The sequence below is a fragment of the Mus musculus genome, chromosome 14, assembly GCF_000001635.26.
Source record: "Mus musculus strain C57BL/6J chromosome 14, GRCm38.p6 C57BL/6J".
Lineage (NCBI taxonomy): Eukaryota > Metazoa > Chordata > Mammalia > Rodentia > Muridae > Mus > Mus musculus.
In genome coordinates, this window is record NC_000080.6 from 25,973,489 (window position 1) to 26,043,226 (window position 69,738).

The 69,738-nt window shown below is 46.5% G+C and overlaps 2 protein-coding genes and 1 pseudogene across 15 annotated transcripts; 2 read left to right on the forward strand and 1 right to left on the reverse strand.

Annotated features, from left to right (window-relative positions):
* Window positions 1–5,071: 5,071 nt before the first annotated feature.
* Window positions 5,072–16,678, forward strand: Duxbl1 (double homeobox B-like 1). 13 transcript variants are annotated; one of them, XM_017316042.2, is made up of 7 exons: window positions 5,072–5,423; window positions 6,775–7,033; window positions 9,715–10,057; window positions 10,658–10,812; window positions 13,277–13,370; window positions 13,980–14,125; window positions 15,271–16,657. In XM_017316042.2, the coding sequence occupies exons 3-7, from the start codon at window positions 10,036–10,038 to the stop codon at window positions 15,904–15,906; spliced, it is 1,053 nt and encodes a 350-aa protein (XP_017171531.1). In that variant the 5' UTR covers window positions 5,072–5,423; window positions 6,775–7,033; window positions 9,715–10,035; the 3' UTR covers window positions 15,907–16,657. The 13 variants fall into 13 exon arrangements, 12 of the variants coding, with proteins under 12 accessions (XP_017171531.1, XP_017171530.1, XP_030103703.1 ...); XM_017316041.1 differs by lacking the exon at window positions 5,072–5,423 and adding an exon at window positions 5,430–6,186; XM_030247843.1 differs by lacking the exon at window positions 5,072–5,423 and adding an exon at window positions 5,430–6,186 and having other exon boundaries at window positions 10,000–10,057.
* Window positions 16,679–42,942: 26,264 nt separating this feature from the next.
* Window positions 42,943–53,071, forward strand: Gm2260 (predicted gene 2260; annotated as a pseudogene). The gene is made up of 8 exons (NR_164330.1): window positions 42,943–43,033; window positions 43,391–43,470; window positions 43,633–43,689; window positions 45,366–45,459; window positions 49,198–49,293; window positions 50,209–50,267; window positions 50,424–50,546; window positions 52,293–53,071. The product of NR_164330.1 is annotated as a predicted gene 2260 (transcript).
* A 1,142-nt stretch (window positions 53,072–54,213) lies between these two features.
* Window positions 54,214–69,249, reverse strand: Gm9780 (predicted gene 9780). The gene is made up of 4 exons (NM_001374766.1): window positions 69,064–69,249; window positions 57,041–57,135; window positions 55,178–55,301; window positions 54,214–54,808 (listed from the first exon to the last, which is right to left on the reverse strand). Exons 1-4 carry the CDS (start codon window positions 69,158–69,160, stop codon window positions 54,798–54,800), a joined length of 327 nt encoding a protein of 108 aa, NP_001361695.1. The 5' UTR covers window positions 69,161–69,249; the 3' UTR covers window positions 54,214–54,797.
* Between the last annotated feature and the right edge of the window lie 489 nt (window positions 69,250–69,738).

Below are 69,738 nucleotides of genomic sequence, written 5' to 3' on the forward strand. Positions count from 1 at the left end.
TTAGTTGAACAAAGTTGCTTCCATCCCGAGGGGCCAGGAATTGAAAAGAGAGAGGAAAGGGCTAGGTACTAACAGCTCTTTCAAAGCATACCGGAGGTAGCCTTCCCCCAACTAGACCCTGTCTCATAAAGGCTCCTCTATTTCTCAGAAGCAACATGGGAGAGCTCTGCTTGCTGCCTGCAGCTTATTCTGTAGGTAATCTGTATTAGTCAGGGTTTTCTTGAGTCACAGAACTTATGGGTAGTCTCTATGTAGTCAGGGAATCTGTTGATGATAGTCTGTAGTCCAACTCCCCAACAATGGTCAGCAGCAGCTTGAATGGAAATCCAAGGATCTAGCAGTTGCTTAGTCCCACAAGGCAAGCAGGTGAAGAAGAGAGAATGTTCCCTCTTCCAATGTACTTATGTAGGTCTCCAGCAGAAGGTGTGAGCTAGATTAAAGGAATGTACTGCCATGCCTGGATCTGGGACGTGCTTTGTCCCAGGCTGACCTTGAACTCAGAGGTCTCCTTGCCTCAGTCTCCTGGGATTAAAGGAGTGTACTACCTTGACTAGGTCTAAACTTTTCATGGCCACTATGCCTCAAGATCTCCATGTAAAAGATCCATGTCACAAACTTGTGTCTTGCAGCCTAGGCCTAGATTATCAGACTGAAATCTCTTATCAAATATCTCCTTGAAGGTTCTATAAAGTAAAAACAAGCTGCATACTGTTTACTTCCAACACACAGTGGCACAAAATAAACATTTTCATCCAAAGAGGAAGATGGGGGCGCAATAAAGAATGACTGAATCAAAGCTTGACCAAAACCCAGCAGGGAAAATATAAAATTCTATAGCTCCATGTGTGACCCCTGGGCCATGATGGAATGTTCTGAGCTTGAAAGGGCTTGGACAGAGCCAATGCTCCCCCTTCAGCACAGATAACCAGTCCCTTGGGCTAGCTCTACTCCACTCCTGCAGGTTTCTTGGCTGACACTGGATTGTCCTGGCATCTCCACCACACAAGGGATCCATTTTCACAGCTTCATGTAGTGAGCTCTCAGGATCTCCTTGGCTAGACTCCAAACCCTGCCATGCACTCAACCTCCTGGAACCTTGGCATTCTCATAACCGTATACTCATACCCTATCCCTACGTTAGTCTAGTGTATGGATCCACGTGCTCTCTTTCAGTATTGTTTTATTATAAGTGCCTCTAAAGATTGAATTCTGACATAGGTAAGCCTCCATCAGTGTTCCAATGTCCTAGAAAATCCTTGAAGCCTACAGCTTGGAATTCGGTAGGAATTGTCTGAATTGTAAGAATGTTCCCTATTCAGTAACATTTAAATTTACTTCTAGCAGAAAAGGTGAAACTAATTAGGCATTACAAAGAACTGAGCTAGAATAGCTCAGGGCTAGTCTGCAGAGTGATTACTTAGGACAGTAGCCAGTCTCACCCAAACAAGGGAATACACAATGGCCTAGTGAATAGGTGGGTTTCCCATGAAAGAGTTAGGGAATCCCCCTGAGACAGGTTTCTTCACTAGAACCCCTGGTGGTGGGCTTAACAATAGACTAGCTGTACACCTGCCTCCCTTCTTAGTGGTAAACAGCAGCAGCCTGGTCCCCGCCATCTTTTGATGTATACATTCCTTATGTTTTGTGTCACTGTAACTCGGTGGACTTATCTCACCTGGTTTCTTGTTATTCTATATAAAAAGTTTGATGCTCGTCTTGACAAATTACACTCAGATTCTACACACTCTCTCCTGCCACATTAACAAGCTGCCAGGTTTTTTGTTGTCAGCTTCTTTGACCCACAGTTGCATTGGGATTTGCATGAAGAATCTAGGATTGTACTTTTTTTGGTAAATGGGACCTTTTTAATATCACATTAGGTGCTATCTATACAGGTTAATTTTGCATTTTTGTGAGATGGAGCCTTCCATTTGTGGGGTCTTACCCTCAGAGTACTTTTTCTATTGTTCCAGTACAGAGCACCAGATCTCTCTCCTCCTTTAGTGTATGTGCGTGTGTGTGTGTGTGTGTGTGTGTGTGTGTGTGTGTGTGTGTGGTATGCATGTATGTATGTATGTTCATGTGGGCAAACATATGTGAGTGCGTACACGTGCATTTGTGTCTTCATACATTTGGGAGTCCAAGGTTGATGTTGGGCATTTTTCTCAATTGATCGCTCTGCACAGTATACATTAAGGAGGGCTATATTTAAAAAATAGTGTATATGTATGATTGCTGTACCTGTATGAATGTCTGTGCACCCTGTGAATGCCTGTTGCCCTTGGAGGTCAGAAGAGGACACTGGATCTCCTGGAACTGCAGTTACTGGTAGTTGTGAGCCACTGGGTAGGTGCTGAGAACCAAACCTGGATCCTCTGTAGAACAGCCAGCTCCTTGAACCCCTGAGACATCTCTCCAGTCCTGAGGAAGAGTGTTTCAATGAATCAGAAGTGGAATATTTCAGGCAAATTAGTCAGATGGCCAACTCCTGGGATCCTGGCTCTCTCTGCCTTTTGTACTCTGGGAGTATAGCTGAGCCACCCTGTTTACCCAGCTTTTACATGGTTTCTGGGGATTCCAACTTCAGTCTTCAGTGTCTTCAGTGCCTGGCAAGTGCTTTACCTCCTGACCCATCTTCCCAGCCTCAAGGCCCTTTCATAGTGCCAATCTGCTAACCTCCCCAACACTTACAGATGTTTTGTGGGCTGCATGCCTCGTGACTGAAACTGTAACTCACTCACATCCCTTCCCTTGGTGAACTGAACATCTTTCTTCTCTTTCTGGTGCACGTCCTGCTCTCTCTTGCTGTAAACCTGGATGAGAGCGGAGAGCAGCAACCACAACACACACTGAGAGTTATTCCATCCCAAAATTCCTCTGCAGAGCAAACTCTCCATCATTTTTAAATCCAGCCACACTGTGCTCTCAAGAAATGGCCAGGCTGTACTGCTGCTCATTTCCCAAGATCCCATGAATTAGAGTTCTAGGCAGTTGTGAGCTGACCAATGTGAGAGCCAGAAACCAAAGCCTGGTCCTCAGCAAGAGCAGTTAGTCAGCATTCCTTTAACCTCTCAGCCATCTCTCCAGTTCCTGGTGGACTTCTTATTGAGCAGACTTCTCTTGAGGCCTTAGTGTCTGCACCAACCCAGAACTGAGAAAGCAAAACACCAGCACGGCGATAAAGTCCAAACAAATCAGTTACAGAAATACAATGACAATCGAATAAATCTAACTAGTCCACCTCAAGTAATCTTGGAAAAGCTATCAAAATAGCAGGGAATAAACTATAGTTAAAAATTAATAGGGTGGGTTGGAGAGATGACTCTGGTTAGAAGCACTGTCCCTTCTTCCAGAGTTCATGAATTCAATCTAATGCCCTCTTCTGGCCTACAGTAGAGCACTCATACATTAAATAAATAATTTTTTTTTAAAGTGATAGGGCTAGAGAGAGGGCTAAGTGGATAAGATTATCTTCTGGATGATCACAAGGCCCTGAGCTCAGATCCTAGCTTCTGTGTATCAAGCTGGGTATCCAGTATATGCCAGTAACCCCAACTCCAAGGAGTACAGAGACAGGAGGATTGCTGGGACTTGCTGGACCTTAGTATAGCTGAGAACATGATCCCCAAGTTGGGAAGAGACCCTGCCTCAAAGGAATAGTTAGAGAGGAAGAGAGGAAGACACCCAGTGCCTTCTTCTGGCCTCCACGTATACACAGAGGTTCCTGAATTCATACACGTAGGCACATACACACAAATGTATGTGTATACAAGCATTGTAGGCACACACACACAAATGTATGTGTATACAAGCATTGTAGGCACACACACACAAAGACATCATCTAGACCAGATTGGCTATTGCATCCTTGAACACTCAGTAGCTGTGACCTGTATTAGACTGAGCTGGTTCACATTCTACCATGAGGGGAAAGGGTCTTCAGGGGCCTTGCTGCTTCTTGAGGATGTAGACAGTCAGTGCCTGCTTGCAGAGGGAGAGATGCTTTCCACAACGGCATAGTCACTGGTAAGTTGAAAAAACAGGCCAAGCTCAGCATCCGTTCTCTGTTTCCTGAGTGTGGACACAGTATGGCCAGCTACATGCAGCTTGTCCCACCGCCCCTTTCCTGCCATGATGGTCTGCACTTCCTGGGACTGGAAGGCAAAGTTACCCTGTCCTTAAATTGCTCTTGTCAGATATTCTGTCTCAGCAGCAAGACAAGCAACTGGGGTGAATAGCATCACACTATATACATGCATGGAAAAGACACAGGGAAACCCATCGTTTATGTATAATTAATACGTACCAATAAAAAGTTTTACATTGCCGGGCGTGGTGGCGCACGCCTTTAATCCCAGCACTCGGGAGGCAGAGGCAGGCGGATTTCTGAGTTCGAGGCCGGCCTGGTCTACAGAGTGAGTTCCAGGACAGCCAGAGCTATACAGAGAAACCCTGTCTCAAACAAACAAACAAAAAAGTTTTACATTCATAAAGTTAATAATAAAAGAATGAAATTGGGCAGTGGTGGCACACACCTTTAATCCCAGAACTTGGGAGGCAGAGGCAGGCAGATTTCTGAGTTCGAGGTGAGCCTGATCTACAGAGTGAGTTCCAGGACAGCCAAGACTACAACCCTGTCTCGAAAAAAGGATGATATTAAGGAAGGGGCGAAGAAATGGGGAAGATGAAATAAGGTTAAGCAAAGGTATGAGAAAGGCTATAGATATGAAGTAAAATTTTAAAGTCTGTAAGTAAAGGCATGTAAGTAAAAGGAACAATAAGGGAAATATCAATAAAATAAAGCAGAAATATAATATAGTAAAAAGGAAAAAAAGTGTGTGGGGGGATCAAGAGACTTTCTTAAGGGTTCTTAGTACTGGAATCTGCCAGGTGGAGGGAGGGTTGTGACTCAGTGCAGGCACCTGTTGAAAGCCTGTGGTTTGTTTATGCAGGGGGTTTTGCCTCAGTCAAGGGTGGGCTGTGAGCCATTAGCTTCCCCTCTTTGTGTCTTGACAGCTGCTGCTGGCCACAGTATGCTTTGTGGCCTGTGGACAGTGCAGCCTCCCAACCCACAGACGCTCACCCCTTAAATTTGTACAGCCAGAAATGACAGGGATGTCCTCGGAGTGCTTGATTTCTGCACTGGGTGGGGATGGCAAACTGTCTGCCTGGTTCGGGGCATGCAGCCCCAGCCCAGCAGCAAACATCCCTCTTGGAAGTGTCTGCCAGCTCTAGGATCACCGCGCTTTGTTTCATTACGAGCAAACCAGAGGCAACTCCAGAGGCCGAGGAATCCGCCAGCCAGGACTTGGATCTCTCTGTGTCTTTGCAGGGATCCGCTGTCTGTGGGGCCCTGCTCTCAGCACTCAGGGAGGGGGCGCCCCCGCTGAGCTCCCGCCGCTAAAACTTCCCAGCCGGCCCAGGTCCGACCCTCCCCCTTTGCATCTGCGTCTGGTAGCGGTCTGCCACTCTGGGTCTCTGGCAGAGTGGCCCCATGCTCTCTGACTTGCGACTGACTGTTCCTTGTTTTCAGAATCCCAGAGTAGCCAGTTCTTAAACAATAGGTCCTTTCACGGCTAGGCATCTGGTATAGCACTCCTGAAGTACCGGGTTGGGTAGGGGTTTGGATGCCGGGATTGGATGCAAGATTTCTTTTCCGCTGCTAACGGGCCCCACCGGAGGAGGCATTATCTCCCCTCCCCCCCACTGGATTAAGGCTTGCGAGTACTGTGGGTTTATCCTGCAGCTGGGGCTGCCAGTCTTTTGTCACCAAGGCTGACAGGCTTACGAGTGTTTGGGGCTCCAGCTCTTCTTTCCCCCTGCGAGGATTGGGACCGCAGATTGCTTCCTCCTGCCCTTGCCTTAGCCTTTCTATTTTCTCATCCTTTTTCATCTGTCCTGTCACCTCTTTCTGATGCTCTTTCTTCTTTTCTGTCCCGGGGATATGGTCTTTTCTTTGTTACCCTGACTCTTCTATCTCGGAGTTGAATGGAGGAAGCGTCCAATCCGCCATCTTACTCCAGAAAGCAAATATTTTCTCTTCTGATCCAGTGGGGAAGTGGGTATGTGGAGTGGGGAGAGGAGGAGATTTAGGAAGAGGATGAGGTAGTATCAGCGGGACACCAACTTGCTGCTGGAGAGATGTTTTCCACATCCTTCAGTTTCAGATGCGATTGCCCTAATTAGGTAATTTCTGCTGCCTGACTGAAACACCCAGGCTAGATCCCTGATTCCTGTAATTTACAAATACTTAGGGGGGGACGAGGGGCTGCTGGGTCCTTCCTTGCTTTACCGGCTGGGTAGGATCCTGTGGGTCTAGATAGCATTTTTCCACGCACATATTTTTTCATTAGTTTAGTCACGTGGCTTTTTAAAAAAAGCTAACACTTATACACAGATATCTGTAACACATTTCATAAAGGTTAATTAATGCAATTGTTTGTACCTAGCTACAGTCTTTTTTGGTTTTGCTTTTGTTTTCTTAAATATTTTTTAAGTAGAAACAACAATGTATTTTATCATCCCAAGCCACAAGAATATATTTGTCGACCAAAAAAATATTTTTGACATACATGCATATGAAATGTGAGTTTTGGTTACAACCAATAGAAAATTGGCAATATTAAGTGGTCAGCAAGCAATTTTTAAAACATTAATGTCTGACTATAATGTAAAATATACTAGAAAACTCAGTGGTGGAATGGACCCCCTGTGGTGAATCCTTTGCTTTCCTAGGATTGGTGGAGATGTGTGATTGAATCATCACGTTTACAGGTTTTTACTCATCTAGGAGGCAAGCCTGGCACACCTGTGAGCAATTCTCTTGATTAGGTTAATAAGGTGAGAAGGCCCATTTTCAAAACTGGCTACTCCTTCCCCGGGACATGGTGCTCGGGGTCTGGACAGAACGGAGAACGGCTCTGAGCAGTGGCACCCTTGGCTGTCTTCCTCCTGACTTCGGAAACAATATGACCAGCTGCTTCAGGCTCCTGCTGCCTTGACATCCCTGCATGGTGGACTGTACCCTGAAACTGTGAGCCAAAATGAACTCTTCCTTTCTTAAATTGCTTGCGGCAGGGTAGTTTATCACAGCCAGAAACATAACTTTGTTTCTCAAATATCCTGAGCCTATTAGCCTTACTGAAGCACCAACTGTCTTTTTCTTCTTTAGCAGCAGAGACACCTGAAATTGCTTCTCACTAACAGTTTTACTCCAACTGCTGCTTTCAACAGAGGCACAATAGCCATGCAAACTTGGCATGTCTGTGTCTCTTCTTCTTCTTCTTCTTCTTCTTCTTCTTCTTCTTCTTCTTCTTCTTCTTCTTCTTCTTCTTCTTCTTCTTCTTCTTCTTCTTCGTCTTCTTCGTCTTCTTCGTCTTCTTCTTCTTCTGATGTTTGTATTTATTTTATGTATGTGAATACTCTGTCACTCTCTTCAGACACACCAGAAGAGGCCATCAGATCCCATTACAGATGGTTGAGAGTCACCACGTGGTTGCTGGGAATTGAACTCAGGACCTCTGGAAAAAGTTAGTGCTCTTAACCACTGAGTCATCTCTTCAGTCTGCCTATGTCTCTTCTAAACTAGTCATAGGTATATATAAAAACAACAGCAAGATCATACATCTATCTTTCTTTTTCTTCTCTCTCTCTTTTTTTTTTTGTTTTTGTTTTTGTTTTTTGTTTTTTGTTTTTTTTTCAAGACAGGGTTTCTCGGGCTGGAGAGATGGCTCAGCGGGTAAGAGCACTGACTGCTCTTCCAAAGGTCATGAGTTCAAATCCCAGCAACCACATGGTGGCTCACAACCATCCTTAATAAGATCTGATGCCCTCTTCTGGTGTGTCTGAAGACAGCTACAGTGTACTTAGATATAATAATAAATAAATCTTAAAAAAAAAAAAAAGACAGGGTTTCTCTGTACAATAGCCCTGGAACTCACTCTGTAGACCAGGCTGGCCTTGAACTCAGAAATCCACCTGCCTTTGCCTCCCAAGTGCTAGGATTAAAGGTGTGCACCACCACTGCCCGGCCTATCTAACTTTCTATAAATCTCCCCTGAACACATTTACTCAGAAGGACAAGGCTCTTGGGTGAGGTTCATTCTTTTCTTACCATCTGTTGAATGTGATTATGTGAAGTTGTTTTTTATTCTTTCACTCATTCATGTATTCAAGTGTGTATGGGAGTGGGGCACATTCCTGCCTTGGCATATGTAGATGTCAGAGGATCTTGTGGGAGTTGCCTCTCTCCTTCTATAGGGTGTTCAGGAATTGAACTCAGATTGTCAGAACTTGGCAACAAGCACCTTTCCCTGCTCAGCCATCTCACTGGCCTGTGAGTTAATTGTTATTAATATACCTTGTACTAGATGAGAGTTAGATAGACAAGGTAATGGAAGAGTTTTTCAAGTCTGCATATAAGCATGCTCATAAAGCGCATGCATAGAATGTATACACACACACACACACACACACACACACACACACACACACACACACACACGTACATGTGTAGCAGCAGGACTGACTAGGAAAGGAGAGGGAAGCAGGCTGGATCTCGGCCAGAGCCGCCGTGCTGCTAGCTCCATTGTTGACCTTCTCCAGGTGACCTTCTTCAGCGTTACAATTTTCCCTTCCTACTTACTAGGTCAGTCCCACCCATACTGGACAGTCTGCTTTACTTAAAGTCACCTAGTTTTCCTCTTTAATCACGTCTGCCAAGTCCATTCGAGTGAGGCACACCTACACGGAGGGCAAGGGCAGAACAAAGACAGAAATGTGTTCTTGTAGAAGGTGGGAGAAAGTTGGAAACTAGGAAACATAGTGAGACACCTAATACATTACAGAATATGGCCAAGTTAGGGTAATTAGGAAAGAAAACAACCTGAAAGGAACAGGAGGTACCAGGACTGCAGCTCAGTGATAGAACACTTCCTTACCCAGCCTGTCTGAGTCTGGGTTCCAACCCAAGCACAGCAAACAATGAAGAGGAGGAGGAGGAGGAGGAGGAGCAGGAGCAGGAGCAGGAGGAGCAGGAGCAGGAGCAGGAGGAGGAGGAGGAGCAGGAAGAGGAGGAGGAGGAGCAGGAGGAGGAGGAGCAGGAGCAGGAGGAGGAGGAGGAGCAGGAGGAGGAGGAGCAGGAGGAGGAGGAGGAGCAGGAGCAGGAGGAGGAGCAGGAGCAGGAGGAGTAGGAGGAGGAGGAGGAGGAGGAGGAGGAGGGGAGAGGATGGCGATGATGATTATAAAAATAAAATACAGGTACACTCTAGAGAGCTCAGAAGTAAAACCATATACAGAGAGGTGTTAGGGTAGATGCAAAATTACCCAGAAGAATCTGCACTCTTCCAACTTCAACTTCTCCTCTGTGGTAATTTCTTCAAATTCCTCCTAGGTGGCTGTGTTAGTCAAATTTTACATTGCTCTAACAAGTTCCCCAGAGAGACAGCTTAACGGAAGGGAGAAAGAATTCATTTCTTGTTCACTAGTTCAGAACTCTACCCATGATCACCAGGGTCCATTGCTGTGCGCCCCAGGTCAGGCAGAATATCATGGTAGTGAGTCTGAGCCTCAGAGAGCAAGACAGAGACAGGGAGAGAGAGACAGAAAGGGAGAGAGAGAGAGACAGAGAGACAGAGAGAGAGAGAGAGAGCAGAGAGCACTGTCCTTTAAAGCCACATAGCCAACAACTCATCTGCTCCATCTGACTCCCCACAGTCACAGTCCATCATCTGTCAAGAGTCTTTTAAAACTTCAGTCCATCAAGGAGTTAAACCAGTGATTAGCTCAACTCTCTCATGATATAATCTTCTCTGGAAACCACCCCAGACACACCCAGAGGCGGGTTTCACTAATCTCCCAGGAACCTCTTAATCCAATCAAGTTGACTATCAAGATTTGCCACAGTGCTGCATATTTAATGAAAGGATTAAACAACCAACAGGTATTTAAGAAATGGGTGGGCCACTCTGGGCTCTACTACATCCTGTGTCTCTGTGACAGCTCTCTTGGGCCTCTTGGGATCCAGATGGCTGCAGCATGGAGCTGAGCTGCAGTACTGGTAAGTCTCCCTCCCTGCTGGTGCTTGTGGCTATGCCAAGGGCCTCCCTCCTTTGTTTCCTCAAACCTCAGGACTTTTACGTCACATATGATTACTATATTGTCTGAGAGCTGGTTTTTAGTGACAGTTTGGGTGGGTAAATGGACAAGTATTTTGAATTCTTGTAACTTACAGTTTACAATGACAGCTAGGGCTCTTACAAAGGAGACTTCCACTTAGAGTATTAAAAGTGGACACTGGATGAAGAGAATGAAACAACTAATGTTTAATTTTATGAAAATGTTTCATTCCAACATTCAACTTTTATATAAAATATGTACTTGTTTCATTAATTTGCATGTTTCTAGTTTCCATTACTCTCTGTATGTACTCTTGTGGATGTTCTGACATTTCCTGTGTTTAGTCTTATGTGATTATCATCCTCTCTGTAATGCATGTTTATGCTTGTGCATGTCCTTATTGTCATGACTTAAGACTATCCCTAAAGTCAAAATACATAGTCATCATTGACTGTCTGGGCTTTCTGCATGGAGCAGACAAAGCAGGCGTTCACGCCAGGAGACAGATCCTTCACACTTCCGTCTGCCTTCTCTTTGCTAGGCCTACTGGAAAAAGAAGCCCGGAGAAGGAGAATCATTCTAACCCAGAGTCAAAAGGACACTCTTCGTGTGTGGTTTGAAAAGAATCCCAATCCTGATCTAGCTACCAGAGGACATCTGGCTAAGGAACTCGGCATCTCTGAGTCTCAAATTATGGTAGGCATTAGGCCTCTTTCTCTCTCTGAGTCAGGTTAAAGAGCAAAGCTAGGCTAAGTTCTTCTGGGCAGTTCTCGTAAGAATGCTATATATTTTGCTAAGTTTATTCCATGTGCAATGGAAAGATAAAACAGAAGCTGTGCTTATGTCTTATGGAAGGAAATATGAGTGGTGAGCCTGTACAGAGGCAAAGGGATAGCCAGCTCATGGTTTCCCCATAGGAGATAATAAAGTCATTATCTTGAGAATTACAGAACTTAAGAAATTATGTCATCAGCAGAGTAATGCAGAGTCTTTCCTTGTTAGCGCCCAAGGAATAAAGTTGTCATACACCTGTGAGAAAACAGGGAACTCAAGATCTTATGAAAACTGCTGGTTTGTAGGCTAGTCCTTTTTTTCTCCTTTAATCTTTTCTCCTTTATTTATTAATACTTTTTAACTTATTCTGTGACAATGTCATAATCCTCTCTGAATCCTTTTTCTTATTTTTCTCCCAGTCCCTCATTTTTTTTCATTTTTCCTTCTTACTTTCATCTTTTCTTTTTTTCTCTGTATAGCCCTGGCTATCCTGGAACTCTCTGTGTAGAGCAGGCTGGCCTCTTACTCAGAGATCCTCCTGCCTCTGCCTCCTGAGTGTCAGGATTAAAGGTGTGTACCGTAGCTCTCTCTTCCTCTTTTCCTAAACCCTCTTCTCTTCCCCTCCCCGTCTTTGTCCTTCTGTGTAACCTGACAAGTTTGATTAGCGTTGTTTGCCTGTGTACAGGTATGGGGTTACTTACTGATTGGTCTTTAGACTGTCCTGGTATTTACATGATCAAGATCGCAGATTTGATAATCAAAGACGACCTAGAGGAGTGGAATGTACAGTTATATCACAAGGAGTGGCATTCAAACCAATGAGATAAACCTTTAATCCTTCAGAGGTGAGAAAAATGAAGTCCAGTTTTTAAATTTGGTGCACAGTGATTTGACATAATGACTTTAGTCTTCTGAAATCCTGCAGAGAAGACAATTTTCTTATGTCTTGATAAGCTGTCCAGGTATGGGAGACAGTAGACACAAATAATGCTAATGAAATTGTTCTGTGTGGGCACACCTGGTGACTGGATGCCCAAGAGACTTAAACTAATGAAATTGTTCCATGTAGGCACACCTGGTGACTGGGTACCCGAGGGGCTTGAACTGATGGAAAAGTTCAGAATCATGGAGGATGTTGGTGGCTTCTGAGGACCTTTCTATCCACTCATTAGTTGGAAGCTTCCAGCTATTCATAAGGCTGTAATTTGAAAACTTACTTTGAATATCAAATCTGGAAAACATGAAGAGCTTTTGAGAACAAAGCTGGGACTTAGTAATTTAAGATTGCAAGGTCTATGGCTAACAACTCGGATGATAATGATTGTCTAAGGTTGTGAATGCTACAATGAATTATCAGGTTGTCCAAAGACTCAGACAACCAAATATTCAGAAATAACTAAAAGCAAAAACAAACAAAAACTACACATAGAAAATAATTTTAATTATAGTAATGAATATAGTTTTTAAAATGTATCTTTATTATTTTTAAGTGTGTGTGTGTGTTTTCATGTGTTCATGTGAGTACAAGTGTGGAAATAGACCAGAGGTGTCAGATGCCCTGGAGCTCAAGTTACGAGGAGTTGTTAGCTACCTGATATGGGTGCTGGGAATTGAACTCACATCCTCTGGAAGAACATTATGTGCTTGCGTATATTTCTAACTGTTGAGCCATCTATCTAGCCTGTGATAAGTCTTTTTGTTTGTTTGTTTGTTTTTGTTTTGTTTTCAAGACAGGGTTTCTCTGTGTAGCCTTGGCTGTCCTGGAACTCACTCTGTAGACCAGCCTGGCCTTGAACTCAGAAATCCGCCTGCCTCTGCCTCCCGAGTGCTGGGATTAAAGCTGGGGGCCACCACGCCCGGCTTGTGATAAATCTTAAAACTAGATGTTTACATTCGAGGCAGTCTTCTTATATCTGGCTTCCCCTAGAGTGAAATAATATAAGCTATAACCAGAAATTAGTGTTATTTGAACTGTTTTTTCTGTTGTCAATTCTTTCTTCCTATTTAGGAAATAATTTTCAAAGATTAAGTCCATGTGTACTGTATATTGTGAAATGATATTTGCTAGGAAGAGGGGCTTAGAAATGAGCAGTGGATACTTTACCTACTTAAAAAGTGTTTAGAGTGTGTGTGTGTGTGTGTGTGTGTGTGTGTGTGTGTGTGTGTGAGGGGATTGGGGGAGCAAGATGAAGAATGAATGTAGAGATTCTTGTTGATATTTTAGATAAACATAACAATAAAAACATGAGACTGAGTCTTCTTCTTCTGGACATGGTCTTGAGGGCAGATGCCCAATCCGTTTGTTTGGCTGATGTTCGGAGTGATCTACACTGAGCTGCATCCACTTCCTGGGTAACCCCTCTCCTTATTTTCTTTCTCCACATAGACTTGGTTTCAAAAGCATAGAAAAATACGGAAGCAAGCAGAGTTTGCATGCTGTTCTGAAGAAAGCCAAGAGCAGGAGCAGGATAAACCTAGAGGTGAGATCCACGAGTTCAAACCTAACTTTTCCATAGATTTCTTTGGGAGCGTAAGCAACTGCATGTTGTGGAGAGATATTCTGTAGAGGAAGCTCAGACTAGGGACCAAATATAGCATACACTGGGCTTCCCAGGATTAGAGATATAAACATTATCTCACTGGGTGTGGTAGCTATAATCCCTGCTTTGGGATCTGGAAGCTAGACGATCAAGGTTATCTCTGGCAATAGAGAGAGTTTGAGTCTAGTCTAGAGGAATGGTCTCTTAGCAAGAAACGATTCGCTGGGCAGTGGTGGCGCACACCTTTAATCCCAACACTTTCGAGGCAGAGGCAGGCGGATTTCTGAGTTCGAGGCCAGCCTGGTCTACAAAGTGAGTTCCAGGACAGCCAAGGCCATACAGAGAAACCCTGTTTTGACCCCGCCTCCCCAAAGAAACCATTCCCCCCTTTTATTTCCATTGTTGTTTATTAAGGCTGTGTCCTGTCACCTCTGGGGTTTCACGAAGCCATTATTTTTATGAACAATGTTCATTCAAAATGTTTTATTTTTTCAAGTTTGAATGTAAAAACTGATCTGCAAACCCTGTTGTGTGCTTATGTTGAATCAGTTAAAGAAGCTAGAAGGAGCAGAACGCACTTCACAAAGTTCCAGACTGATATTCTAATTGAAGCTTTTGAGAAGAATCGGTTCCCTGGGATTGTTACCAGGGAAAAACTGGCTCAACAAACAGGCATCCCAGAATCCAGGATTCATGTACGTTGTGCATCTCTCTGTCTCTGGCAGCCCACGTGTCCTTACCACAAGCCGCTTTTCTCCCGAGCTGTTGATGGACAAAGCCAGGCTACTCATGGTTGTCCCTGTGCTCTAGACACGGGATGTAAATACTTGGTGTTTCCAGCGACAGTCTGGAGAAACAGTCACATCAGACCTGCAGAATCATAGGAAATAGAGCAGTTAGGTGACAGTGTGTAAAGCCACTCTTGTTTCCAGAACACAGTCCTTGGAACTACTGTAAACTGAGCCCCAGAGGGCGAGGGTGCTACTCTGTGTCTTAGGATGTTAGTTAGCACCCAGACACCTCTAGGCATGGGATGCTACTCTGTGTCTTAGGATGCTACTCTAGGCATGGGATGCTACTCTGTGTCTTAGGATGCTACTTAGGGTGCTACTCTGTGTCTTAGGATGTTAGTTAGCACCCAGACACCTCAGCATCCTCCCAGCATGGGATGTCTGCTTACCTAGCCCTCACCTCACCTCTGACTGTAGTCTAAGAAATCTAGAACACAGCCTGCACTGAGAGTCCCCGTTCTGTGTGTATTATGGAGATGGGTGAACTTCTGAAGCATCCTTAGATAATCCTACCTTTGGATCAGTCATTGTGCTTCCATGCCCTCTGGGAGCTCCACCTTCTTAGGAGCCTCTTGGTAAGCAGAAATTCACCCTGCCTCTGAGAACTTGATTCCTCCATCAGTGCTGGGTATCAGATGGGTGGAGTCTAACTCTTCTACCTTTCCAACCGCAGTATTATTTCACCCATGACCATGTGCCATGGCTTACTTAATCTTGATTGTCAACTTAGTTAGATTGAGAAACACAGATCAGTCAAGCTCATCTCCAGGTGTTTCGGTGAGGTGAGGCAAGGCGAGATGTTCCTAGAGCTCCTTAGATCCCAAGAGCTCTGAGCTAATCACGTCGAGGAATCTGTTCAAAATCCAAATGGGTTATTGGGACGTGATGGAGATGTGGAAGGTAGACTCTACTGGGAGGAAATGAAGTTCCAAGAACCTGCATTGGAAGGGTTAGCCTGTGTCCCCTTATCTTTGCTTCTGTTTAGCAAACATAAGAGACAGGTGGAATCACTTCTGTTGTTCAGGACTCTTTTTGTGTGTGTGTTTTAGATATGGTTTCAGAACCGGAGAGCACGGCACCCAGACCCAGGACAGAACACTCAGAAAACTCCTCATCCACCCCAGAGCAGTCAGGGCCCTACCCAGAAAACTGTGGGTAAACTCGCTCCTTCCAAAACTCTCACCAGCAGCGCTTCAGTTATACTGCCTCTTTCTCCACCCCACACTCCAAATGGGCCTTTGGATCTCTCTAAGGGCCGTCAGAAGCAGTTACCAGGGACCACACTACTTCAGTCCTCCCAGGTTGTACAGCAAAGGAGTGATGATCAAAATCCCAATAAAGGTCACTTATCACCGACAACAACTCCAGGAGAGCAGGGCTTCCATTCTCAGCCTCCTTTACAGCTCCTAACCCAAAACAGAGGGCATAATCCCAGAGAGAGCGGTGGTTTGGCGGTACCGCGCTTAGAAGATTGTACTCAGGTCCCAGCTGTCAATCAACACTTCCGGAAACTAGACCAAAATGATTCCTCCTTTCTCCAACACTGGGACGAGTGGTTCGGATCCATGCTTGCTGAATGGATGCCTGACAAAGAATACTGGTCTGAGAAAGCTGAGCTGCATCCGTGGCAGGTGCAGCTGCGGCAGCTTGCCAGCGTGTCTCCTCAAGCACACCAAACTCCGTAGCAGTAGGTTTAAGCCTCAAGCCTTTTCCGTTCATTCCTCTTGAGCACAGGTTTTTCAGGAAAAGATCTCTTCCTTCGGCACCCAGGTCCCCACGTGGATTCCTGTGCATGGCTTGGAGAGCTTCTCAGGAGAGTGTTGGGTTCTTCACAGGGGAACGAGTACATCAGTGAGGACCTGCCCTCGGGCGTGAAATCAGTGGCTATACTGAAGAGTAGGCATGCAGAATTAGGGAACAAGATCAAGTTAGTATGTGCATAAACCACATGGACACAAAAAGGGGGCAATTATTTTTATTCTTAATTTATTCTTGAGATCTGATCTCACTGTTACTCTGGCTGGTCTTGAACTCCTGTGCTCAAGTCAATTTCCTGCCTCAGCCTCCTAAATAATCGGTGCTACAAATATATCCCTCCGGGTCCGTCTTGGTTTTAATTTTAATTATTTATTTATTTTTAATTCACGGTTTCATCTACCATCTGTTATGTTTCAAAGCTGAAGTGTCTCTCACAAATTCATGTTCTGAAATCTTGCCTCTCAGCCAATGGTGCTGTTTGAAATCTGTAGAGGTTTTAGGTGGGTCCTGACCGGCAGGTGCAGGCCAGGGTGGTACCTTGAAAGTTATACCCACCATGTGAACAGCATGCACCACGCGTTCCCAATGTGTAGACGGACTTATGTCCCCACGCCTCTCTGTGACAATGGGCTAAAACATTCTGACAAGAATCCAAATAAACACTCTCCTGTCACGTTGCTTCTGGTAGTTGTTTGGATCAGAGTGCGTTACCTTTACTGTTACTTACTGGTTACCAGCCTCCCAGTCCCTCAGTGTGCGGTACAGCAGCGGTAACTAGATGCTTACTCCTCACTGGTATCAAACTTCATAGTCACTTGAGTCACTTGAACAACCATAACAATGCCACAGGTGGAATGTCACAACTTGCAGAATATGTGTATTTTCACAGCTATAGAGGTGCCTACAGTTCTTGGGGTTCTTTACTGCTTGGGGATTTCTGAGTTCTTAGTCTCATGTAACTTTTGCTCTGTGCATTTTTAAAAATTATTTATTTATTTATTTTATGTATATGGGTATATTGTCACTGTCTTTGTCTCTTCCCGGCTTTTAAGGGTCCTTCACATCTGAGCTCTCTTGTTTTTTGTTTGTTTTGTTTTGTTTTTTTGAGACAGGGCTTCTCTGTATAGCCCTGGCTGTCCTGGCACTCACTCTGTAGACCAGGCTGGCCTCGAACTCAGAAATCCGCCTGCCTCTGCCTCCCAAGTGCTGGGATTAAAGGCATGCGCCACCACTGCCCGGCACATATGAGCTCTCTTAACACTGATTACATATTTGAAGATCTTATCTGTAGGTACAGTTCCTTTGCTGTTAAGACGTCAGCAAATGCTTGCCCCTTACTAAACACTACTGAACACTGTAACCTCCAGTTTTCTCTTTCCTTACCCTCTGCTAACCACAATTCTATTCTGTGTATATAGTGATGGGGGTGAGGGATAGGGAGTGTGATGGAGGCCAGAGGCCAAAGTCCAGTGCCTTCCTTTACCTCCAAGTAGAGAAATTGTTCTCTATTTTCAAAAGATATTTATTTTGTATGTATGTATGTATGTATGTATGTATGTATGTATGTATGTATGTATGTATATGTGTCTGGGTGGTAGTAGTTATGGTCCCATGAAGGCAGGTGCCTGTGGAGGCCTGAAGTTTTAGATGCTCTGATTCGAGAACTGTGAGCCACTTGACAGGGATGTTGGAACCAAACTCAAGTTCTCTGGAAGAAGAGTATTTGCTTTTAACCACTGAGCCATCTCCCCAGCCAACCCACCTTATTTTGTGAGGCAGGGTCTCTTGCTGGACCTGGAGCTTGCTGGTTGAGAAACTGTTTGGTCAGGTAGCTCCGGGGATCTTCCTGACTCTGGTTTCCAGTGCTCGGGATACAGAGGCTTTGCCACCTGGCTTTTAAACTTAGGTTCTGGAGATCCAAAGTCAGTCCTCATGCTTGCATAGCAAGCACTTTACGGAGGGCACCAACTCCTCAGTCCCATTACTTGCTGCTTCTGTGAGGTACTACTCTAGGAACCCTGGGTAGATGGATTTGTACAATATTTGCTTTGGTAGATGGCTTATTTTTATTGTCATAATATCTTCAGGGTGTCTTATGTTGTGACTTGTGTTAGGATTTTCTTTTTTTTTTTTTGAGGATAAATAATTTACATTATATGTGTATTCCATATTTTGCTTACCACCAATAGACATTGGGGCAGCTCCTACCTTTTAGACAAGGGTGATGATGTTACGGTGAATGACAGCATGCAGATAATAATTGAGATCCAATTCTTTTCATACTGTATAAAGTCCATCCTTCCAAGCGATTCTAGGTTGGGTCATGTTGATGGTCAGTACCAATTTCAGAGCTGGATCCTGATGTCTATTTAAGCTGTTATCCACGGTGACTCTGTTCCTTTCTTCTTCAACAGAGCACAAGGGCCATTTGTTTATATCTTCACTAATGCCTCTTCTTGTTGATTTGGAAGTGGCTGTTCTGAGGGGTGAGTGGTGGCAACTCATCTTCCATTTAACCTGGGGTCCTGTGATGGTGCTGTTAATCTCTCCATGTGGTTATCAGACTTCCTCGATACTTAAGAAAGTATTTGTTGAATTCTAAATACTTTTAAAATATACTATTTTTAATATTTATTTATTTGTTTTATGTATAAGTGGTTTGCCTTCATACATGTGCCTGGTGTCTTCATCAGATTCCCTGAAACTGTAGTTATAGACGGTTGTGAGCCATCATGTAGGTACTGGAACCTGGAAACATTACAGAAACAGTAAGTGCTCTTAATGACGGAGCCATCTCTTCAGTTCCCCTAACATTTTGTTCTTTGCACGATTAGCCTTGTTTAAGATACGATTTGCAAACATTTGCTACCATTCCATAACGTTGCTTTTTCTCTGTGCTGTGTGCTTTGCGGGGCATGAATTTTAGTTATGTGCCTGTGTGTTCATTCTTGCTGGAGATACCAGAGTACATGCTGAGTGTATACCCTATCACTGATACACCCCCTCAGCACAGACTTTTAATATTTGAAGTAGTCCCTCTTATCTGTTTTATTTTTATTGCCTATACTTCAAAACTATGGGCCAAACAGTGTCATGAATCTTCTTTTTCTGGTGCTTTGCGTTGCAAAATTAGATTTTTGACTTGAGTGAGGTCTTTTTTCTTCTCTTTTCTTTTTTCGAGACAGGGTTTCTTTGTGTATCCCTGGCTATCCTGGAGCTCACTCTGTAGACCAGTCTGGCCTTGAACTCAGAAATCCGCCTGCCTCTGCCTCCCAAGTGCCGGGATTAAAGGCATGCGCCACCACGCCCAGCTCTTTTTTTCTTTTTAACGTGTGATTTTTAACAAATATGCACACATGCATATGATAGTGGCACACTTACACAAAAGATGAGTTTGAGGGTGTTTCTATTACATGCTGATCTTTAAAACTGTGCAGTCATGTGCCTGCATGCCTCCGCGCCGTGTGCCTGCATGCCTCCGCGCGGTGTGCCTCCGCGCGGTGTGCCTGTGTGAGGAGCTGGTTCTGTTTCCTACTTTGGGTTATGGGGATTGAACGGTGGTGCTCAGGCTTTGGCTTGGTGAGTCATCTTTCTATATGCTGGCCTTGAGACTTTTAGTCTATTTTTTTTTTTTTTTTTTTTTTTTTTGGTTTTTCCAGACAGGGTTTCTCTGTATAACTCTGGCTGTCCTGGAACTCACTTTGTAGACCAGGCTGGCCTCGAACTCAGAAATCCACCTGCCTATGCCTCCCAAGTGCTGGGATTAAAGGCGTGCGCCACCATGCCCGGCCTATTTCTTTATTTAATGACTATGACTGCTCTATCTGCATGTATGCCTACGTGCTAAAAGAGCATCAGATCCCATTACAGATGGCTGTGAGGCACCGTATGGTTGCTGGAAATTGAACTCAGGACCTGTGGAAGCAGAGCCAGTGTTTTTAACCACTGAGCCATTTGCTCCTCTTTTCTTCCTGACTGTAACTGAGATGAGATGCAGTCTCAGTGCACTTCTGGCTTGTGTTTCTTTAGTGACTTCAACTCTTGCTATTCTGTCCTGTATTTTTAGAGTCGGTTTCAGAAATTCCTTGCTTATATCTTCATAGCTTTACTTGTCTTTTCTCTGCTTGCTTTCTTGCAGTTAATAGCTTCAGTTTTTTTTTTTTTTTAATTAAAAAAATTTTTTGAGACAGGGTTTCTATGTGTAGTCCTGGCTATCCTGGAATTCATTCTGTATACCAGGCTGGCCTTGAACTCAGAGATCTGAGTGGTGGAATTAAAGGTCTAAGCCACCCCTGCCTGGATGAGCAGTCTTAAATTAAGTTTATATTAAAGTATTTGGTCCATTTGGGGTTGATTTTTGTACAGGATAAGATATGGGAATCCAGCCTGGCGTGGTGGCATACACCTTTAATCCCAGCACTAGGGAGGCAGAGACAGGCGAATTTTTGAGTTCGAGGCCAGCCTGGTCTACAAAGTGAGTTCCAGGACAGCCAGGGCTACACAGAGAAACCCTGTCTGGAAAAACCAAAAAAAAAAAAAAAAAAAGATATGGGAATCCAGTTCTAATCTTCTGTATGTGGACATCCCATATCCACTCACTAAGAAAGATTGTCTCTAATCTGTCTTTTTGGTAATGTTGTCAAGAATGTAATGGCTGCTGTTATGTGGGCTCACTTCTGGATCTTACAGTCCATTTGGTTTTGCATCTATTTTAAATTAATTAGAATTATTTATTCTGTACATTATATAATGGGAAATATGATATGCTGCAGATAATGGCTTTTAGGAATTTGTTTTTTCCACTATGTGGGTCTCAGAGATCAAAGGTTTCCAGTTGTGGCAGCAAATATATTCACCTGACAGGCTCCTGGGTCCTCTGTGTATTGTTATGACAGTTCATACTGCCTGTGTTATTCTGGCTCTGTAGTACCCTGAAGGCACGGATTGTAACACTTCCAGGATTGCTTTTTGCCCAAGATTACTTTGGCTGTCCAGGATCTTTTGTATTTCCATGTGAATTTTAGTATTGCTTTTCACTATTTTTGGAAGAAAGTTACTCGAATTTTGATGCAGCTCATCTCTCTCAGTAATACATCCCCTCAAACAATCTAAGTTTGCTGCTCTGTGGTTGAGGCAGGATTTTCCGTCTTCAACTTTTCTTCAACTCTGTTTGTTGGTGCTTTGTAGTTTTCTTTTCTTTTCTTTTCTCTTCTTTTCTTTTCTGCTTTTTTTTTTCTTTTTCCAATTTTTTATTAGGTATTTTCTTTGTTTTTTGTTTTGTTTTTGTTTTGGTTTTTTGGTTTTTTTTTTCGAGACAGGGTTTCTCTGTGTAGCTCTGGCTGTCCTGGAACTCACTCTATAGACCAGGGTGGCCTCGAACTCAGATATCCGCCTGCCTCTGCCTCCCGAGTGCTGGGATTAAAGGCCTGCGCCACCACGCTTGGCAGGTATTTTCTTCATTTATATTTCAAATGCTATCCTGAAAGTCCCCCATACCCTCCCCCAACCCTGCTCCCCTACCCACCCATTCCCACTTTTTGGCCCTGGTGTTCCCCTGTACTAGAGGATATAAAGTTTGCAAGACCAGAGGGCCTCTCTTTCCAATGATGGCTGGCTAGGCCATCTTCTGCTACATATGCGGCTAGAGACATGAGCTCTAGGGGTACTCGTTAGTTCATATTGTTGTTCCACCTATAGGGTTGCAGATCCCTTTAGCTCCTTGGGTACTTTCTCTAGCTCCTCCATTGGGGGCCCTGTGTTCCATCCAATAGCTGACTGTGAGCATCCACTTCTGTGTTTGCCAGGCACTGGCATAGCCTCACAAGAGACAGATATATCAGGGTCCTTTCAGCAAAATCTTTTGTTTTGTTTTTTGGTTTTTCGAGACAGGGTTTCTCTGTGTAGTCCTGGCTGTCCTGGAACTCACTTTATAGACCAGGCTGGCCTTGAACTCAGAAATCCACCTGCCTCTGCCTTCCGAGTGCTGGGATTAAAGGCGTGCGCCACCACGCCTGGCTCAGCAAAATCTTGCTGGTGTGTCTGCATTTGTTGGCTGATTATGGGATGGATCCCTGGGTGCAGCAGTTTCTGGATGGTCCATCCTTTTGTCTCAGCTCCAAACTTTGTAATTCCTTCCATGGGTGTTTTGTTCCCAATTCTAAGAAGGGGTGAAGTGTCCACATTTTGGTCTTCATTCTTCTTGTTTACATGTGTTTTACAAATTGTATCTTGGGTAATTTAAGTTTCTGGGCTAATATCCACTTATCAGTGAATACATATCAAGTGAGTTCTTTTGTGATTGGGTTACCTCATTCAGGATGATATTCATTGTTTTTAATTGCTGAGTAGTACTCCATTGTGTAAATGTACCACATTTTCTGTATCCATTCCTCTGTTGAGGGACATATGAGTTCTTTCCAGGTTCTGGCTATTATAAATAAGGCTGCTATGAACATAGTGGAGCATGTGTCCTTATTACCAGTTGGAACATCTTCTGGATATATGCCCAGGAGACATATTGTGGGATCCTCCGGTAGTACTATGTCCAATTTTCTAAGGAACCGCCAGACTGATTTACAGAGTGGTTGTACAAGCTTGCAATCCCACCAATAATGGAGGAGTGTTCCTCTTTCTCCACATCCTCTCCAGCATCTGCTGTCACTTGAATTTTTTATCTTAGCCTTTCTGACTGGTGTGAGGTAGAATCTCAGGGTTGTTTTGATTTGCATTTCCCTGATGATTAAGGATGTTGAACATTTTTTCAGGTGGTTCTCAACCATTCAGTATTCCTCAGTTGAGAATTCTTTGTTTAGCTCTGTGCTCCATTTTTTTAATGGGGTTATTTGATTTTCTGAAGTCCACCTTCTTAAGTTCTTTTTATATATTAGATATTAGTCCCCTATTAGATTTAGGGTTGGTAAAGATCCTTTCCCAATCTGTTGGTGGCCTTTTTGTCTTATTGACAGTGTCTTTTGCCTTACAGAAGCTTTGCAATTTTATGAGGTCTCATCTGTCAATTCTCAATCTTACAGCACAAGCCATTGCTGTTCTATTCAGGAATTTTCCCCCTGTACCCATATCTTCGAGGCTTTTCTCCTCTATAAGTGTCAGTCTCTGGTTTTATGTGGAGTTCCTTGATCCACTTAGAGTTGACCTTAGTACAAGAAGATAAGAGTGGATCAATTGGCATTCTTCTACATGATAATCACCAGTTGTGCCAGCACCATTTGTTGAAAATGCTGTCTTTTTTTCTACTGGATGGTTTTAGCTCCCTTGTCAAAGATCAAGTGACCACAGGTGTGTGGGTTCATTTCTAGGTCTTTAATTCTATTCTATTGGTCTACCTGTCTGTCTATATACCAGTGCCATGCAGTTTTTAATCACTATTGCTCTGTAGTACAGCTTTAGGTCAGGCATGGTGATTCCACCATAGGTTCATTTATTGTTAAGAATAGTTTTTGCTATCCTAGGTTTTTTGTTATTCCAGATGAATTTGCAAATTGCCCTTTCTAATTCCTTGAAGAATTGAATTGGAATTTTGATGGGGATTGCATTGAATCTGTAGATTGCTTTTGGCAAGATAGCCATTTTTACTATATTGATCCTGCCAATCCATGAGCATGGGAAATCTTTCCATCTTCTGAGATCTTCTTTGATTTCTTTCTTCAGAGACTTGAAGTTCTTTTTTGTTTGTTTTGTTTTGCTTTGTTTTGTCTTTTCAAGTCAGGGCTTCTCTGTATAGCCCTGGCTGCCTGGAACTCACTTTGTAGACCAGGCTGGCCTCTAACTCAAAACCACTTAGAAGGAGACCTTTTGAATAGTGATTATCTGTGGATCCAGAGTATTGTTCTAATACAACCTGCCAATTCTTATCTGCGTGGAACAAATAATCAACCTGCATTTTATATAGTAGCACAATAATTTTTGTAGGCTCTTTGCTGGTAGAGGATAAATTCTATGAACTACTGCTTTAGCAGCAGCATCACTTAATACACTAATAACCCATTCTGCTTCAGGTGTTACATGTCTTATAGAATTCAGCTGAGACTTTCCAGCAACAACTTAAAAGAGCTGAGCCAAATTCTCAGTAGTGATAGGCAGATAAGAGCATACTCAATTGACATGCCCCAAATGTTCACTCTCCTAGCGTATTTACCAGGAAAGTTAAGCATTCATTTAAGTATTAATTACATAACCAGGGGAAGAGGATATCATCCATATACTGGATGACCAATAAATAAATAACTTAACTAGCATTGCCTCACTTTATGCCTGAGTTGTAATTGTTCCTGTACTAGAAGTTTGTCTGTTTCACTTTTCCCCTATGATGGGACCATTGATCAATTTATACTGAGTTATTCCTTCTGTGAGGAAGACCAAACTAAAAAACAAACAAAAACTTGGATCTGGGGCAGGCAAGCCCTAGCCCATGCTGCAGTGGCCACTTGAAGCTCAGCTAAACCCAGGCAGCAGAAGAGCCTTGGGCCAGAGAGCATTGAGCTCTAGTCCTATTGCTTGGGAGAGGGACCCCTGAAAGCAAGTGGCTGGCCTGGAAGCCGAGCAGCCTCAGAATTCGTTCAGCTAACCCTGCCAAGCCCCACCAAGATGTGTCCTGCAGAAAACCTGCCCTCCTCCTCCTCCTCCTCCTCCTCCTCCTCCTCCTCTTCCTCCTCCTCCTCCTCCTCCTCCTCCTCCTCCTCCTCCTCCTCCTCCTCTTCTTCTTCTTCTTCTTCTTCTTCTTCTTCTTCTTCTTCTTCTTCTTCTTCTTCTTCTTTCTTCATGAGAGGGTCCAAGCAATACACAATTTGCAGGGATTTTATAATTCCCTTCTTCATGGGCCCTTTTATATCAGTTCCTATGCATGTAAAACTTCAGAGATGTTGCTCTGAATATTTTGCTGCTTTGGATCTTAACAAATATTTCAATAGTTGTTGTCTTAGTTAGGGTTTTACTGCTGTGAACAGACACCATGATCAAGGCAAGTCTTATAAATGATAACATTTAGTTGGGACTGGCTTACAGGTTCAGAGGTTCAATCCATTGTTATCAAAGTAGAAGCATGGCAGCATCCAGGCAGGTATGGAGCTGAAAGTTCTACATCTTCATCCAAAGGAAGCCAGGAACAGACTGGGAATCCTCAGGCAGCTAGGAGGAAGATCTCCAAGCCTACCCCTACAGTGACACATTTCCTCCAACAAGGCCATACCTTCCAATAGTGCCACTCCCTGGGACGAGAATATGCAAACCATCACAGTTGTATAAACCGCTTTATCTCAGAGAACTGAGAAGAACCCATACTAATTCCATGTACTGGATTACAGTCGGGAATCCTTGAGCAAAAGGACTGAATTCCTGCTCCTTATTTCTATAAAGAAAACTTATCTTCTCCAAGGGTTGAGCCCCTCACATTGAATGCCAGTTGTGGGGGTCTCTGCAAACACCAGGGGAAGCAAGTAAGGACACAAATGATGCAAAAAAGAAAATCTGGCTCAACATGACCTAGCTGGCGTTTGTTCAGCCATTTAGAGCAGTGGCTCTAGACCTTCCTACTGTGCAAGCCTTTAATACAGTTCTTTAAGTGGTGATGACTTCCAACCATGAAATTACTTTTGTTTCAACTTTATAGCTGTAACTTTGCTACTCTTATGAATCCTAACATATATAACTCCCTCAGTTGAGAACAATGGCTCTATAATCTAACAGTATATTTTAGGCATATTTAAGTATAATACAACTTTGGGGAAATGTTTCCTGGTGAAAATTATCACGATAATGTTTAAGGAATGACTATATTGAAACTCTTTTGCAAAGTACATGGGACCTCTTCCATAAGGATGGGTTCTATTGACTGTGGAGAAATGCTCAGCAAAAAGGTCTAGGGAGGAAGAGTTCAGAATAAACATAGTAGTCTGGGGGATTCAGGGAGGCCTGATCCTACAGATAGTACAAATCACCAGGGTGTTAACTACATCATTCCTTGCTTTCTGAGAGGAAGCAGAAAGCTCCCCTTTCATTGAAGAGACAACCCTGAGTGTTTAACATCTATGGCTTTCCTATTGCTTGCTTGTGCACCAGGACCTCATGCCATCTCCATCTAACTCCTGGATAATATTTTGTTTTTGTTTTTTTTCAGGACAGGGTTTCTCTGTAGCCCTGGCTGTCCTGGAACTCACTTTGTAGACCAGGCTGGCCTCAAACTCAGAAATCCGCCTGCCTCTGCCTCCCAAGTGCTGGGACTAAAGGTGTGCACCACCACGCTCTAGATAATTTTAAAAAGTTGTTTATTATTGTATGCTTGTGTATTATGTGTGTAGAAGTGTGTGTGAAAGCACATGTGTGCACATGGAGGGCAGAAGCAGCTTGCTGGAGTCAGTTCTCTCCTTTGGCTGTGGGTTCTGGGGATCGAACACAGGTCAGGCTTGGTAGCAAGCACTTTCACTTACTGAGTCAGCTCATCAGCCCTTTGTGTAACGCTCTTATTTGAAGCTGTCAATCTTCTTTAGCTGCAGTGTGTCTTGTGAAGGTTCTGTATGTGGAAGCCCACACTTGGGCTTTCTCCTCTGTTATCTCACTAAATAAGTGTCCTGTTCTGTTGTTTTTATTCCAGCTCCTTCCTCTGCCCTGAAGAGTTTAAGTTAGATTTTTTTTAATTAATTTATTTTATGTAAATACACTGTAGCTGTCTTCAGACACCCCAGAAGAGGGCATGAGACTTCATTACGGATGGTTGTAAGCCACAATGTGGTTGCTTGGATTTGAACTCAGGACCTCTAGAAGAGCAGTCAGTGCTCTTAACCTCTGAGTCATCTCTCCAGTCCCTAAGTTAGATCTTTTAATTGTGTCCAAGGATTCGTTGATGTGGTCATGATAGCTTGATTTTATTTTTTCTCTTCCCCTATATGGCACCTGAGAATGTAATAATCTTTCAATCTTGTCTTCAGGCCCTGCTATTACTTCATTCCTGTTACAGTTGATTGTGCATATGTGTGTGTGTGTGTGTGTGTGTGTGTGTGTGTGTGTGTGTGTGCAGAGGGTAACCTGTGGGAGTTGCTTCTTTCCTTCTACCATGTGAGCCCTAAGGATCAAACTCAAGGCATCAGGCTCCGAGGTACCTGGTCCCAGAGAGATCTGGCACTAGGCTCACTCAGTAGCTGTGGCTCTTCCCAGCCTTTCTCAACCCACCTTCTACCCTGTACCTCTCCAGTACAGGGGGAGGTTTTGCTTCCCTTTGCTCCTGGTTCCTGTATAACTCAGCCATTTTGGCTACACAAGTCTCTTGGTCCTCTTGTCCCCTGCTCCTCTCCCCTCGCTCTTTTATTTCTCTCTCTCCCTCTCCCTCTTTCTCTCCTCTTAGAGCTCAGTCTATTCCATTGGCCATGCTCAGTCTGGACTCCTCCATGTGCCATGAGGGGCTGTTCTCTCCCTCATATCTACAACAAAACCCTCTCTTCCACTCTACCTCGGAGCAGCCATGCCCTTATTTTCTGTCATCTGGTACCAAAACCTGAGGAATGTCATATGTGAGTTCTTTTCCAAGGGACTCAGCTTTCTATTTATATGAAAATGCTATAGCTGTCTTCAGACACACGAGACGAGAGCATCAGATTCCATTACAGATGGTTGTGAATCACTATGTGGTTGCTGGGAATTGAACTCGGGACCTTTGGAAGGGCAGTTAGTGCTTTTGACCTCTGAGCTATCTCTCCAGCCCAGGACTCAGCTTTCTAAACCAAGCAGCAGATTTTGTTCCTAACATATATATCAATTTGTTTATGCTGGCTTCTCCCACCCTCTTCAGCCACTTCTCTCCACCTACTCCCTCCATCTGAGTCTCTCCTTGCCCACTAAATAAGTGTCCTCTCTCTGGCTCCTGGAGTCTACTATGCCCTTTTGGGCACCATGTGGGCAACTCTCTATTAAGACCTGTCTCTATTGTAGTGGTTTCCAACCTGTGGGGTGGGGCCCCTTTAGGCCTTGAACAGACCTTTCAGAGGGGTCACCTAAACACAGATATTTACATTATGATTCATAACAGTAGCAAAATTATAGTGCATCGAAATGAAGTAGCATTGAAAATGATTTTATGGTTGAAGCTCACCACAACCTGAGGAACTGTCAAAGGGTCACAGCATTAGGGAAGGTTGAGAACCACTGACCTACATTCTGTCTTGCCTACAAAATATTTCGGCCTGATAATTAAGGTCAAAGTCTACCAGTCTCCAGACATCCTTCTGAGCTCAGCACAAAGTGGTGGGTTCCCTTTGTCAATGAGGCTTCCTCTTCTCAGCCTGGGGGATCCCCGACACCACAGCCTATCTATACCTGTCACATACCTTGGTTAGATTAGGCTCAGCTTCCGTTCTCCCAATAAGAACCATCTCAGCAATCACCCGAGAGTCCCTGAGATGTCTCCCATGCTAATGAGGTATCCTGTACCTTAGTCTTCAGCCTGGACCTTTGCCCATCCTGAATCTTCTTAACCTTTTCCCCCAGTACTACACAAACCTTGGTTCACTCTGAGTAGAGTCGACATGTCTCCTGAAGCTGGTCCCAGTGTGTCATTATTATCGTTCAAACTCACAGGCTGTCGGACATCTTGTTCATTGACTCTGGCCTGTGCCCAGTGACCCTAGGGAGAAGGGAGGCCCTCAACAAAGTCCTAATTGGACCCTCTGGGATCCTCCCTTTCCCAAAAGCCTCTCCCAGGCCACTTCTTCAGCTGTTTTCTGCTCTACCTGCTTTAACCTGGTTTCTGCTCCTCTGCTGTGTCACCCTGGAGCTGCCTGTATTGTCTATTATTACAATAAAAGCAACACAGGTGTCCCAGGACATTCTTGTCACTCTCCTGGCTCCTATCATGTGGAAAGAGATGCTTTTTCTCTGTGACTTGGGACGTTGCTCCCTGAGATGTCCTTCGGTCCAGTTGGAGACACCCTGTATTCTTGTTACCATGACCCCTGCACCTTTGTTCTCAGCTCTTTCCTGAAGCTTCCTCGCCCCTCCTAGAAGCTGCAGTCTCACAGTATCTCTATATTGGCATGGTCTTTATGATACTGGAATCCTACCTTGGGCAGAGCTCCTATTTGTCCTCATAGCTACTTTGCCTACATCTTCCTGGACTTGTTTGTTGAGATTCTTGTCCCCCACAGCTTCTTGCTTCCCCTAGGAGCTGTCTGCTGAGTGTTGTAGCTTCTCAGCACCCTTCTGGGCTTCTATAATGTTGGAGTCCTCCCTTGGGCAGAATTCCTATCTGCATCCCCATTGTCTGTCTCAGCTCCATCTGGGAGCTCACAGGAACCCTCCCTCTGGTCCAGTTCATTTTGCTGATTTTTCTCTTTTACACTCAAGCCACAGTGATTTAATTAAGGCTTCGCCATCTTACTGTAAATGCTTGGCCTTGATACAAATCAATGGCCAAACGTTTGCAAACTCGATTTTCAAAGTCTCCCAACTCATAACAACTTCTGCCATTGCACAAATGAATCATCCCCCCGTCTCTTATATCTGAACTTTTATGTACTACACTCCCAACAAATCTCTTATCTCCAAGATTTTTCAACTTTCCACTCTTGAAAATCTCTTACCTTTATAATTTCTCTGTGTTCTGCTCTCAAGATCAAGACTGCTAGCCATGCACGCCTTTAATCCCAGCACTTGGGAGGCAGAGGCAGGTGGATTTCTGAGTTTGAGGCCAGACTGGTCTACAGAGTGAGTTCCATGTAAATGAAGAAAATACCTAATTAAAAAAAAGAATATCTTGGGGCTGGTCAGATGGCTCAGTGGGTAAGAGCACCTGACTGCTCTTCCAAAGGTCCGAAGTTCAAATCCCAGCAACCACATGGTGGCTCACAACCACCTGTAATGTGGTCTGATGCCCTCTTCTGATACGTCTGAGGACAGCCATAGTGTACTTACATATAATAAATAAATAAATCTTTTAAAAAAAAGAAATATCTCACAGTCAGCTATTGGATGGATCACAGGGCCCCCAATGGAGGAGCTAGAGAAAGTACCCAAGGAGCTGGGGGGATCTGCAACCCTATAGGTGGAACAACAATATGAACTAACCAGTACCCCGAGAGCTCGAGTCTCTAGCTGCATATGTAGCAGAAGATGGCCTAGTCGGCCATCAGTGTAAAGAGAGGTCCATTGGTATCCTGTCCCACGGGATTCAGTTATTCATGGGTGTGAGGGGGACCGCAAACCTGGAAGAAAATGAGATTGGAAGGGGAAGAAAAGCCGGAAACCAAGTAGAGTGCACCTATCAAGGTCTCTGTTTATTAGGCTGAGATGCCTGGTTTTAAAGCATACATCGCAGGGAATAGGGAGGGGTCGAGGGGGAATTTAACAAAGAACAAAGAAGTAGGCATCAGGAGACAAGAGGGCAGAAGTCAGGCACCAGGTGGTGGGCACTCTGTGTCTTATCTCCGGAACATAGATCCTCCTTAACAGCCTTGAGGTGTCAGGCCGGGCTCAGGCGTAACTCATGTCCTTGGAAGTCATGGGAGTTCAGGAAGAGATAAGGAAGAGGGAACTATAACTCAGCTTTTACAGCCTCAGGTGCCAGGAAGGGAACAGGGAGGAGGGAGTGCTCCTAGCACGAGGCCATTTGGCTTGTCAGGGTGGGAGATTGTGAAGGGCTCGCTTTCTCACGGTATGGTCTCTGACACATCAGTTGTGCAAACTTTATATTCCTCAGTACAGGGGAATGCCAGGGCCAAGAAGTGGGAGTGGGTGGGTGGGAGAGGGGGTGGGGAGCATGTGAGGGACTTTTGGGATAGCATTGGAAATGTAAATGAAATAAATACCTAATTTAAAAAGAAGAATATCTAAAAAAAAAAAAGAAAGAAAAGAAATAGACTGAAAAAAAAGGTTGAATCTTAATTTGCTATACATAATTCAACTCTTATTTAGAAAAATAGATCTACTTACCGTATATGTGACTTGAATTTAACTCTTGTTTAGGAAAGTAGGTATTTTTAAATAGTAACCATGTGAATTCCCTCCATCTTGGCCAATGACTTCATTAGAATAGAAGCAGCCATATGGCTAGCAGCCATCCTTACCAAGGTTAAAAGGTGCTGTGCCATGTAACTTTAAGATGACCATATGGTTTAAACCAACTGTAATGGTTTGTATATTCTTAGACTATCGAGTGGCACCGTTTGGAGGTGTGGCTTAGTTGGGATAGGTGTGACCTGGTTGGAATAGGTGTGTCTCTGTGGGTGTGAGCCTAATACTCTTACCCTAGGTGCCTAGAAATCAGTCTTCCACTAGTAGCCTTTGGATGAAGACATAGAACTCATGCTTGATGATAATGGGCTGAACCTCTGAACCTGTAAGCCAGCCCCCAATTAAATGTTGTTTTTTATAAGACTTGCCTTGGTCATGGTGTCTGTTCACAGCAGTAAAACCCTAACTAACATACCAACTAACTATAGAGCAACTATAAAACTTTTTGTCCAGGTGAACCCCCTTTTTATCATTATGTCTCCTTTTGGACAAAGAAAGCAATAGCAGGTCTCCAAAATATTTTGAATTAAGTTTCATTTTTATATTATAAATTCTTAAGGTTATAAAGACATACTCAGGTTAACAGAAGCCTTTTAGATATGTATATCTAACTACTTATGTCTTTGATAACTGTGTCTAATACCAGGCTTATGAAAACTTTAAATAAGTAACAACATGTGTCTGGTGACTAGAGGGCTTTTGAAAAATAAGTTTTATAAACTCCTAAGGTTTTAAACATCTACTCAGATGGTCTTTGCTAACTGCTCAACACTAGGCTTCTAGAACATTTAAAATAAGTAACAACTCATGTGTGATGAGTAAGGTATGTGTCTTACTTAGGGTTACTGTGCTGTGATGAAACACTATGACCACAGTAATTTGGAGAGAAGAGGGTTTATTTGGCTTACACTTCCACATCACAGTTTATCATCAAAGGATGTCAGCACAGGAATCAAACAGCAGGAACGTGGAGGCAGGAGCCAAGGCAGAGGCCATGGAGGAGTGCTGCTTTCTGGCTTGCTCCTCATGGGTTTGCTCAACTTACTTTTTTATAGAACCCAGGACCATGACCCCAACCATAGCACCAACCCAATGGGCTGGACCCTCCCCCATCAACCTCTAATTGAAAAAAATGTCCTACAGCCAGATCTTATGGGTTTCCACAAACTGAGGGTCTCTCCTTTCAGATAACTCAGCTGGTGTCAAGTTGACATAAGACTCACCAGCACAGTATGTTTAGTAATTAAGACTTATAAATTCCTAAGGTCTACTCAGGTTAACAGTAACTGCTGCTGCCAGGACCCTGCCCAAACTGTGGACACTATTAGGTTGGCTGCTCTACTCTATCTGGAAAGGTGGATCCATTTTTTTCTAGTTCCTCCTCTATAGGAAGATTTCTGAGACCTTCTAGGTCTGGCAGCCGAAACCTAAGGCTACCCTGTGTGACAACCAAAGACCTATGACCTTTGCCCCCCAGTGAAGCCATTGAGATCATGGGAGCCCAGGGTAACTAACTGTCCAGGCAGCGGTAGGTCTCTGTCACTTTTCCTGATAAGAGGCTATTGGCATGATAGCTTCTGCTATCATTCATCCTCTCGGATCTCTGATGGCCTTGATGGCTTGCTGCAGCTCTGCCAGTTCAGCAGCAGCAGGAACAGGAACCCAGCTCTTTCTCTAAGGATCCTCCTCTCACAGGCAAAACGGACTCCAGATAAGTACTCCAGACAATCAACATTCTGAGTTAGGACGGAACCTCTCTCTCTCCCTTGGTCTTGGGACTTCCCCCTAACTATCAGGACCATAGGCCTGGAAGCCCATGATAAAAAGTTTGCCCTATGTTCCTTAAATTTACCTTCTGTCCCCAGTCTATCTTTGTTTCAACAGATTTCCAATCAATGCAGACTGCAAGCTGCGCCAAAATGTCCTGCCACGTGCTAGCTGCAGGTGTGTAGCCGCAATCTGGGCCACACCACTTTGTGCTCCTGATGGGCTGGCCCTTCCAGCCATCCTCTCAAGAACTCTTTGGATTTGAGAATAAAACATATGCACACACACACACACACACACACACACACACACACACACACACACATCAGCTTATTTTTGGAATGCCTTGGCTAGCTCAAGGTTGGGCAGTTCAAATCCTTCCTTCAGCTATCACAGATTTCCCTCTGGTACTACCGACTCAACACCCTCTAAATCTATGATCTGTCTGCTGCCCTGCTCCTCCTGGGTGGCCCCCTAGTCTTTGCTGCCCAGGGTGCTTCTGGGCAGCCCCTCTGTGGGCCGCATTCCTTCTCACCTACATTTGGGATGATTTTCCTTCTGCAGCTCTAAGTCTGATCCATCTCCCTTCAAAATCTGGCAAGTCTCCCTTCTTCTCTTCCAGTTCCTAGCCCGAATAATCTAACATCATTATAGGACAAACTAGTTTGTTTTGTTTTTTTGGTTTTTTTTTTTTTTTTTTTTTTTGGTTTTTTCAAGACAGGGTTTCTCTGTGTAGCCCTGGCTGTCCTGGCGCTCACTTTGTAGACCAGGCTGGCCTCAAACTTAGAAATCCGCCTGCCTCTGCCTCCCAAGTGCTGGGATTAAAGGCGTGTGCCACCACCACCCGGCTTGTTTTTTAATTAAGAAAAATGAAAGTACTGATTTAGCACTAAAAAAGAAGGAATGAGGAAAAGAAAGCAAGCTAGAAAGGAAGGAAGGGAACGATGGTTCGATGGTGCCAGAAGCAGTAGTGAGAGGAGAGTAAGCGGTGCTGGATAAACAAAAATGGCAGAGAAGGGGAGGGAAGAGACAGGAAGGGAGATGGGGGTGGAGCAGGAGAGAGAGAGGGGAGGTAGAGAGGGAAAGAGAGAAGGAGGGAGGGGAGGGGGAGAGAGGAGAGGGAGAGAGGGGGGAAAGGGAGAGGGAGAAAAGGGAAGAGGGAGAGGAGAAAGGAGGAAAGGGAGAGGGAGAGGGAGAGAGAGAGAGAGAGAGAGAGAGAGAGAGAGAGAAGAGGAGAGGGGAGAGGGAGAGAGAGGGAGCTGGAGGGGGAGTTTCTTAGCAGCAAGGGCACTTTTGTCTTGGGGGTTGTTAACTTGGATGGGATGGGAGAACTGGGAGGTAATAAGTCATTCTCTGAGGTGCAAACAGGTCAGACCAGAAAGTGCTGTTTGCAGGCTGGGTCCTGCCTGACTTCCTCACCCTGGCACACAGGCCTCTACAACTGCTGCAGAGTTGAATTCTTTCCAGGATTCTCTGTGTACGCAGGTTTAGCCATACAGTGAACATAGGAGCCCCTGTCTTTATGTTTCTCCTGCCAACGAAGTCTAGGAACTGCCTGCTTGGCTGTCCCTCCACCCCTGGCACTCTGCCAGTGCATGTGTGGGAAATGCATGGAGCATGTCACTGCATGTCTGCATGCATGGTTCCTGTGTTTCCACCCAGAGCCTCCTAGAAAGCCATTGAACCAGAGTGAAATTTTCAGTCAGGAGGGAAAGGCACTCCCAATACTGGCTTAACTGCACAGGTCCCAGCCTCTATTTAATGCACACACCTCAAGCCTCATTCCATCCTTTTCTCCACAGGTCAGGTTGTAGTTCCCAAATGGAGATGGCCTCTGCTTCCCACAGCAGCCAGCTAACACAAGACCTGTGACCAGGGTCTGTTTGTAAGTTGCAACCAGTTTCTTGGTCTCACACTCATTCCCACAGTGGAAGCTTAGTTAGCCAAGGCAGAGACTTCCGCAGCACCAAAAGGTTCAATGAATGGTAAGACCTCTCTTAAGATGTCCCCACACCATAGCACCGATGCGGAAGCTACAGAGTGCAGGGGCTCTTCTTAGGGCCAGTTTTCTGTTCAGGTCACAGGTCTGCTGACTGCATTTCTGCAGGCTGTTATTTGTGCCTCTGTGGAACTCCTCTGAGGCTCCCCTTAGTTCTTTGGCTCAAAGCTCCAGGGAGGGGAACTCTGCCTTCCCTATCCTGTTGCCTGGACTCTGATACGTTTGGTTTGGATGGTCTCTGATATATTTTGTTATTTGGTGGCATGATGCAGTGGGAGGTGGTCCCTTAGCGGGCCGATACTGAGGCACCCGACCCCAGGTACCACCAAGGCCTAAGGATCTCAGACCCTGGACAGCAAGGACGCAGCCAGCTCTCCTAGGACTTGACCACCATCCCCATCCTAATTTTCTTAGGTTACCATCACCCCAAAGTCAGCAGGAAGTAGGTAAAGATCGCCAAGACCCCTTCCTGCCCCACTGTCACCTCTTTCATTCCTGCCCCACTGTCACCTCTTTCATTCCTGCCCCACTGTTACCTCTTCCTAGTTTCTCATCCCCCCCCCCAAAGATTTATTTATTGTATGTAAACCCACTGTTGCTGTCTTCAGACACCTCAGAAGAGGGCATCAGATCTCATTAAGGATGGCTGTGAGCCACCATGTGGTTGCTGGGATTTGAACTCAGGACCTTCAGAAAAGCAGTCAGTGTTCTTATCTGCTGAGCCATCTCTCCGGCCCACCCTTTTTTTTAATTAAACCAAAATGGAGGAATTTTAGCATTTCTTCTAGGCTCTGCCCAACAGTTACCTAACAACAACCTGGCTTGCTATAAAGTACTATTTGGCCTCTCACCCCTCTATTCTCCCTGTCTTCTCTCTTTCTCAGTCCCCCTCCTCACCCCGTCCGTGTGTTTCTGACCTGTCTCTTCCCTTTCTTTGTTTCTTTCTTTTATTTTTTTATTTATTTAATTTTTTTTTGAGCTTCTTTTTTGTTTTTTTGTTTTTTAATGGTTTTTCGAGACAAGGTTTCTCTATGTAGCCCTGGCTGTCCTGGAACTAACTCTGTAGACCAGGCTGGCCTCAAACTCAGAAATCCACCTGCCTCTGCCTCCCAAGTGCTGGGGTTAAAGGCGTGTGCCACCAACACCCAGCTTGCCTCTCCCCTTTCTTCTCTCTTCTCCCCTCCTGTGCTTCTCTGTCCTCTTTCTTTCTCTACCTGCACACTTCCTGTGCCCCATATAAACCTCATTTTATACTAGACCCATTGTACAGCTGACACCTCGGGGCGGGGGGTGGAGGAAGGGGGTGCCTCAGCCTGGGCCCATGCATCTCCCTTCTGCTGAATCACGCCACCGTACTGCAAAAACATATGGGAACCTCATGTAGCCCAGGGGAGCTCTGAACTTGTTATGTAGCTGAGAATAGCCTTGAACTAGTGATCCTCCTGCTTCTACCTCCCAAGTCCGGGGATTACAGGTGTGTGCTACTGAGCTTTGGTTCTGGTAGTGTTGAGAACCACGGCTTTAGGCAGGGTAGGTAAAGCACCTTCTCAGTGGAGTTGCATGCCCAGCCCTCTGTTAATTCCACTCATTCCCAGCTTTTCTCCTTTGCTTGGTGTCTCTGTTCTCTTTTAGCTCACGGAAATCGTTTGGTGGTCATTTTTGAAATGTTTGTCAGATAACCCGAAGGTCTTTCTAGTCCTCTAAGAGAAGTTCCTAGAAACTTGTTGCACCAAGTGAGCCCTTCCCTGGTGTTCTAATGCCTGATGGTCTTTTGTGGAAATTTGAACACCTAAGAAACTGCAACAGCAACAGTGTAGTAGCTTCTCCCAGTCTCCATGTCATGGCGCTGTTCAGGGAAAGACTGTTATCAGTCAGCCTGGATAGAAACTGTGTGCCCCTCAAACCTGCTCTGGCTTCTGTGTGTAGTTTTCCACTTCAGTTTTGCCTAAGCTCTTCTTTGTGGCCTATAATGTCACCCTCACCAATGGCCTGGTGACTGTTGACTATACAGCCATGCCTTTGGAGCTGGAAGAAAACCTAACCCTACCTTGTGAAGTTTGGTTGGCTCTACAGTGATCATCTACCGAATGCTGTTTGTCTCTCTACCCAGTCCCTTGCATTATTACAGACATAGTCTCCTCCATGGGTACCCATCGTCTCCATCTCTTTCCTCCACAGGGAAGAGCCTGGAGAGCTCAGAGTTTGTTCAGTCAGGATGTTCCCTCCTGATTATAGAGCACGATCCAGCATGGCAGGAGCTTTGGGTGCAGGCTCTGGCATGCTGGGACCCTCTAATCAATTCCTAGAGGTTCCACAAAGACAAGTCTATATTATTATTGAGTTTGTCCCTGTAATAATGAGCAAGAAAGGCCACGGGGCTTCCTGTCCACCATCACACTGATAGAACCACCTCCAAGCCTGAGCTTTGGCTCCTTAACTTGTTTCTGGGTTCACTTCCTTCCTACTGAGTGTGCTGAGGGTCTGCAGTTCCTGTAGTAGAGGCACCACAGGTACCCAGGAGCAGCCATGCTCACTGAATCCATACAGAATCGTGTCTGTGAGAAGCACAAGCTACTCCTGTGCATTGCTCCTTCTTCAGCATCCTGTGCAGGCTGCCCAACAGGACAGAGCCCTCTCAAAGCACAAGAATATGGAATGTAGGGCTGGAGGGATGGCTCAAAGGTTAAGAGCACTGACTACTCTTCTAGAGGTCCTGAGTTCAATTCACAGCAACCACATGGTGACTCACAACCATCTGTAATTGGATATAATGCCCTCTTCTGGTGGGTCTGTAATGGGATCTGATACAATCTTCTGGTGTGTGTCTGAAGACAGCTACAGTGTACTCGTATAAATAATAAATAAATAAATAAAATTTTATAAAAAAGAATATGGAATGTAATTTTCTGGCTGGTAAGATAGAGAAGCAAATCTGAGCTGGGCAGTGGTGACACATGCTTTTAATCCCAGCACTCGGGAGGCAGAGGCAGGTGGATTTCTGAGTTCGAGGCCAGCCTGGTCTACAGAGTGAGTTCCAGGACAGTCAGGGTTGCACAGAGAAACCCTGGCTCGAAAAACCAAAAAAAAAAAAAAAAAAAGAAAGAAAGAAAGGAAGGAAGAAAGAAAGAAAGAAAGAAAGAGGAAAGAAAAGAAAAGAAAAGAAAAGAAAAGAAAAGAAAAGAAAAGAAAGAAAAACTGAATTCAGGATAATGTGCAGGAATTCCTGGGATACCTATGAGAACGAGAAATTGCTTCCCTGTAGCCCTGAGATCTGAATTGGGGGTTAGGACCTACATCATAGTTCTTCTAAAAAAATCATCTAAATTAAGTTTATGTTTCTGACATCCTTGCCTATTAATGTAGCTTCTCCATTTATTAAAAACACAAAGGAAGTTATGCCAGGTGAGGTGATATATGCCTTTAATTCTAACATTTAGGAGGAACAGGCAGGTAGATCTCCATGAGTTTGAAGCCAGCCTAGTCTCTATAGTGAGTTATGGGTTGGCTGGGGCTGCATATCAAGACTCTTGGCTCAAACCAAAACCCAAACCAACCAACCAATAAACACAAAACCCAAAACAGATGGGGCATGGTGGGCTATACTTTTAACTTTAGCACACAGAGAAAGAGACTGACTTCCAGGCAACTAGGGTGAGGGTCTTAAGTCCACACCCACAGAGGCACACCTATTCCAACCAGGTCACACCTATTCCAACAAAGCCAAAACTCCAAATGGAGCCACTCTATAGTCCAAGAATATACAAACCATCACAGGGGGGTACACCTGTGAGAGATTTTTTTGCTTGGTTGGAAGTGGGTGTATCCACTTCTAGTCTGGACTTTTGAGGCATGATAGACACACACCTTTGATCAGGTTTTTGAGGCCAGAAGACACACCTTTAATCTGGGCCATACCTTCTATTGGAAGCCTATATAAGAACATGGAAGAAGGAACATTTTGCTCTCTGCCTGCTTTCTCTTGCCTTTATAAAGGACAATTCCTTCACTGGCATCAGAGCCTACTTCTCTGGTATTCCAGCATCTACCTAAAACAAGCTAAGACATCTAGCCCGTGGTCTGAGCAACTTCTGGATTCTTAGCCTGTCGTTGTTGCAGTTAGACTGTAGTCTTTTTTATTTTAAGATTTATTTATTTCATGTATATATGAGTATACACACACACACACACACACACACACACACACACACACACACACACGTTGTCTTCATGAACACCAGAAGAGGGTATCAGATCCCATCACAGATGGTTGTGAGCCACCATGTGGTTGCTGGGAATTGAACTCAGGACCTCTGGAAGAGCAACCACTGTTCTTAACCTCTGAACCATCTCTCTAGCCCCTGGACTGTTGTCTTTAAGTCATTCTAATAAATATATGTGTGTGTACATTCTATAAGTTCTGCTACTCTAGAGAACTAACCCTAACACACATCTGAAAAGACAGCTCACCTGACAGCTCTCTTCGGTGTAGGGTCCCAGGAAAGTACTTTGGAAGAAAAAGGTTCAGAGATCTGGAGACCATTGGTTCCAGGCTGACCATGGGCTGGTTCCTTTTGACAGGGACTGTCAGGGTAAGTAGAAAGGTGAGGCAGGGCTTTCATAAAGCTCTATGGTGTAAGAATTATAGTCTTTCCTCTTGCCTGCCTCTTCTCTGCCCTTCTTATGTTCTTCTTAAATTTTTTTTTTTTTCAAAACAACTGGCTTGCAGGGTGAGTGCTTACTCTTTTTTTTTTTTTTTTTTTTTAAATATTTATTTATTATATGTAAGTACACTGTAGCTGTCTTCAGACTCTCCAGAAGAGGGAGTCAGATCACGTTACGGATGGTTGTGAGCCACCATGTGGTTGCTGGGATTTGAACTCCGGACCTTCGGAAGAGCAGTCGGGTGCTCTTACCCACTGAGCCATCTCACCAGCCCCCTTTTTTTTTTTTTTTAAAGATTTATTTATTATTACATGTAAGTACACTGAAGCTGTCTTCAGACACAACAGAAGAGGGAGTCAGATCTTATTACAGATGGTTGTGAGCCACCATGTGGTTTCTGGGATTTGAACTCTGGACTTTCAGAAGAGCAGTCGGGTGCTCTTACCCACTGAGCCATCTCACCAGCCCCTCTTATGTTCTTCTAATGGATGTTGTCCCCAAAGCTAGCAGTGCCACCTTTTCAAGAGTATGCAAATTGTCACAGGTGGCTCCAGACCAGGCAATTTGACTTTTGTTTGTTGGTTATATGGTTATGGTTCACCATAGTAATACTCTGCAACATGTTCTTCCTACGACTCTGTGCTTTGTGTGTTTGGATTTTGGTGTGATTTTGTATCTGTCTCTGTCTCTCTGTGTGTGTGTGTGTACCCATGTGTCTTCCTATTCATGACGCTTCTCCATAGCCCAAGCTGACCTCTTACTTGCCACTACTCTGCCCTCAGCCTCCTGATTCCAGGTTTGGTCTATTATATGTTTTCTGGGAATGCTTGCTTTTGATGTTTGATGGCTCAACTGGACTGACCCAGAGTGTGTGTGGTTCCAGCCAGACTGGTGAACAGCTCACTACAACTGCACTAACAGCCTCAGGGTTAGAGTGAGCTCAGCTGGGGTCCTGGGGAAAATATCCATCACTATGTATGTGATTTCTCTTTGTTTTGACTTCCCCAAGCTGTAACCATCCAAGAATTTTTCCCTAGGTGCTTGTTCACTCCAGTGGCTCCTTTCCTCCTCCTCTTCCTCCTGACCTAATTTCTCAGCATCCTTTATTTCTCAGCATATTAAGTATGGATCTCAAGGAGAGAAAGAGCCATTTTGAGCAGTGTGTGAAGCAAGCCTTCAGTTCCCCACAGATGAAAGGTTTCTAATGAGTCAGAGAGCTGTATTTCTGGCTTCGAAGGGAAGGGATGTTGAAGGGATTCCCCTATGACTCAGGAGAGACTCCTAGAATGGACACCTTGGCTTCAAGTCAACTTGGGATGAGGTAGTTAGCAGGGAGGCAAGGGCTGTACCATGTGACACCAGCCATCCCTTTCCTGGCCAGGAAACTGGGAAGTGTTTTCTGAGAGCACAGTGGCTGCGTTCCAGATATAGCCAAAGTTGTACCTTGTGCTCTGGCTGGACTTGGTAACGTGTAAGGGTCACCCAGGTGGTACTGGTTTTGAAGGCATGAAGGAGTTGAGCAGAGCAGCTGAGGCTTGGCACTGTGAGAGGCCATGGAAGGCCATTGGTGAAAGTGCAGCCTCAGTTGCAATTGATGGCCCAGGACTGAAGGGGTCATGCAGTGTTTTGGAGATGCCAGTACCATGAGATGACCACCAAGAGCAGCAGCAGCAGTGGAGTACAGGCATCTGGAACCTAGAGGATGATGCGTGTGCTACAAAGGGCCTGGCTGGAGAAGTGACCCAAGCCCTTGGAGGAGCCCAGAAGATCGTGAGTTGGATCCCAGACATTGGACGGTTGGAGATTGACTTTTGCTTTTGATTGTGACTGTGCCCTGATATTTTCCCTCTTGAAGGAAGAAACTGTTTTAGTGGAGCCCACAGTTGAGAGACTTTTAATTGTAAAAAGACTTTGGATTTTAAAAGAAATGGATATTTTAAAGAGATTGAAATTTTAAGAATATGTAAAGACTGTGGGACTTTTAAAGTTATTTAGAATGGGGATGAATAAGATTGTAAGACAGTGGAAGACAGAGAAGTCCTACCAGTCCCCGAGCTTTCTGAGCACCCACCTGTCTGCCATGTCTGTCCCCACTTCTGTGTACACCCCGACATCCAGCTCTAGATGAACCGAATTCCACACAGGCCCAAATCCCGCATCTTAGCTTGGGCTCGCTCTCTCCCTAGATCTAGTTTGATTTTGACCAGGAAGCAAGTCCTGTCAGGGCTTTACAGCCATCTGGCGGTGTGTGTTCTGTGAGTAGAGGGTCCTTCTCTAGTCAGGCACCATGAAAGAACTACGCACTCAGAGGCACGCTGGGCACGGAGTCTACCTCCACTGGACGATGAGAGTTTTGTGCATGATCTGGAAGGGAAAGGAGACTGGCTGAAGCCCAGCTGCCTGTTAGAGTCTAGAGGGTGGTAAGGGGTGGGGTGTGATGGGGGGCACGTTGGCAATGGCCTGGGCCCAGGAGTGGCTAGTACCCACCTCCAGCACGAGAAGTTGGTGGAATGCTCAAACACAGCAGGCAAGGGGCTAACTGTGCTGGATAGCTGTTGTGTACAGGAATATCCATGATGGAGACAGTGGGTGTTCTTTCAGGACACACAGGTAGTTTCAGGTAAGGGGCTAACATGCACATCCTTTGTAAGTCCCAATAAGCTGCTGGTAGCATTAGGGCAGTACTAAGCATAAAAACACCAGCGTGTCAGCTGTTCGTTCCGCATAGATGAGCCCATTTAGCCCCATTAAGGACTCCTTAGGAGGTAGGTATATATACGGTCCCTTTATAGCCAAGAAATTTGGCACAAGAAGTTAAGCACTTTAGCTGAGGTCACACAGTAAGCTGCAGAGTCAAGATTCAGCCTGATATAAAAGCCAAGCCTCTGCCCCTACTTTCTATCTTCTGCTATCCGGGGCACAGCCATTCCGTTCCTCTCTGCTGCCTTCCTTTCCTTGCTATCTCCAGACAGTTCACTCAGGACTCTAACCTTTTTACATCCATCATGATGGTGCTTTTAGAAACAGAAGATGATCTGCACCTCAGCCTGACCCAGCACGCCGTGTCCATTGCACAGTCACTGTACACACACATACACACACACACACACACACACACCACACACACACACACACACACTTACACACATGCACACGCATACACTCACAACACCACACTCACACACACACACACACACACACACACACACAGAGGCACGCACTCACACACACTCACACACACTCACAACACTCACACACACACACCATTAAGTTTCCTGGCCCATGTGACCCTCATGTGATACCTACTCATTGTCCTTGTCCTCATCTCATTGTCTGGGGCTAGGAGGGGAGCTGGCTTTTGAGACATGAGTTTTGTGTGTGTGTGCGTGTGCGTGTGCGTGTGCGTGTGCGTGTGTGTGTGTGTGTCAGGGCCTCTGTTGCTGAGTGGCACCTGCTGTCCTTCCTGGATGCCAATATGAGCCTGGTCACCAGCATGAGATCTGTTCTTTCTATACTGTCATAGGGGGCTGGTACTGATGAGGCCTGCCTGATTGAGATCTTCGCTTCCAGAAGTAACGAACACATCCGGGAGCTAAGCAGGGCCTACAAAACAGGTCTGAAGCTCCCTGGTCACACCCTCTTGCCTTCGTCCTTCTTGTCCCCCGTTTCCTGTCACACCCAACTCACTGGGCTTTGACCCAAGGCCTAACCCTGCCTGCTGTTTACACACAGGGCAGGTGCTTACGGTTGGAAGGGGCTGAGAAAATCTTAAGTGGATTTGGGCCAGGTCTGAGCACAGGCCAGGTCACCCTGGAGTCACAGCTTGTATGAAGCCTGGAAAGTTACATAGGTCACCTGTCACCTCCAGCCCGAGCCCTCTGGACCCTTGTCATGCCAATGTCCCCTACTAACTATGTATGTCTTTAGAGATAACAGACCTGTAGGATAGACCCTGGTGTCTGTCTTTTCAGAGTTCCAAAAAACTCTGGAGGAGGCCATTCGAAGCGACACATCAGGACACTTCCAGCGGCTCCTCATCTCTCTCTCTCAGGTACCTTCCTCACCACAGGATATTAGAGAGGGAATTGGAAGGGGGATATGGGGGGAGGTTGTGGGTGAGAGGGACTGGGATCAAAACACTGACAAATGAGTTAGGAGGGAGAGGGTATGCTCTTCCAAAGAGTGGCTAGGCCTTATACCCTCTTCCTTTCAGGGAAACCGTGATGAGAGCACAAATGTGGACATGTCCCTTGTCCAGAGAGATGTCCAGGTGAGTCTGGTGGCTGGCGAGGTGCCAGTATGGGCTAGCTGAACCACCACACTGTGTGGGGTCACGCTTCTTGCTTTGTGGCGAGGTACCTGAAAATTGAAAAACCATGGATACTGGTGGGTTCAGGGTGCTGTGGGTTTCTGAGGTGCTTGGGGACTTGACATTGAGCAGGGCTCCCAGTTTTCTGGGTTTCCCACCTGTGAGAGGGACACAGGGTAATAAATGCTGCAGCTGTTAAAGATCACAAGGACATGGGATGTCATGTGTCCTGGCGCTTTCCCACCCCAGTACTGTTAGGTGTGCGAAGGACCTGTCTATCCAGCTGCTGAGTTCCTGGGCCTAGAAATGAGCTGCCCTTAGCCCTGCATCCTTAAATTTCTGCCCTTGTTACCTTATGAATTACAGACAGAGGGAGGAAATTCAGGTGTCTGAATTCCTAGCTTTATAAGTTTGTATTGCATGGTGGCTAGTTGAGACTGTCTTACCTTCTTGGTGAGATGGCCAGACCTCGCCAAGCCTTTCAGGCAAAAGCTGACCTTGGTTCTCTCTTCCTCCCTTCCCAACCTGCTCAGCCTCACCTTGGCCTGAGGAATCTCAATCTGAGAGTGTCCTAGAGTATCAGTGCCCTTCATTTCCATGATTGTCTGAGGCCTCAGAGGCATCTTAGAGGTCTGGGGCAAGGTCACAGGTTGGCAAATATCTGGGGCTCAGACCTTCATAGGTTTTACCAAGCTGTTATGCTGTTCAGCAAGCATAATGATGTACATATGGAGGAAGGACTGATGAGGCCCCACATCTGGGGAGGTTTTTTTTTTTCAAGATTTGTTTGTTTGGAGACAGGGTTTCTCTGTATGGCCCTGGCTGTCCTGGAACTCACTTTGTAGACCAGGCTGGCCTCGAACTCAGAAATCCGCCTGCCTCTGCCTCCTGAGTGCTGGGATTAAAGGCGTGTGCCACCACCGCCCGGCTCAAGATTAATTTTTATTTTATGTGTGTGAGTGTTTTGCCTGCATGCCTGTCTGCATGCCTGTCTGAGAACCGTGTGTGTGTGTGTGTGTGTGTGTGTGTGTGTGTGTGATAGCCATTGTCACACATGCTTCTTATAGAGAGGGAAGCTGCTTTCTGTGATGAGGAAATCTCACATAGAAATCTGGCAGCTGGCTTCAGTCTGGCAGTTGTGATGTGGCTCTATCAGCTGAGGACCTGTGTTCCTCTGTCCCACTGAGAAGTGCTGGCCCTGAAGAGTGGGCCAGGATCTCTCTCAGCTTTCCCTATTCATCCTTTTCTCTAAATTATGTGTCCTTGTGGCTTCAAGGCCATGATATTAAGTAAGACCTAATCCTTATATATTTTTGTATGAGGAGATTGAGGCCCAGGAGCCAGACCCTGCCCAGCATCCCACCGCACGCTGCTTCAGAGCCAGGACCCGAGTCCAGGCTTCTTCTTCCTCCTCTGTGGTGCTGGATGCTGGCTGAATCCTCTGTGCTACGCACGGACAGATGAGGGGATTGCTGGGGTCTGGGTCTGCAGTGAGCAGAGCCAACAGGCTTCAGCAAACTGGTGCCCCCACTGCCAGGGCCCTGCTCCTTCCCTGTGGGCTCAGATGCTGCCTAGGTGCTCTGAGCCTGGGACCTGGAGGATGCTTGCTGGACACATGCATCTTCCTTCTCCTCCAGGAGCTGTATGCAGCTGGGGAGAACCGCCTGGGAACAGACGAGTCCAAGTTCAACGCCATCCTGTGCTCCCGGAGCCGGGCCCACCTGGTGGCAGGTACGACAGTCCTGGGTCAGTTAGATGAAAGCAGGCAGGACATTGTATTGAGAAAAAGCCTACAGGATATTTGCCTGATGTGCTCTGGATGGACCTTCACTTCCTCAAGAGCCCCCTGGTGGTGTCTTAAAGGACAAGGCAAGGAAATGGATTGCCATGCTCTGAAATAAGGGATGTCAGAGTGGTCGGGCAGGCAGAATCACAGCCTCTGATCTCTACATGGCATGTACCCAATAGCAGCAAGTGAAGACGAAAAGAGAAGAGAAAGCATTGCAGCCATGCTGGGAGCATTAGCTTATTTTATTTGAACATTAAAGTGGGTTTCTGTCCATCCGATGGTGATGGTGGAGTGGTGTGGTCTCCGTCATGGGGTTCAGCTTCATGTCAGGAGACAGCTACACAGTACCACCTGGAGCTGGTGGTGAATGTGTGGGATGGGTAGAAGGTGATGGAATGGAGTTGGGGGAGGGGCTGGGGCAGTCGTGTGGTATGAGGCTGTATGATCAAAAGCCCTGAAAGGACAGGCACAAAGGCCCCGCTGGCTATGGCCCAGGCGTAGCCAAGGGGATGCAGGTATCCGGAGCAGATACAGTTGCAACATCAAGACGTGGGGTCAGAGGTGGTGGACAGCTCTGCTGACAGTGTAGGGTTTGGTGTTCATCCTGAGAGGAGTCAGAAGCCACAGGAAGGCCCTCAGAGGCGTGTGTCCTTCCTTCAGCTTGCAGAGCAACGTGCTGCCCAGATTCCCCAGAGGACCTGGGCCTCAGCTGTGGTGCAGGGAGAGTGAAGGATCCACAGTTGAGTTGATGAGGTGGAAAGCCCTGCAGTGACCTGGGGGGAGCTGGTGGAAGCCTGGATGGGGAGTGGAGGAGAAGGGACCAGAATCCAGCCTGCTTGCTGAGAAACTGGGCATGGTGTGTTGAAGCTCAGATGTCAGGAGAGGTTTTGGGCTTGGATGGTTGGGAGCTGTGGGGGGTCAGGCGGCTGAGGCTTTGGGACTGTGAGAGGTCTTCCTGGGAGGGGACCAGAAAGAGAGCAGCAGTTTGAAGGTGGGGCCCTGAACTATTGTAGGAACATACAGAGCAGCCAGTTAGCTGGGAGGGCCTGGAGAAAGGGAAGCCATGGTCACCTGTATCTGAAGGCCCCTGTGGGCAGACAGGTGAGAGATGAGAACAGAGCGGAGTCAGCTTGGAAAGGCTGTGGGCGCTGCAGGGTAGGATCAAGGCAAGGGGGAAGGAACGAGGCAAGGGGGAAGGAGCGAGGGAGGGGGAAGGGCGAGGAGAGGATGGTGGCATTGCTGCTCCTGGCCCAGGACCAGGCAGTATTCCCTCCCTCGGTCTCAGGACTGGCCTGAGGCTGACATGGCTATGGACCTGGCTACTTTGGGCTTGAGCCCTGTCCCCAAGGCATGCTTTTTACCCTCCTGGCTGCGTGACGGAATGCGCATGAACACGTGTTCATTGTCAATTTTCCTGTGTGAGAGGTTCACTTATGCATATAATGTTTTGATCTGGTTGATGCCCCCATACCCTCCCCATACTCTCCATCCCACCCCCACACACACTATGTGTGCTCTTTTTGCTGTTGCTTTGGTTGTTTGCTTTTTGAGACAGGGCCCTACTAGGTAACTTTGGCTGTAACTCGCTGTGTAGAACAGGCTAGCCTCAAACTCAGTGATCTGTCTGCCTCTGCTTCCTGAGGGCTGAGGTTAAAGCATGTGTCTTTAATCTCCCCTTCCCTCTTCCTCTTCTCCTCCTTCTCCCCCTCTCCCTCTCCTATGCCACGGAATCTACCTATTGTTACCATTATATACGCTGCTGTAGTGCCGGCTACTGAAGCGTGGGTAGCTTCTTAGGGACCATGTTCTTAAAGAAAACAGACTCTAGCATCCACCCATCCATCCATCCATCCATCCATCCATCCATCCATCCATCTGTCACTTGCTAATGGCTCCTCCGCTAGGGTTGGGGCTTCCTGAGTCCCTCTCTGTCCTCTCTGTCTGTGCTAAGCTTTTTGACTTGATCTTGGGAAGGTCTTGTGCATCCAGGCACAGCCTCTGTGATTTCATCTGTACAGTGGCCCTGTCATGCCCGGTAAATATTTGCTGCAGCCCTCCACCATGTTGGCTCTTCTGCCTTCTCTCCTGCGGTGACCCCAGAGCCTGGGGAAGAGGGGTATGGAACAGATTTCCCCATGAGGGCTGAGTACTCCAGTCTCATATTCAATGCACGCAGAACACTTGTGATATGGATTTATCTTCATTTGTTTTAATGAGTATAGAACACTTGTGTCACTGTTGAGTTTCAGAGCATTATGACATGGGAGAAAAATGAGGAAATATTCAGGAAAATATCAGATAAGCAGAAACCACAGCTCTGGTACGCAGAGGACACGGATCTGGAACTAGTTGGTTGAAACTTGAGGCAGGGGTAGGAGGAGAAACTGATGCCTGTGTTAGCACTAGACTCGGGCTCCTGGGCTTGCTAGCATGGCTTCTTCCTATAGGAGACAGCAGCTTGTTCTGCGGCCCTCAGCAGCTCCTGGGTTATAATTAAAGGCTTTCAGCACAATGGAACAACGTGGGTTGTGTCTGAATGGGGCAGAGCTCACTTGGGTCATAGTGGGGAAGAGCAAGGTGAGCCTGCTTCGTGAAATCAGAGGGGCCGGGGCTGGGGATGAGGAGATTTGAGGAGGACACTCGAGTGTGGGCTGAGATTGGTCAGCAGACTGACCGCTCTGATAAAGGGATCATCTGACTGCAGGCTGTGCAGCGCAGAGTGGAAAAGAGGCGGGACTCTTCAGGGTGTGTCTCCTCTCATGGCTGGGCTTAAGCTACAGGAATGTGTTTTCTTAAGAGTTTTAGACACTCGTAAGCTTGCCAGGATTAGTTTCTCGTGAGGCCTCTCTTTCTCTCTGAGGTGAGCCTCCCGGTTCTTGTGACCTCATGTGGTCTCTTCCTAGATAGGTGTTCCTCAGTGTTATGATGAGATGCTATCCAACAAACCCATTTGAAGATGTTGTATTGACACAGATCTGTAGTCCTGGACACATGAGAGGCTGAGATTCATGGAAGCAAGAGGGTTATAGGGTATGACTCCATTACATGCAAAGCAACAACAACAACAAAACAAAACAAAATAAAAACAAAAACCCAAAGATGGGGGCTGGTGAGATGGCTCAGTGGGTAAGAGCACCCGACTGCTCTTCCGAAGGTCCAGAGTTCAAATCCCAGCAACCACATGGTGGCTCACAACCACCTGTAATGAGATCTGACGCCCTCTTCTGGAGTGTCTGAAGACAGCTACAGTGTACTTACATATAATAAATAAATAAATCTTTAAAAAAAAAAACCCAAAGATGCATTTATTATGCCTAACATCATGAAAGTATGGTTCAGCCCAGTGTGACTTACAGAGACTCATCATTGATTGACATGCAGTAGAGCCTTGTTGATATAACGTACGGAGTACTTAGTGGGGCTTGGAAAGAGCTGTGCGTCTATGTGAAAAACAAGACAATAGACCCTACAGCAACCCATTGCAGGCCAAGATTTGTCAGTCCGTACCATGTGTCCTGACCTGTTTGTAGATAGCACTGGTTAGCTCGTTGGCTCAGGGCACACCATCATGGCATTGTGTTTACTATATAATCCAGGTTGCTGAGGGTCGGGACTAGCACATGGAAATCTGAGAGAATGTGATTAAGGCTATGGCATGCCCCCTTCTATTTCCTTACTAGTTTTCAACGAGTATCAGAGGATGACGGGCCGAGACATTGAGAAGAGCATCTGCCGGGAGATGTCTGGGGACCTGGAGCAGGGCATGCTGGCTGTGGGTAGGTGTCTGGCTGAGGCTTGCCTCACCTGCCTGCCTACCCACTGGGCAGTGTGGGTTGCAGGCTGGGTGCTCAATGTCCTGGGGTCGAGGGTGTAGTAGTGAGAGAAGCACGGGGTCTGAGCTTGCTAATCTAGACCATGTGGCTGGTGGGTTCCATGGCTCTTGTGTGTCTGCCGTGCAGCTCAGCAGAAAGGAGCTGGGATCTGGGCATTAGTGGGAGCCTGTCCAGCTGCTCTCCTAGAGGAAGGTGACTCACATCCTGCCAAGTTTCCTCTAAAAATACATCCCTGTAGGCAATTGTCAGCTGTCTCTGATGGAAACACATGGAAGGCTTTTTTATTTGCAACAGCAAAACAAGCCCATTCTAGAGAGTGCTTGGCTGAGCTTCCAGCGTGGGGAGCGCCTCTTCCAGCCATGTGCCCTCTACAGCAAGTCTCCGAAGCTCTAGGAAGCTCCTCCTAATATGGAGCTGGGTTCTTGCTCTGCGTCCCTGCCACCTCCCCTTATACTTGCTGAGGGACATTAGTTTGCCCATTTCTTTTAGTTTTGGGGGATTTTCCTGGCTAGAACAGGAAATAAATGGATCCTCATTTCCTGGCATGGCCCGAGAATGACACACATCCCCTTGGCCACCCTCTCTCCATGAGCGCTTTTCTGTTTGACCCCCTCATGCTTAGGGACCCATGAAGTGGGTGCCTCTTCACGCCCCCAGGCTATGCACAACCCCAGTGTCTTTTGCTCAGTGATGGTTGGGCTGGTGGTCCTACTGTGTGTGGAGCTGCGTTCATGGGATCACAGCAGAATAAAAGGAGATGGCTAGTGACAGATTTGATGTCCAGGTTTCCTAGGAGAACACTGAGGTAGTGCGTGCCCTCCTGTGTCCGGCAGGACTTAGGCTGTGTTTCTCTTGCAGTGAAATGCCTCAAGAACACCCCCGCCTTCTTTGCTGAAAGGCTCAACAAGGCTATGAGGGTACGTAGTTCTTGTATGCAGGGTGGGGGTGGGGGTGGATTTAGGACATCTTAAAACCTCCTGAGTCTAAGGGGTCCACTGTGGGCTGAGGGTAGAAGATACAGGAGGGTTGGAGCCGGTGGGAAGCCCCGTGCACATACTCTGGTGACTATTTAGGGAGCAGGAACAAAGGACCGGACCCTGATTCGCATCATGGTGTCTCGCAGCGAGCTTGACCTGCTGGATATCCGAGCAGAGTATAAGCGGATGTACGGCAAGTCACTGTACCACGATATCACGGTAAGGGATGGGGCCAATAAGGCCTTCTCTTCATCTCCACACCTCCAGGCCCTTCCCGTCTCCTTTCCCTCTCTAGAACAGCTTCTTCGTCTAGTCACCTGCAAACTAGTCACAAGATCCTGAGGACAGGACAGGGCATGACCCTGTGACCCCATGTTCCTACCCTCCGGGATACCAGTGCCTAGTAACTCAGCAGGAATGTCTGCTAATGGTATAAAGAAATCTCAGGCCTTCCCCTATCACGTCCCTAACCTTCAGAGACCCCATCAATCTGGAGATATGACCCATCAAGGAGAGCTCATGTCCCCAGGGTCTGTGGAGCTCAGCTCTTCCTTTCTGAGTTCTGGCTTTCTCCACATTCACTTTATGGTGGAGACCACATCGGTAGCTCAGCCAGGGGCTGGTCCTGGTTTTTCTGCTTGGTAACCTCATGACCTCGAGCAGTGTCCGCAAACCTCCCGAGCTCTGGTGCAGCATCTCTGAGGATAACAGTTCTTCACGGGTGTGGTGGCAGTCTACACAGAGCTGGGCTGGCAGAGTTGACACTAAGTCACCAGCAAGCACTGCAGGGCCTGATTTCAGACTTGGGCTCATCTTTGAAGAGATTTCCCATTCCCGTGCTGTGAAAATGAGGCTGTGTGTAGCAGAGACTGTCTTTACTGTCAGAGTTTGGCCTGGGTCGCTAGTGTTCTGTGACAGCTGAAGAAGCCACAGACCTTGTCATCAGAAAGCTTCAAAAAGCTTAGGGTGGCAGAAAATCATCTGAAATTAGCTAAGCCTGAGCAATCATCCCAGAGAGAGCATAGTGGTGTCAAACAGAGATGTGGAGAAGCGGAGGTTGCAGTAGCAATGATGTCCTCCATGCCTGGCCACCAAGATGATGCTTTCAAGGAAGAGCACAGCATTGCTTTACAGTAGAACCCAGACAAAGAGCAGTGATGATCAGCCCTGGGTGGGGTCCTTTTACTGTATGTATGTATGCATGTATGTATGTATGTATATAATGTATGTATGATATATATATATAAATGATGTATGCATAATGTATGCATGATATATTTATGTATGATGTATGTATGATGTATATATAATGTATATATGCATGTATGTATAATGTATGTATGATATATTTATGTATGATGTGTGTATAATGCATGTATAATGTATATATGATGCATGCATATATGATGTATATATGATATATATATGTATGCATGCATGATGTATTTATGTATATATGCATGATATATGTATGTATGCATGTATGATGTGTTGTATATAATGTATGCATGTATGATGTATGTATGTATGATATATATGTGTATGTATAATAATGTATGTATGTGTGTATGATGTATGTGTATATGTATGTATGCATGTATGTATGCCCATATGCACACATATGCCTGTAGAGGCCACTGTCAACACTGAGTATCACTCCTCAGAAGCTATCCATGTTGATTTTTAAAAGCGTTTCTCACTGGGACCTAAGGCTTACTGGTTAGGCTAGATTGGCCTAGCAGCCCCAGGCTTCACCTTCCCAGTGCTGGATTACAGACATGCCATGCTGCCTGGCCTTTGGCTTTCATTTTAAGTAGAATCTGGGGGCTGCTGGGCAGCACGTATACAGGGGAGATCTGCATTGTATGCTCTGAGTGGGAACTCTTGCCTCTAACAGGCCTGCCTCCCCACAAGGTCTCTCGGGGCCGTGCCTCCCTTAACCCTTGCTCTTGTTTCTGCAACCAGGGAGATACTTCTGGAGACTATCGAAAGATTCTACTGAAGATCTGTGGTGGCAACGACTGAGCTGTGGCAGTGGCTCACCTGTGCCCCCTGCTGGCATTGGCCAGGAAACGTCCCAAAGAGCACACTTCGGTTTCCCTATCTAATAACCCCAAATTACCGCCGCCGTCTCCCCCCCCCCCCCCACGCAAGGCCATGGCCTTTCCCTTCTGGTCCCCCCTCATCCACATATTGTGCCGAAAGGGCCCAGGAGGGCTGGGGTTCTCAGGGGGCATCTCCCTGGCCCTCATAGCCTCTTGCTGGCAGATCAGATGTTTATCTCTCCGGTTCCTGCACTCACTCCTTGTTGCTTGTGGCTAAGACTCTTAGCTTCGTGGTAGACATGCGATTTTGTATTTTTATTTGAAAATGTTTTTTAAACCATCGTTGCCAGTCAGATGCATACGAGCGTATTTACTGTATCGTGTTTGTGGGAGGAGTGATGGGTGAGAGGGGCTCCCCATCCTTGCCTAGGACTTTTTAAAAGGGAGGCCTTGTGACGGTACTGTGGTGTCTGGTGAAAATGTGTCATGAGGTTTGTTTTTGCCAAACTCACTCCTTTTTAGAAAAAAGGGCAGAAAATCATTTGTTCCATTTTTCCATGCAAAACCATGCAAGAATTAAAGCCACCCCCCCACCCCCCCCCCGCCAATGACAAGGCTCCTTGTAGTTTGTAATGTGCCTTAAACCTGAATGTCTGTAGCCAAAAGCTGTTTCCAAATAAAAGTCAGCCAGTTCTGGAACATTCTGGAAATGTCTTTCTGGTGCCAGCATGTTTTCTTCCGCTTTATGACTCAGAGATCCCGGCCCTGTTAGCCAGTGGAAAATGGGTATGCTGAACTAGAAACATCGTCACTGCTGTGGGAGTCCCAGGCACAAGCTACCTGGCAGGGATTGTGTTTTGCGGATATACAAAAGATGCTTTCCAGATTCACACAGGGCCCAGGTAGTGCTGAGGCACAAGACCAGAGCCGGGTGCAGGGTTGGCAGAGTTCCTGAGTGAGGTCACCTAGGTCCTGGGAAAGGACAGAGGGGGTGTTCATGTGCTTTCTAGGGTGACCTCTCAGGGAGACTAGTGAGGGGACAGGAACAACACTGCTCCAGCTACCTAGGGGCTTCCCATGAGAAGGGCACTCTTGGCTCTGGCCCTGCAGGCTCCTGGCTCCTTGGTGTCTGGAGAGGGAAACTGGCAGGACAGTTTCTAGGATTCATTGTCACCATGTCCAGGAGCACAGAGCTTGGCTTGCTGGCTGGAAGCCTTCCATCATTTCTCCTGTGTTAGAAAGCTTCGGACAATGACATGCTAGAGAGACAAGGGCCTCTCTAGCCTCCTGAACCCTGTCCAGAACCCCAGAGAGACCTCACCTGAGCTGCAGGGATACCAATCCTCACGTCTCCCCAACAGTGGGAGGACGGATGACACTCGGGAGTAATAAAGCGACTGTGAGCTAAACACTGATGTTATGGTTTGCACCATTATATTACACATTATACAGATGGGCGTGGTCCGCTGATACACTAGAACGTCATTTTGCACATATGAAGGAGTGACTCCCTGCAACATGGATGAGCTCTAAGGACTTGTCTGGCGAAAGCCTGATACAGAAGGATTCGTGGTCCCATTCACAGAAGCTGCCTACCATGGGCAAGTCTAGGAACACACACTGTTGCTAGAGTGTTGGTGTGGGGAGAGGTGGAAGGGAAGTGACTCTTGTATAGGCTCAGATTTCTTTCTGGGGTGTTGAAAACGTCCTGGAATTAATGGTGATGACTCCTCAGGCACGCTGGAAGCCACAGAATTTGTGCAGGTTAAAATGGTAAGTTTCGCTGGGTGTAAACCTTTATCCCAGCTCAGTCTACATGATGTGCCATTCCCCCGAGTGAATTTTATATATTAAGAACTTTGTTTACTGAAATATATACATATGTGTGTGTGTGTGTATTTTTTAAAAAAGAAACTGGAAATGCATCTCTTTGGATTTACAACCAGGGAACAGGATTCTTAATGCACACACAACTCCTTACTGCCAGGAGGGCAGGGCAGGGAATCACATAAAAGCAGAGATTCTGATGGGGTGAGTTGGATCTTGTGTTTTTGACAGTCTCCTTGGTGGCAGTGGCTGCTGTTTTGTGGCCTGGGCAGCAAGGCGGCATAATGGGCCTTCTGTGCTTGGTTACCACTCTAGGCCTCTGGTGTCTCACATCCTGTCAGTCAGTTCCCAGGGTCTGTCTCTGAATTAGAAAGTTGGAAGTGCGGTTGCACAGGTCACCCAGGTCCACGTGCTAGAACAGCAGTGTGGGGTTCAGGGTGCAAGAAGGAGCTGGAGCTGCGGCAACAGAGGTCATGGCTAGCAGATGGGTCCAAATCGGAGCTTTTATTTCACACAAAGGTGGGGCAGGAAGGCAGGAAGACCTGGCTTGGTTCTCTGAGGGATGACTTCAGCTGGCAGGCTCCACCATCCCTGGAAGTCAGAAACCATCTGCAAGGAAAGGGGGTGCCCTAAGAGAGCAGCAGAGGATGCTGAAGGAGTCCCTTGCCCTTGCTGTGCCCAGCGACTGCCTCTTTCCAGCTTTCTGCTCCCTTGGGACAGCAGAGCCCAAACACAGGGCTTAAGGAGCTGGGAGATGAACTCAGCATCTGTTGGGGGTCAGGGCCCAGCTGCCAGGGTGGGGAGAATAGATGGAGAATAAACAGAATAGACAGAGAATAGATGGAGGAGCCCAGAAGCCAGGATACTTGAAAACTGAGTGCTCTGCCCAGGACTGCATAACATACCCTGTGCATTCTGCTGCCAGAGACCCTAGGTGACAGGTCCAGCAGACATCCCTCTGCTATCTGAGCCACTCACCATCTCCAAGCAAGTCAGGTTTGGGGCTGAAGGGCCCTGTGGGAAGGTTTGAAGCCAGTTCCTCCAGCAGGCCCAGCAGACCTGTCACTTCCGCCTCCAGGTGCTCCACTGTCTTCTCCACCGTCTGGAGTGGGAGGGTGAGGCAAAGTCAAGTACAGAAGTTGGGATGGCCAGCTTTAGCTTAGCTTAGTGATGTCCCCAAGTCCCTGTGTTCAGTGGAGAAGGAACTGGGAGCTGTCCAGTCCTGGCTCCCACCCAGTCTCTGCTCCGTTTCCCCAGGTGAGAACATCACAGGCTGCTTGCTCCCTTTGCCCTTTTAAGGATCCCCCTGTCTGGCACTCAAAGGTATCAGGCTTGGCACAGGACTCCTAAGCACCTTTTTGTTTGGGAGTAGGCTGGATTCTTTTGTTGCACTGCCCCCTTGTGGCAACTTTCATAAATGACATATTTGGGATTTTAAAGTTTTTCCTAGGGGAGTTACTTTTAAAAGGCTGCTTGTTGCTACCGATCCTGCTGGCAACCCAATAAAGCCTACCAGCCTCATGTCAGGACTGTGTGTTCATGATTAAAATAGAAAAATAAGGATACCAGCTACACTGTAATAGCATTCAAATATTAAAAAAAATATATATTACTTTAGTGGTTGATGTCGTTAAGGTCAAAATCTTGAGACAGGAGGATGACCACAAATTCTAGACCAGCTTGGGATACAGAGAAAGACTGACTCAAAAATTATTAGTATTGTCTTGGGGGTTGGGGGCAGAAAGGTCAAAAATTAATCAATCTTAGGAGCTGTCCGTGAGTGTGTGTGTGTGTGTGTGCACACGTGTCAGGGGTAGGGGGCACACTCACACCACTGGGAGTGCATGGAGAGGTCAGAGAACAATCTTCAGGAGTCAGTTCTCTCATTTTGAATGTCCTGGGGGCTTGGCAGTGGCGGTGCACACCTTAATCTCAGCACTGGGAGGCGCGCGGGGGGGGGGGGATCTCTGAGTTTGAGGCCAGCCTGGTCTACAGAGCAAGTTTCAGGACAGCTGGGTACACAGAAGAGAAACCCTGTCTAAGGAGAACAAAGAAAGAAAGGCCACCCTGGTCTACAGAGTGAGTTCCAGAGCATCCCTGTCTCAAAAAGCAAAACAAAACAAAATGCTTTCAGCAATGGAGATAAAACTTTGCCCAGAACAAAGTTATGGACCCTAAGTTATGATTCATCACGAACTTTGATGGTTGAATCCCCCCTCTCCCCCCAATGCCTTAGTCAGGGTTTCTATTGCTGCAACAAAACACCACGACCAAAACAAGTAAGTTGGGGGTGGGGGTAGGATTATTCTGTTTACAATTCCACATTGCTGCTCATCACCAAAAGGAAGTCAGGGCAGGAACCTGGAGGCAGGGGATGATACAGAGGCCGTGGAGGAATACTGCTTACTGGCTTGCTCCCCGTGGCTTGCTTAACCTACCTATAGAACCCATGACCACCAGCCCAAGGATGACACTACCCTCAATGGGCTGGGCCTTTCCCCACTGATAACTAATTGAGGGGAAAATGCTTTATAGCTGGGTCTCATGGAGGCATTGTCTCAACTGAGGCTCCTTCCTCTTTGATGACTCCAGCTCATGTCAAGTTGATGCACAAACCAGCCAGTACACACAACTAAGGAAGAGTCTCAGGCTGTGCGCAAAAAGCGTCTCCTGGGAGGTAGGTTGTATAAGATGAACATCCCACTGAGAGCATGGGGTCACTAACCTGGCAGTGGGGGAACAGGACTGGCCTGGGTTTTCTGACATTTGTAATCCACAAAGCTTCCGGCCTGGCAGATGGCCACGAAGCGTCATGATCCCTTCCTCCCACGCCCTCCTTACCTCCTCCATAATGTCTAACCGCCTTTGCACAGCCGCGTGTCTGTCACAGCCTGGGCTCCCAGCTAGATCTCCAGGGGAACTGGGGGACTCGGCAGCTGTAGGGAAAACAAATCTTGTCACTGTGGAGTCGGGGCTTCCCTTGTGGAACTGGAGGGTTCTGCAAAACACCAGGCTTAGGAGACAGGAGATTCTGAAATGAGACACACGGCCACGCAGAGATGAAGACATGAGCCACCACCCTAACCACTCCCGTCACCAGACCTAGGAGGGCTCTCTCCAGGAGGCAGTGTCTAGGCTCTATAGTGTCAAGACAGGGAAGGTTTTGGCTGCTTGCAAAGACATGGAGAGAAGTATATTTTCCTTGAACAAACCATCCAGGGAGTTGGAATGCCTGCAGAGAAATGGGGGGGGGGGGTCAACCAGGAAGGGGTCTCGGGATGAAAGTGCTTGATCGAGCACTTCAATCCAGGGACCTGGAGAATGTGGAGGAATGCGGCTTTGGAGGGAAGCAGTGGCAGCCATGGTAATCTATGCTAGAAATGACAGTAGCAGGCAGAATCCAGGAGGACCCTGAGCAGCCTCATCCCTGGGAACCAACTAGTCTGAGTTGCTGCTTACCAAGTCCAAAGCCACACTGCAGCGAGAGGATCAGAGGTTTAATAATCTACTATGCTGACTGTCCTTGGTGATCCACTTGACTAATTTGGAATTATCTAAAACCCAAGATGCTGGGCACACCTGTGAGGGTTATCTTAATTATTTGGATTGATTAATTATAAATCCAGATTTTAAGGTAGGAAGATCTGTCTTTAATAGGAGCTCTACCTTCTGTTGGCAGACTGTATGAAGGACCTGGAAGGCCAGGCAGTGGTGGCGCATGCCTTTAATCCCAGTGCTTGGCAGGCAGAGGTCTTTAGACTTCTGAGTTTAAGGCCAGCCTGGTCTACAGAGAGAGTTCCAGATCAGCCAGAGCTACACAGAGAAATCCTGTCTCAAAAAAAAAAAAAAAAGACAAAAGAAGGCAGCTTGCTTTCTTTGCTTTCTTGCTCCACTGGCAGATCCATTCCATCACCGGCATTAGATCCAGAATAACTGAAGACCAGCTGAAATATACATCACCAGACTAAACATCTACAGAGTTCTGGACCTTTTGTTGGCAGACATCCATTGTTGGATTAGCTGGACCACAGCCTATAAGCATTCTAATAAATCCACTTTCTATATGTCAATAGGTTAATTCTTAGTCATGTGTCCCCTAGAGGGACAGAACTGGTAACCTGACTAATACACCTTCTCCACTCTTGACTCATGATTCTCCTTATCCACTGAGGTTAACCTGACACCACCAACTCCAACACAGAAGTGTCAGTGTCCTGCTTATGAACTTGGGCTGCAGTGGGTCGATCTGAGGCATTAGATGTGGCTGAGCCCTTAGGAAATGCCTGTCCCTGGGAAGCAGGAGAAAGAAGAGAGGGTTTTTCAGACTGTAGGGAGGGCCACGAGCCTGAAATGGCAGGAAGGGTTAGCACTGTGAAAAAGAGAGCCAGGAGTGTTCCTGCCCAGCACTAGCCGTTCCTGATGATGTACATAGTGTTGCAGCATGACGGGAAGGCGAGGTCAGAAGCTGGAAACTCGGGTCCTGGGAAATTTCTTCAGGGAGCTTGGAAGAGAGGGAGGGAGGGAGGAGGAAAGGAGAGAGGGAGGTTAGGAAGGGAGGGAGGGAGATCAGCTTGCCATGGCCAGAGAATTGTGTACTGTTGTCCTGGGTGTTTTCTTGGGCTTTGGAAAACACAGCCATGCTTATAGGGACAGGAAGGGAGCAGAAGTGAAAGAATGCACTTCCTGCAGGGACAGGAAGCCCTGGAATCCAGGATCAGGGGAATCAGAAGGATACAAGAGAGAGGAGGTGTGGGGACCGAGTCAGAAGCAATGCTCACTGCTACAGTTCAGATCTTCAATGTCCTCTGAAGGCCCATGCTAGAGGCCTGGTTCCTAGAGTAGGGCATTGGGGTGGGGTGGAGGAGGGGATCTGTGTCCATAAGTTGGTGTGGACTGTTGTGAGATAGGGCGTGGAGGAAGGTTGTTAAGTTATTGGGGTATGCCCTCTGAGAGCATTGTAGAACCCCGGTCTCTTGCTCCTTTTCCCGTTTCCTGGCTGATACGGTGAGTGGTTTTACACCTACTGTGATGCATGCACGGCCTCGACAGCAGCAGCCACCCAAAAGCAATGGGGTCAGTTGACCACGGACTGAACCTTTTCATTCAGGAGCCAAAATAAACCTTCTCTCTCTTTTCCATAGGCTGCCTTTGGTATTTTCTTATAGTGATGACGAGCTAACTAAGAGAACCCTCTGTGAAGAGCAACATGATTCCCCTTCACTGGAATTTAGAAACCCTGTCTAAAACACAATAGTGCTGCTACTGATTTGAAGGAGGGAAGAGAATGTTAGAGTGGTGTTGTGATTTAAACATGAAATGTCCCCCAAACGCTTATGAGTTTGAATACTAGCCCGGCTACATTTCCTCTTCTCCCCCCCACCCCCCACTTCTAGACTGCTCATCACGTGCTCTGATGGGCTAGCTCATGCTCCTACCCCATGCTTTCCCCACCACGGCAGGCTGTGAGCCCTAGAATGGTGAGCCAGCATAAACCGTTCTCCCAGAGTCGTTTTGTTGGAGCATTTTTATCATAGCAACAGGAAAGCAACCAGGCTGAGTGGTGTGCTGCCTACATTTGTAGAAATGGGTCTTTGGGAGATCCACATTGGATTTCTCACTGCTGAAATGTTAGTCTTAGATTTCCTTCAAAATCACCCGGGCCTGGTGAAGGGAGAGCAAGAAGCATCGATGGGCAGAGCAAAGATTCCCCCTGGGAGTGCATTCAGCCATCCCCTCTGCTTTTGTGTATATAGTTTGTTTTTGGTTTTTTTTTAATGTGTATTTTTATGTGAGTGTCCCTTCCTGCACGTATGTGCATGCAGTGTCTGAGAAGGTCAGAACAGAGCATCAAATCCTCTGGAACTGGAGTTACAAACAAGATGGTCATGCGCTTCCTTATAGGAACTGGGAATTGAACCTCTTCAAGAGCGACAAGTGCTCTTAACTGCTGAGCCATCTCTCCAACCCAGACAGTCATTTTAAATTATGTGTATGTGTCTGCATGTGTGCATGTGAGTGCAGTGCCTACAGAGGCCAGAAGAGGGCGTCTGATCCTCTGCAGCTGGAGTTACAAGCAGTTGTGAGGCACCCAGTATAGGGGCTAGGAACTGAACTTGGGCTCCTTCGTAAGAGCAGCGACACACTGTTAATTACTACCTGGTGGAACTGTTAGCTAAAAGAGAAGCCGTGATGGGCTGAATAGGATTCAAAATGCTGAGGTCAAGAAAGAGACTTGCTGGAAGGCTGTGCTCCATGATCTGAGAAGGCTGTGAGAGACAGAAGAGATCCAGACCGGCCTCAGTGAGGGGACGCCACATTTGCTTCAGCTTCAGCTGAGCGCTCAGCCAGGAGAGAGGTATAGGAAGCAGGAAGAGCTCTTCTTACTCCAGGGTCGGCTGTCGGGGGACTCTGCAAACACCCTCCCTGTTTGCCCTGCCTGGAGGCCTTCAGCCAGGTTACTGTGGGTTCTTTGGGGTCATATCAGATACCATGGCTACCAGCTATTTACATCAACTTGTTACAGTAGCAAAAGTACAGTTAGGAAGTAGCAGTGGGATCATTTCATGGTTGGGAGTCACCACGACATAAGGAACTGTATTAAAGGAGCACAGCATAGGAAGGTTGAGGAGCACTGGGCTACGAGGATCACCTGCCCTTGCTGGGTCCCCTTACCCAGCAGAAGCTGCCAGCTGTGGGTATCTTGAGCAATGCGCCTCTGCTTCTCTTCCACTGTTCTCCAGAGTCTGTGATGAGGCCTGACTTGGCTCCAGAAGCCCTCCAGGGAAGAGGCTGGGGTGACCTCACTCCCCTCACTCAGCACTAATCCCTCACATCTGGATGGAGCTGTGCTCTGAGCTCATCCAGGCCTCTCTGCTGAGGCCTCATCTGACAGAAAGCTTGGAGCACAACCCTAACAACTGTCCTCCAAGGCCAGCTCCTCCACTGCAGAGAATCCCAGCATTGCTCCGCCTAGAAAACACCCTGAAGACCCTTCTCAGCCTACACCCTCAGCTGTTAGCTTTCTGGCCTCCACAGCTCGTGCTATCAAACTGGGTGGGGCTAGTCTGAGGCTCTGTTTCCCAGATGGATAACATGGAGGAGTACAAATATCTTTCAGAATTGGCTTGAGGCCTCAGAGGACAAAAGCTGGGGTGAACTATGGACAACCAACCCTTGGGTAAATAAAAAACTGAACTATCTCTGTGTCTCTATCTCTCTTTGTCTCTGTTTGTTTCTGTCTCTCTCTTTCTCTGTCTCTCTCTGTCTCTCTGTCTCTTTCTCTCTGTCTCTCTGTCTCTCTGTCTCTCTCTCTCTCTCTCTCTCACACACACACACACACACACACACACACACACACACACTCCCCACTCTCTGGTAGAACATAAGCTCATCAATCAAGTATGGTGGAAAGGCCAAAGGATTGCTGTGTAATCTCACAGGACCTAGGCTGTGGGCACTCCCTCCCTCTTTCTTCTCTGCCAGTTAGAAATGGGTTTCCTAGGGCATGGGGGTTCTGCTGGCCGGACTCCTGCTTGAAAGCCTTGTTTGTACCCTGGATGGTGGCCATGGATGAGGCAGCATCCTGGGATGGGGGTGGCCTAGACACCAGGAGAGGTGCTGGGCTGATTGACTTAACTAAAGAGGTTTGGGCACCGATCTGTCCTCTATATGGCCCGCCAACCTGGTGTACCTGGGACTCATACCGTGAGGAAGTACCCCCAGCAATCATCAAAGCTGCACTCTGTCTTTACCAGCAACCCCAGCCACTTGGGGTTAATGGTATCTGATCACATTCAGTGCAATAGAATAATAAACTTTACCACATCTAGTACTTGTATAAATATTTGTGACGCGGTCAAACCCAGAGAAGCAGAATCCTATTCTAAAGGATTGTATGAGTAGTTGTGCACGGAGCTCTGACCGGCCAAGGGCCCCTGGAGGCCTTTCAGAGAGAGCTACATTCCAAGAAACTTGTGTTTTGTTTGCTTTTGCTGGGAGGGGGCGTGTTCTATCCCTTCTCTTGTTCTGAGTCTCTCTCCAGCAGGGGATTTTTGAGACTCATGGCTGACTGGGGAACGGATCATGGATGCAAGTCAAGCTGCCTTAAGGAAGAGCCCCTGTCAACCACCACACCCTGCCTATTTCCCCCTCATGTGTCCGTTCAAGCTAGACTGGCTGATGGTCAGGCTGGTAGGCAGCTCTGAGGCTAGATGTGACCCCCTGATCCCGTCTTGCTATCTCATATCTCTTTAAACCACTAATTACAATAAACTAATCCTTCCCAAATCCCAGGATGTCGAGGCCTCAAACCCACTGAGGTAAACCTCGCTAGCATACAACTGGAAGTCAGAGGCACAGTCTATGGGAAGCTCTTGCAAGGGCTTCCTCGTGTTGACTGAAAGGTCTGTCTGCCTGCCTTGCCCCATCTCCTGTGCAGGGTTGCCATGATCCTGTACCTGAAGAGGGTGGATGCCACAAAGCAGCTAGGGTGGTTAGTCTGTCAACTTAGTACAAAGTAGAGTCACCTATTGAGAAGGAACTTCTGCAGAGGAACTGAGCCTTTCAGAAAAGCCTGTGGGCAAGGCCGACCGACATTTTTTTTTTTTTTTTTTTTGACTAATGACTCAATATGTGAGGGTTTGGCACTCTATGCCTCCCCCTCCTCGGGCAGGTGGTCCTGAGTTGTGTAAGAAAGCATTCTAGGGGCTGAAGAGATGGCTCAGTGGTTAAAAGCACTGACTTCTGTTCCAAAGGTCCTGAGTTCAATTCCCAGTAATCACATGGTGGCTCACAACCACCTGCAATGGAATCTGATGGCCTCTTCTGGTGTGTCTGAAGACAGCGACAGTGTACTCACATAAAATAAATAAACAAAATCTTAAGAAAATAAGAAGGAAGGAAGGAAGGAAGGAAGGAAGGAAGGAAGGAAGGAAGGAAGGAAGGAAGGAAGGAAGGAAGCATTCTAACTAAGCCACGGAGAACAAGCCAGTGAGCAGCAGTCCTTTACAGCCTCTGCTTCAGTTACTACCCCAGATACCTGCCTTGAATTCCTGTCCTGGCTTCCCTTAATGGACTGTAAGATGAAATAAGCCTTTTTCTCCCAAATTGCATTCGGTTACAGTGTTCATTACAGTAAAGGAACAAACTAGGATGGGGCATTGAGCAGATACAGGCTCAGAATGATGCAGCAGGTGGGTCAGGGAGTCCCTTGCTCTGCCTCTCCCGTGGAGTCTAAGGCTCAATGTAGATTGTTTGGATCAGGTCTCAGGATAGAAGGACATCTCTCTAGGGCCAAATCTATGCAGAAATCAGGAGGTGCCACCCTACAGAGGGTCTTCTTCAGCAAGGATGTAGGGGCAGCCCTGAACTGACTGGATGATCTGCTACAGGCCAGTTCCATTTGTTGGGTCCTGGCTCTTGCTACTTCTGTCTTCTAAGTTCTATTGCTTTGTGGTCCTTTATCATGTTGAGTTTCTTGCTGAACATGTATGTGGCTATGTGTCAGTCATTGAATTCTAGTTCTTTTCCTGTTTTATCTTCTCCCTCTTCCCTCCTTCCACACTTTCTCATAAACTTCTCCTTGATCTCTTTTAAATTCATGGCCTTTTCCCATTAATTTTTACTACATACATACTTGCATATACTTATACATTCCTAAATATAACCTGCTCAATCTGTATAACATATCTTTATGTATGTTGTCAGGTTGACCATTTAAATAAACAAAGTCACTTCTTTTCTTTCTTCCCTTCCTTTTCCTTTCTTTCTCAATCCTGATACCTCAGCCTTCCAAATGGCAGGTTACACACTCCTCTACCTTAGAAAGATTGTTTTTATACTGAATATGGGGTATTCCTGTAATCCCAGCACCAGAGAGGCTGAGGCAGGAGAACTACAAGTGCAAGGCCAGCCTGGGATACACAGCAAGAATTTCTCTCAGCCAGAGATGGTGGCACACACCTTTATTCCCAGCACTCAGGAGGCAGAGGCAGGCAGATCTCTGGGAGTTTGAGACCAGCCTGGTCTACATACTGAGTTCCAGGATAGCCAGGGCTACACAGAGAAACCCTGTGTTGGATGGATAAATAAATAAAAATAATAATTTTTCTCAAAAACAAAACAAAACCCAAAATTATTATTGTTGTTGTTTTACGAAATCAAAAGTTTAAGTTATGTACATAAGATTACACAGCAAGAAGGTGGTGGTGACAGGATTGGAATCAACTGTCTGACACTGTCCCTTTTGGTGGTATGGCTGTGTAAAGTAAACTTGTCTATCTTGGGGGTCTTCACTCTCTCCCTTTGTAAGAAATAAATCATTGTCTCATTTTCAGGGCCTTTAGAATTCAGTGCTGATGGAGTGAGCACACACACACACACACACACACATACACACACACACACACACACTCACTCCTGTCTTCCCTAGCCAGCAGTTGGTGCCTGCTTCCTGAGTGATTTTTAGTTTATTTTAGACTTGAAAAGTTACAGAGAGTAGGCTGTGTGACTGAGCTCCTGCAAAGGAGGGCATCTTGAACTCCAGGTTCATCTTGAACATCAGATAGGGCTTGGTTTGCATTCTGAAAGAATAGGTTGGGGAGTTTGGAGGGGGCAATGCTAGACACCAGGAAGACTGCACATCCCTAAAGAACTTAGCTGATGAGGATTCATGGGGCAGGAAAATATGGTTAGGAATATACAAAAACTGTGCCAAATGTCGTGTCAGCCACTTTTATCGTTTCTGTAGCCTGACACCTGACTTTATAGGGTCAAAAAATAATCTACCTTGATATCGTTTCCTGCATCCCCAGTACTCTTACTTTGAAATGAAGGCCACTTTTTCTTCTACCATCTGTAAAATGGGAGGAAACACAGAGGTGGTATGGGCAACAAAATACCTTTCTTACCTTTCTGTTTTTGTCTCTATCTTCCATGTTGGTTTGGCCTCACTATGTGTGTGTGTGTGTGTGTGTGTGTGTGTGTGTGTGTGTGTGTGTAGTAGAAAATGCTATAATCCAGAGGTGTTGGTGAGGATGATTCTACTTGCTTACAAGAAGAGAGAGAGATAGCTCATGGTTAAGAGCACTGGATCTTCCAGAGGACCTGGGTTCAATACCCAGCACCCTCATGGTGGCTCACAGCCATCTGTGACTCCAATTCTAAGGCATCTTCTCCTGAGCCCCAGGCATGTATATGGTGCACAGACGTACATGCAGGCAAAACACCCATGTAGATCAAACAGAGTTTTAAAATGACAGAGGAGACCCAGGGCTGAAGAGAAGGCTCACCTGTCAGGTTTATTGCTCTTCTGGAGGACTCAGCAATGTATCTCCAGTTCCAGGGGATACTATGCCCTCTGGTCTCTGAGGGCACTTGCCTATGTATGAGACTGCCAAACAATAAGAACTGAAAAAACAGAGTGATGGGGGCTGGAGAGATGGCTCAGCGGTTAAGAGCACCGACTACTCTTCCAGAGGTCCTGAGTTCAATTCCCAGCAACCACATGGTGGCTCACTACCATCTGTAATGGGATCTGATGCCCTCTTCTGGTGTGTCTGAAGATAGCTACAGTGTACTCCTATAAATAAAATAAATAAACAAAACAAAACAAAACAAAAAAACCCCCAGAGTGTTGGAATTTCCTTTAAAATAATCCAGGGATGACAAAAGATGTGAAATTATAAATGAAACAAGACTGCTTATGAATTAATACTTAATTATAGTATAATTACATTAGACTAATCTATTAACAGTGCACATGAATTCACACAGGCATACATGCATGCATACAGACAGACAGACAGACAATTTTTCAATTATAAAAAGTAAGGGAGGGCTGGCGAGATGGCTCAGCGGGTAAGTGCACACTGACTGCTCTTCTGAAGGCCCTGAGTTCAAATCCCAGCAACCACATGGTGGCTCACAACCACCTGTAATGAGATCTGACGCCCTCTTCTGGTGTGTCTGAAGACAGTGTATTTATATATAATAATAAATAAATCTTTGGGACTGAGTGAGCAGAGTTAACTGGAGCTAGTGGGGCCAACCAGAGCGAGCAGAGGTCCTAAAATTCAATTCCCAACAATCACATGAAGGCTCACAACCATCTATACAACTACAGTGTACTCACATACATAAAATAAATAAATCTTAAAAAAAAAAGTAAGGGAGTCAGGCAGTAATGATACATGCCTTGGTCACAGCACTGGGGAGGCAGAGGCAGGTGGATCCTCCTGAGTTCTAAGCCAGTCTGGTCTACAGAGCCAGTTCAAGGACAGCCAAAACTACACAAAGAAATCCTGCCTCAAAAAAAAGTACACAAGTAAACAAACAAACAAATAAATAAGAAGACATGGAAGAGTCTTCTGACAATGGAAACAGGAACTGAGCTGAGGTTGGCCTCTGAATAGTCCTGTATGAGGGGGTTGCTAAGACCACTCATTGGATAACAATTACCCAACTGCACAAACCCAGAGACCAGAACTCTATCCTCAGAACACACATAAAGGTGGAAAAAGAGAGCCAACTCCACAGAGCTGTTCCCTGACTTCCTCACTCCCACTGTGCAACTCTGAGCACAATAATAAACAAATTACAAGAAGCACACAAATGACTACTACACTTTTGAAGAAAAAAAGTCTATCCTTAGCAGAAATCAAAGACATTCAGTTAAAAATAATAAAGATGGCCTGGGGATGTAACTCAGTTGGCAGAATGCTTGCTTTGAAATTTTGAGGCCTCAGGTTTGCCCTCAGCACAACCTAAAAACAGAAATGGTAGTATACATCTTTAATCGAGGCACTTGGAAGGTAGAGGCAGGAGGACCAGAAGTTCAAAGTTACCCATGTCTACGTGGTAAGTTCAGCACCAGACTGAGCTACAAGAGACCTTGTTCTTTAAAACATATATTAAAAATAGCCAGGCATGGTCCCGATATTCAGGAGGCAGAGGGAGGCTGAGCTCGGTGAGTTCCAGGACAGCCAAGGCTACACTGAGAGACTCCGTTTTGAAAAACCAAATATATACCAAATATATAAATACTATGTAGAAAGTAATTTCTTTGCAAAGAAAAAAATCTAACTGGGATTAGATTAAGCTTCTATAAATAGCCATCATTTTTTTAGACAACACACACACACACACAGAGAGAGAGAGAGAGAGAGAGAGAGAGAGAGAGAGAGAGAGAGAGAGAGAGAAAACAGTTGAATGACACCCAGGAATCAATCAGCAAAACCTACACCTCTCTCTCTCTCTCTCTCTCTCTCTCTCTCTCTCTCTCACACACACACACACACACACACACACACACACACACACACACACATTAAGTAAATTAACTGTACCCGTGAGTGGTTGTGGTGGTTGTTGTTGTTGTTTCAACAGAGTTTCTCTATGGTAGCCCTGGTTGTCCTGGAATTCACTATATAGACGAAGCTGGCCTTAAACTCAGAGATCTGCTTGCTTCCATCTCCCAAATGCTGGGATTAAAGGCGAGCACCACCACCCACCTGCAAAACTTTTCTCAACAACTGATTTCAAGAAAAAAAAAATGAAAGGAAGAATAAAGAGAGATTACATATTTTAACAGCAGACATGTCAGCCAAATTTAACCAGTCATGTAATCTTGCTTGGATCAAACAAATTAAATGTCGGAGGGGCAGGAAAGTGACTTTTGGGGCCAGGATGCAGGGAAGGCAGGACTACCTGACTACTTCTGTCTGGTGGGGAGGGAGACGGAGCAGGGGGGAGGCTCCAGCTGAGCTCTGGTCGCCACCTCTGTAGCCCAAACAGAACTTAGAGGAGGATCTCAAAGGGAAGGAAAAGGGAGGACGGCGCCTTGTGAGCTGACTTTGGGCTAGACAGAATGCCAGTCACTCCTTAACAGATAGGGAGCCGGGTGTGGTGGCGCACGCCTTTAATCCCAGCACTCGGGAGGCAGAGGCAGAGGCAGGCGGATTTCTGAGTTCGAGGCCAGCCTGGTCTACAAAGTGAGCTCCAGGACAGCCAGGGCTATACAGAGAAACCCTGTCTCGAAAAAAACCAAAACCAAACAAATAAAAGCAGATAGGGAAACTGAGGCTAGATGGTCTGAAAGAACTAGTGTTGTGCATTCACTGGTGGGCGCGTCCTTTCTTATGCTCCCTGAAGTCAGCCTGTGAGATGAAAAGCGATTCACCCCACAGGGACTCCTTTAATGATCTGGGTTAATCTCCCCTCTCTCTGTGGGCCCTGAAAAGCAACCAGAGCTTTAGTCTTGGTGCCAGGCATTTCTGCCTGTCTGGAACAAGAACCCGAGAGAGCGAGAGGCCTGGGGCTTGGTGTTGGGTCTGCCTCAACACAGCCTGCGCTCACTCCTCACCTAGACAGCCATAGTTCTTCAGCCGGTCTGGGCACCTGAAGGATGGCCTCCTCAGCTCACTACAGACTCCTCAGGCCTCCAGGCAGGTGAGACTGTACCTTTTTTCTGTCTGTCTCCACAGTGGTGGTGCTGGCCCTACCTGGACCGTTGACCCTTCAGGCTCCCCTTCCAATAGGATGCCCTTTGGAACCTTCCTCTGGACGCTCTGGCGGGAGGGCGGCCACACCCTGCAGCTGAACCTCCGCCCTCTCTAGACATCCGGTTGCCACATTCCTTTCCCCAAATTTTTATTTCCTCGGTGGGTCCTGCCATTCCTATTTCTTTCCTTGTTTGTGCTTTTCTCAAACTCCCTCCTCTTGCTCTCCTCACCCACATGCGTTTATCTCGAAAGCTCTCTTACTCATCTTTCCCCTTTTCTGTCCTTCGATGTCTCTGATTCTTTCTCCATCTCTGTTCCCTCCTCTTTTCCCGGTGTCTCTGTCTCCGGCTCCTCTCTCATTCTTACCTCGCCGTCCGGGGGTGTCCCTGGGACCTTGGCCCCATTCGCCCGTCCCGGCACGGAGCAGGGCGAGCCCGGCTAGCGCGCAGAGCAGCGCCTGCATGGTACGTAGCCACCGGAGCCACCGAGTGAAGCAGTTTGTCCGTAGTCGCCTCCCGGGGATCACGCCCGCCCGGCCCGAGGAAATGCAGTCCGAGCCAAAATTCCTGGGCGGCTCCGGGTTTCTGGCGCTAGAGAACCCGCCCGCCCCCTCTAGAAGCCCCACCGTGCCCTGCAAGAAGGCGCAGCCCGGGATCCCATCCCAAAGGCAACAGCTCTGTCAGGGCCTCCCATCCAGCGTCCCACCTACCCCTGCCCTTCGGGACCAGGCACCTAAGTGGGGAAGAAGGCTCCAGGCTCTGCTTCTGAGCCCATTTCATAGACAGCCAGATTGAGCCCAGGAATGAGAACCTTCCTCTGTATTCCTCCCAGGCTGGCACAAGTTCTGAATCCCGGACTAAGTCCTCTGCCTGCCTCTGAAGCTAATGAGACCGCATAGAGGGAACTGAAGGCTTAGGGTCTGCCCTCTGCAGAAACCCACTGATAAAGCCCATTTAACTCCTTCCCAAAGAGAAAAAAACAAAAAAACAAACAAACAAACAAACAAAAAACCGTGAGATGCTACAGGCTGTCCAAGCCGCT

Excerpts from the sequence above, each read along its gene's own strand:
- Duxbl1 (XM_017316042.2), top strand. The coding sequence starts at position 10,036 with ATGGAGCTGAGCTGCAGTACTG. Across the intron at positions 13,371-13,979 it reads GGAGCAGGATAAACCTAGAG|TTAAAGAAGCTAGAAGGAGC; the intron begins GTGAGATCCACG and ends ATGTTGAATCAG. Across the intron at positions 14,126-15,270 it reads TCCCAGAATCCAGGATTCAT|ATATGGTTTCAGAACCGGAG; the intron begins GTACGTTGTGCA and ends TGTGTGTTTTAG.
- Gm9780 (NM_001374766.1), bottom strand. The coding sequence starts at position 69,160 with ATGCAGGCGCTGCTCTGCGCGCTAGCCGGGCTCGCCCTGCTCCGTGCC. Across the intron at positions 57,136-69,063 it reads GGACACCCCCGGACGGCGAG|CTGCCGAGTCCCCCAGTTCC; the intron begins GTAAGAATGAGA and ends TTTTCCCTACAG. Across the intron at positions 55,302-57,040 it reads GGTTAGACATTATGGAGGAG|ACGGTGGAGAAGACAGTGGA; the intron begins GTAAGGAGGGCG and ends CTCCCACTCCAG.